Source organism: Ptychodera flava (genome assembly GCF_041260155.1).
Source record: "Ptychodera flava strain L36383 chromosome 23 unlocalized genomic scaffold, AS_Pfla_20210202 Scaffold_24__1_contigs__length_23054250_pilon, whole genome shotgun sequence".
Lineage (NCBI taxonomy): Eukaryota > Metazoa > Hemichordata > Enteropneusta > Ptychoderidae > Ptychodera > Ptychodera flava.
This window is the reverse complement of record NW_027248278.1, coordinates 17898722-17970810: the sequence shown is the minus strand read 5'-3', so window position 1 is coordinate 17970810 and position 72089 is coordinate 17898722. Positions and strand designations below refer to the sequence as shown.

Below are 72089 nucleotides of genomic sequence, written 5' to 3'. Positions count from 1 at the left end.
CACACGTACACTCCTTAAATTTCTAGGAAATTCATTTCCGAGAAAAAAATAAATTTTTAAAAGCAAACTTTAGTTTTCCCGAGACTAAACTTTCAATATTACTTTCAATTTTTTCTTCGTTAAATGAATTTTGATACTTTGAAGAAATCATTTGTTTTCGTTATATCTTTTACCCTTTTTCGAAGGACAAATATTCTTCCCTAAATGAAAATTTTCTTTTATACTAGTAAATTTTAATCTAATTTCTAAACGCACAACTTCAATGACGGCGGGTATAAAGAGTTCTTTGTACTGTAACTCTTTTTATGAGGACGCAATGTCAGGTTCAGCGTGCAAGCTTTCTTTTGAGATGACAAAATATATTTTGAGACAACAAATGTTTTTTTTCTTCATGACGTTGTAGAAGTACACAAACTACACAAACAAATGAGATGGCTTTGCTAATTCCCTAGCTGAAACTATCAATCAAAAAACAGGCGGGCAACACGTGGTGGAGAAGCGAGAGGTACCGGGATCGATGCCCGGATTCTCAACGACGTGTTGCCCGCCTGTTGTTAAAAGTAGCTCGGTGAGAGGTAACACAGGATGCTACTTCGCAGACACGATTAAATTAAAAGATGGGGCGACTCCATTTCGTAGATCACCGTATAGGGTAACCTCGAAAAGAGAAAAAGTAAGGAGACAGGTCGATGATGGCTAACTATTATCGCAAATTTGTTAAGGATTTGTCGAAAATAGCGAGGCCAGTACACAAATTGCTAGGAAAGAATTGTCGATTTCTTTGGACAGATAGATGGGAAGAAGCCTTTAATAGAATTAAGGAATTGTTATGCGAGGCTCCTATTTTGGGTTTTCCTGACTTGTCCGGGACTTTTTTGAGATACAATGACAGTTCTACTTACGCTTTAGGCTTTGTATTGGCACAAATTCAGGAGGACTCTCTGGTCGGTTTAGATGACAGCGTATCAATAAACATCACCCACTTCAACTTACGACGTCTCTGCGTAGTAACATTCTGTGTTACCTCTCACCGAACTAATTCCCTAGCTGAAACTACCATCCGTAAAAACAGGTGGGCAACACGAAAATGAAAAAAAGCGTGTTATACTTTTACCTAAAAATTACAATCGTAAGAGTTCCACACACAGAATTAAAAGTTATTATGGAGCAAAACGTCTCTTAAAATTATCAAAGATATTGTCAAGAAAAATTGGAGTTTATCTTTAAAGGTATAAAAGTTCCGTGGCGTGTAGGGGCCATCGTAATATCGCCTTTCTTGCTCTTATGATATTAAAAAAATAAGTGAAAATGGCAATATACACGCATTCATACCAATAATTAAACATACATTTGTAAAAAAACTCGAACAGAATTGAATGTAATTTTAAACATTGATTTTATCTAGTTTTAGATGTATTAATGTATGGATATGCACTGAGCTATTTAGATTAATGTCATTCAAAGCACTGATCTGTTGTTCGATTCGTTTGAAGAGCATGGTCCAGCGCCTAGGGCGCACAATAAGCAATGTCGTAGTGTGGTTGGGTTTTACAAACACTGATGGGCGGGATGGTTAAACACTGCCCAAGTCGTTGGCTTATCAGAGAAAAATAAACTATATAAAATAATTGCAATCATACAAATCCATAATCCAATAACATTAGGTCAGAATTTGTGAGACAATAGTTGTTAACATGGACACAAAACAGCACAGAACAGACAGTAACACTGGGCAAAATGCTTGATATACTGTATATATACAAATACTGATTCTGTACATGTGTCAAATACTCAAAGTATACACGTACGTATACTAATAAATGCAAAACTACAGTGTTCACTTAGTGTGCAAAGATCTGCATTACGTTACTCCATGATCTGCATAGAAATACGCTACGCATATCGACATATTTGAATGTTCCATTTACAGAGATATACGTTGCGTATGCAATAATTTTGTGTTCCATATACGTCAGTATACGTAAATATGCTAAGCACATATCAGGCATGCTGTCCAGTGTAAATAGACGGTACACAAACAAAGTCAAATTTATGAAAGAAAGATATATGGACCTCTGGCAAAAAGACCAAGAAGTGATGTCAGGTGTTTCGAAAATAGTAAGCGCACCCTGGCCCACTTGTGGCACCCGCCATATATCAATCTATAAGTCAGATAGGGTGTGGTCACTAACTAAGGCCTCATTTCACCGATGCCATCAGTGATCATTTGTCGAAGAGAGATATTGTATTTTTTACCAGCTTGTTATACCTGCCAAAAAGCATTTGAATGTAGAGACAAGTCTAGCTCAGGTGTAACCTTGATTTAACAGTTTGTAAGAGAGATGGCCATGTCTCTCTACAAAATCACCATATGAACTGCATGCTCTAGCATATCGAATAAGTTGGGAAATGTATACCCCATAAGCTGTTGAGAGTGGAATGTTACTGATGAGGTGTGAAAATTGAGTATACTAAAGTTGAAATCATCTATCTTGTCATATAGCCTAGTAGAAAGGTGACCATTGCAGTTAAATTCAAGTAAAATGTCCAGATATGAAGCAGAAGAGGCCGTTTCTGTAGTCTCTTTAATCTCCAATTCTGGAGGATCAATCATGGCGAGATAGTAATTGAATTTAGAGTTATTAATTGAAATAACATCGTCTATGTATCTAAATGTTAGGTTGAAAGTTCTGGCTACAGAGACCTTTTTCTCTTTGATTAGGTTCTGGATAAATTCTGCTTCGTATGTGAACAGAAATAAGTCGCTCAGCAAGGGAGCAGAGTTAATGCCAATAGGAATTCCTATACACTGTTGGAAATGTGTCCTTCAAATTCAACAAATATGTTGTCAATGAGGAAATCAAGCATACTGATAATGTCTTTCTCGGTATCAAACACTTTAGCGTTAGTAATATCTTTTAACAAAATAAGTAGAATTATACCCTAACACTACATATTTGTAACGGCGTGAACCGTTTTTGTTGAAAAATGCTTGGTTGATGATGCTTTTCAAGCGTTCTTTCAATTTATCATGTGGTATTGTGGTATATATGTGGAAAAATCGAAAGTTTTAATAGATGTTATTTTTGAAACAGATCTTGATTTCAAATTTTCCAAGAGTTCCTTCGAATATGTTACACCAGGAGCTGCCGATTGTCACCCTTGCCTGGATATACGGAAGTGTTCAGCCTGGGTTCACATAGCTGCATTAATTATAGCCCTTGGTTGGTGGAGTTGGGGCTACTGTCGTGCGGCGCGCGCCTTGCCCCAACCAGGGCGCAAGACGCACGACAGAAGACGCACGACAGAAGCCAAGCCCCACCAAACCAAGGGCTACAATTATTACAGCTAGCTAGGGTTTACACAATTCAAGCCTAGCTCATAACCAGGGTTTGTAGACTGGCCAAGGGGCTGTGGTCTGGCCGATATACCTTTATCGACTGTGATATCTTCGTTAGGTGACTGGGTGCCGTACGTTGCGTTGTGAGTTCGAATCACATCGAGAATTTACTGAATTCAAATCACAGTCTTTTGTGTTCGATACACGGCGATGGCCGATGTGGTATGCAAAAGAATATAGGAAGTTAGGGAACAGAATGGTCGGTATAGTATACGCATGTATCAGCAAGTTCGGAGACCGATTTCCCTCGTACAATCTATTCAGCAAACCAGCAACGATGCATGGCTTTCAATACATCTCTGAATTCATATCTGTTATCGTTTTTGCGTCTCGAATTCGATCAGTGCATATTCCGTTGCGATTTCCACCCGAATTTCAATCTGATCCGACTTTTAGCATTGACACGGATACTTTCTCACAACAGCAGCGGGTGATTTGAATGTGAAGGCGCTGTGATTGAAGCCAGTAGTTGAAATGGACATATATACGAGCTTCGAAGAAGGACTTCAACGTAGGATGAAATTTTTGACTAAACACTGTATTGAGTTTAAATCCCGCCCTGAACGTCTCACGTTCGGTACAAGCGCGCACACTAGACATAAACAATAAGAGGAAAATGTAGTCAATAAATTAAAGTCTCTATTATATGGACGGCTGTAGATTGTGGTGTTTTGAAAGCAATCGTTAGTTAGAATCCCTAACTGTTTGTAGCTTTTATCGCTCTTTTTTAGGCAGTGATGTAAATAATAGCTGGTCACGGGATAAAAATAACGCTTAGTTACACGCAGCTTGTGACCGACAATAAAATGAATGGAAAAATGACTACAAAAAAAACTTGTGAATTCGAAAAAAAGATCTCTACACATAATATTCCAGTGTAAGTTTAAGCTTAGGTATTTCGAAACAAAGTACAGAAAAGAATGAAGACATTTTGAGTAAAAATGATTCTATAATATTACGATCCCGAGCTCGAGTAAGAGCTTTGCATGCAGCGGAATGTCCCGCAGTATAGTAAGCGCAGGTTACAAATCCGGTTACCTCGGATTAGTAACCTCGAAAAACATTTACAACAGTTCGTAATATGCAAATGGCATGTGACTGAGACGTATTGGAAAGGTTGTGCGTAGATACGTAGATGAGCTTGCATATTGGAATACCATATAAGCTGCTCTTTACGATGTGTCAGCCGGAAAATTTCAAACAAAGGAAACTAAAATACAGCCAAGTATTTTGAAATACACATCAAAAGAAAGTTAATGAGACAATGAGTCCCCGAGGACAGCTGTGCAGGGCCGCGGCTGTCGTCAATTAATGTGGATGATGGGTCAAACAACACAATGCATGTTGATGTAGCTAGTGAGGGTGGTAACGATGTAATCAACGCTAAAATTTCAAGCCATGTCAGCTCAACTGAATTGAATCAACTTATATAAACACTGATCAAACTAGTCACACTGCCAAAGGTAATGCATCAAAATATATTCAAGATTAAGTTTCTATGTCTGAAGTAAGAAATGAAATTTTGAATGACTTCAAAAGGACGTGTGAAGACTTTCAATTTTTTATAACATCTATAAAACGGTTCCTTTCAAGACCGCCAATCTCACTAAAAAGAGAATATTGTTTCTTGCGTGTTCAGTTCATGTGTCTTATACAGTTGTATGTTGCGTGTACGCGTATGTTTAAGTACGTAACGGTGAGTTTAGTGATAAGTCATTACTATTTGTTAGTTGTGCACCGCAGGGATCCAGATCGCCCAGGCTGCAATTTGAATTTTAGTAATCATGATTGACAGTATACATTAACATTTAGAACAGATGTCAAATGGACATTCTGGAATCAAACTTTGTAAAAATATGCGTTCTCTGAATTAAATAGCCGCGTTTTCAACGTTTTTTCGACATAAAGGCAGTTGCTATACGTTAACAAATGTCACGTATAAGATTGGATGGGAATTAACGCCGTAACATATCGCATCGAATTTCTGTAAACCTCTTAGCAAATCGAGTGAGTCTTATGCGTGGCTTATTCACATTTGCATTGTCTTACAATAATCCCTCTTTAGAGGGGACGTAAGTGTTTACATAAGGAACTTGCTACTAACCTGGGCTTTTAACGTTAGATAACATTTTTTCTTTCGAAAGCAGAATGCTTTGAATATAAAAATTGTAAATAAACATCGTATCACAGTAATTCTTTCAATGAGTAATTTTCTAATTTTCAAGTTGGCTAAGTTTACAGCGAAAACGGCTGGAGTCAGCTTGGACTCTCTGTTGTGCCATGCAACAAAATAAACACAGCCACTTACGTTTTTCAGACAGAACACTCAAATAACATCGCCTATTCAATTAATCTCACAAATCAAACAAAAGACTCAAGTTGTAGTCTCATTGTAACAAGAAGTTCCCTATGATGAGTAGAGAATAAAACCAATTATATGGTAATCCTGTGCAGAAAGAGGTTGAACGGCGCGGTATCACTTTCCTGCGTCTGCATGTACACAAATTTCCGTGGTCAATCGAGGTAGTAGCTTCAGCGAAAGTATGAAAGCATAAGCTCTGCGTACGATGTTGATTGTTCCCGGCATTATACAACCCTCCCATCAGATTCGCCGGGAACACACAGCATCATACGCATGGCTAGGACAACATCAACTTAACAAACACCGTGTCAAGCAGGTCAATATAGATTGCTGCCATCGTATTGCCAGTATACACCTTATCATTGTTATTGGATGCCACCATCATCGCCATACGTCTATTATAAACATCTAGATGAAATTCCGACAACACCGAACACATCGTCATCGACTGCGTGACCGACTACTTTGCCCCTCCCCCGACACACACGCCAGCGACTATCAGTAGTGTTTTTTTTCAATAGACACTATCCATGTTTAGCGTCAGTCGTTTTTCCAAAAGAAGGAAAATCCCGCTTCAGTTTTCGAGTTGGAAAAAATAATTGATAATTACATTGAAATATGACTTTTTTTCAGTTTTTTGTTCAAGTCATTCGTGTATTTCTAACATATCAAAGATGAAACCAACACGATTAAAAAAGTAAGCCTTGTAACGCCAGTACGCCTTAAAAGAATTTATGAGATTTGCTACATTGTATGTGTGTTGTGTCTGAAAAATGTCAGTGGCTGCGTTATTTTGTTGCGCGGCACATAAGAGAGTCTAAGCTGACTCCGTTTCGCTGTAAGTTGGCTAAATCTAATACTCACGCTAAGTCTTGAATGTTTTGCATAGTATGAACAACGTGAATTAAAATAAGCAACTGTTTACGATTATCTGTCTGCATTTGTAATGTAAGTTAGCAAGTATTTAGTAAATAAGTAAGTAAACACGTCAGTCAGTATTTAGTCTGTCAGTGTGTCTGTTTGTCTGTCTGCCCGTATGTATGTATGTATGTATGTATGTATGTATGTATGTATGTATGTATGTATGTATGTATGTATGTATGTATGTATGTATGTATGTATGTATGTATGTACGTACGTACGTATGTATGTATGTATGTATGTATGTGTGTGTGTATGTGTATGTATGTATGTATGTATGTATGTATGTATGTATGTATGTATGTATGTATGTATGTATGTATGTATGTGCATAGATAATTGAATCGAACACAACTTTATTATTAATAGAAAAAGGTCATATGTGACATATTGGGACAGCTTGTTCTTTCTTTACGTGCCTGAAATGGCCAAGTGATTGGCTATAGCCTTTTTTTTCTGCAAATATAGTTTTAGAAATGATTACATTTGAACTTCTAAGCTTGATATTGACACCTTTCATCTAAATATTTAAAAACAAGTATTGTCTACTCTTATCAGAGACAAAATACCAAAATATGAAATATTCAAATATTCAATAGCTAAATTGTAATGTGTTCGTTAAGCGTTTTTAAAAGAGTTATTGATATTTGCAGGCTATTAGCTATTTTAGAATTGATAAATTGTTTGTTCATAGCCTTAAAAACTAACTAACATTGGCAAACTTTTCATCTTGGCATTTCATTATTGGGCAGAAGTGCAGAATTTTTGTATCAAGATTTTTTTGAGAATTGCATTTCTTCCAACAACAAAAAATAAAAACAAAAAGAAATAAAAAAATGTACTGTTCTAAGCTTTCAAGTTATTCAAAACAAAATTCAACAATTTTCCTAAGCTTAACTAGTAGGCCTATATAAATAAGTTATATAGTTTATATATATTTGTACTTGAGCTAAGTATCATTTCACTTCTTCTGACTGAAGATTGCTGGATGCATGAAACTTATATAGATATATATATACACCTCACTTCTGTCTGGGAATATATATATATATATATATATATATATATATATATATATATATATATATATATATATATATATATATATATATATATATATATATTATAGAGTGTGTGATGAAACCAAAACTTATTCGTCACCCTTAATAGCTTTGCCTTGCGGTACTATACCGTACGTGTACATATCTTGGTACGGATGAAAAAATACATGTCAATATAAAGGTTATTCTACTGAAGTGCAGCATATCAAAGCGCAGATACCTTGTAGTGTATCCTTGTAATTTCTAATAAGTAGTGAGGCCGAAAAAAGAAGAAGACGTGTTCATGAAATATATTGTTCTTACCTTTGTATAACTGAATAATCCTAATCATTTGCGATATTAATAAAAAGCTTCGTTACTTTCTTTCATAAATAGGAATCATGAATACTGCGAAGTTACAGATGTTTATGGTGAGCATTATTTTGTATCGGAGAGATCGATAGTTTGATTAAAATTTGAAACAATAGATATCACTTATTGCGTGCAAGCAAGTGAATATACTCTGTGTAGGAGTTTTTGTCCACCTGAAAGATTCTCTAAATGTTGCAATGTAAAGATAGTTAAAGTAAATAAGGATTAAAATATGTTTACAAACAGTGCGACCATTACCTGAATAACTTGATTTTTGATTGCACTCTACAGAAAAAGTAAAGAACATTTTGTTTAACATTTGACGCTTAATGCCTCACGTACTGAACAACAATAATGTAACATCAGATATTCATTTAAGTTGTCTTCATTAGTTTTTGTAAGGACGTAATTCACTGGCCCTTTTCAGAACTCAGAGAGGCTATGAATATACAACAGCACGAAAACATTTCTAGGACTCCCGTTAACCATAAAGAAGATTATCAAGATCTGAGTGAGTTTACACACTCAGAATATCAGATACTTCATACATCTAGTAAAGTTGAATCGCGTACTTCGCTCGAGATCGTTCAACACGACAGCGACGAGAATGGTAAGAGTTAAATAGTACTGGATTCTAAGCAAACTGTGTAGACGTCATCTCAGCTGCTTTTTAAAGAGTTTTCCCATCAATCATGTTCAAAATGAGAGATGGCGATCAGACTGTATCATGATTCAACCTTTAAGGTATTACCGTTTGTTTAATTGCTTGTTGACGTTGTGTTAAAGAGACTAATCTCTGAGAGGTCTACATGATATTTTTTTTCGTTGGGAAACTACTAACAACGTTAACATATCTGCATCAATGTATCTGAATGCAAAGCTTCCGATTTCGTAGTCAACAATCTGCCTTGCCAATATATTTTTAGAAACAGGTATTCACTTTCTTGTAATCTGCTTGCAGACTGAATACACGAAACTTGTTAACATCAACATATTACTCTGGTATGGATAATTTTACCAAAAGATAGTCAATTATCAAGTGTTTTCCTTCTCATTGTTAATCTATTTGTAAATGTGTTGAGCGTACTAGTGAATGGTATTTTAAGCTTAAAGTGCCATTACGTGCAAAGACCGAAAGTTGATGAATTGTTAAATCTAAAATACAACTGAAAAGTAAACAGTTTCCTGCAAATGATAAACGTCTGCTTTCGATCTGCCGTCCAGTAGAGTGACTATGATGCATTGTATACTGCACTAGTTTTTTATACCGTCATTGCTAATGCCAATTCATTGAGTTCGTTGTTTTCTATGGCTTTTTACTTTGAAATATTTGAATTATCAAGGTCAAATTAATAATAGAAAAGAGGTGAATAATTGTATTTAATGATATTTTGAACAAAAAAAATGTTCTATAGATACGTGCTTCAGTCTCTACAATGTAATTTCTTGCCTCAAAGATTTGACACTTTTCTATTTGAAAATTATCCATGAAATCCCTATTCACCGTTATCGCTTTATTTTTGTATGCGTGTTAGTGTGTGCAGTTAATTTAAATGTAACTTTCCTGTTTTCACAATTTAGAAATACCTTTGCCTTAGTATGCATACTATTATTAATTTGACCTTGATAATTCTTTCATTTCAGATCTCCAAAGAGACGGAGGTACCTATTGGTATAACAATGTTCCTAAGAATTCAACGAATGGCGAAGATTATCTACAAATGACATGATTTTACAAACTCTCAGTTTAAAAATAGATATCAAGCATGCACATTTAAAGACTTGATTAGACAGGTTTAATTCATTTTATCTGGTAAATTAATAACATTTTAAAAAGTTGCTAGCATTGCGATTTCCATATATGTTTTATCAAAACGGAAATCCCGTGCATTTACATTAATTTGCGATTTTGTTTTTACAAGAAGCTAGATTAACGAAACCCATGTGAACTTTATTAAAGTGTTGATGACATGCATAAAAAAGGCAAATTTCCTTATACTATAGGAAACGTTCCAAATCTGCTTGCATTTCAACAAGGTTTCTGGAAATATATTTTGAAACATGAATACATAAAAAGGAACATACAGTTAGCAAAGTGTTAAGGGAGCAAATGGCGGTGAAAGTCAGCGATTTTTTACAGTAAATTTCTTATTACTAATAACTACGTCTAGCGGACTAAAGATCACAATATTTAACCTGGCTGGGACGGCAACAGACTGGTAATTCACATTTTAAGGCAGTTGAGTCAAAAAAGCACCGGAGAGAGTGAACCCTTATCTGACTAAAGTCTTGATGTAGCTTTGAACTGTGTAAAGTTCATAGAACAAAATCCAGCGTGGTCTTGAAGTGACCTCTGACTTGGAAATCCCAAAGTCTAAAAAACTACTGTACCGACCGATAACAACATGGCGTCGTCGTCGGGGCTGCACGCGAGAAAAGAGCTCTCCAGGACTCTTTGAGTATGCACCCATTCTAAGTGACTAAACATTTCTCTGAGTATGGATGATGAAATGCAACGACTGCGACAAGACCAGGGGTGTACGTGTGTGCCAAGGGGATCTCCTCCTTTGCAGATCTTGTGAAGCTGAAAGTAGAAAGACGAACAAAGGCAAGATGGCGGACAATGGAGCTCCAACCCAAATGTCAAGTATTTAAAGCAGACTTGAGACATTATGCAAGAAAGTTGACAGACTTTCGTCGATGTCCAGTACACTGCAAGAACTACAACAAACGGTAAATTTTATGAACACTTTCTTTGACGACTACAAAACACAAATGCAAGAACTTATTACAGTGAACACGGCATTGCGTAAGAAGTTGGAAGTAACTGAAAGCAAACTTAAAGCATCGGAGAAAGAAATCGACGATTTACAACAGTATACCAGGCGAAACAATCTAGAAATTCACAGTATACCGGAAACGCAAGATGAGGACACCGACAAAATTGCAATGAAAGTGGCAAATGCAGTTGGTGTATCCGTGGCAGAGAGTGACATTGACATAAGTCACCACTTGCCTAAAAGGCAAGGACAACATACCTCTACCATCATTGTTCGATTTACTAGAAGAAGCGTGCGAATCTATACAAATCCAAGAAACATCTACGTAACAAGAATGCGTCAGACATTGAACTACGTTCTCCGGTACAACAGAACTCGCGTATCTACATTAATGAACAGCTCACCACCAAGAACAAGAAATTGTTTCACGAAGTCAACAATAAAAGGAAAACAGCGAGATGGAAGTACATTTGGACACAAAACGGACACATAAATATCAGGAAAGAAGACAGCTCCCCTGTTGTGAAGATGAAATCATATGAAGATCTTCATTACATCAAATAATGTGGACGTTAGTATGTTTGTTTATTATTCAGCTTATGTCTGAAGACTTTATTGTAAAACGCAATAGTACATCACTAAGCGTAGACAAATTTAACGCCAGAGGAGTTTTGTCCAAGACTTCATGTTCCTTTTTACACCTGAATATCCGATCACTGGCTAAGCATTTTGATGACCTTGTTGCATTCTTGAATATTTTAGACCAGAAGTTTTTATTTGTGGCTCTCACAGAAACTTGGTTGCATCCCAATTCAAATCACAGTCTTTATAATTTCCCCTCATATAATCTAGTTACTTGTAATCGTGAGGGATATCATGGTGGTGGAGTGGCACTCTACATACACGAGTCTTTGTCTTTCAACCGCATAAAGTCATGCAAAATTCAGCATTGTGAGTCACTCTTTATTGTAACGATCATTGACAACAATAAAGTTGTTGTAGGTGTAAATTACCGTAAGCCAAATACTCCGTGTATTGAATTCATTGACAGTTTTGAAGAATGCCTCGACGAGATGTCAACCTAAGCAAGAGATTGTATTATTCTTGGCGATGTAAACATTGACACATCTGTTGAGTCTCCATCTGCTGCTCAATACGTCACACTTTTGAATATGTACAATTTTATGCAAGTAATGACACCCCTACTAGAGTCACGAACACTTAAAGTACTGTCATTGATCACCTGATAACAAATATGACGGATTGTTTCATTGATTGTGGCATTGTACTCTCTGATATTTCTGATCACTACCCTATCTTTGGTATTTTTAAACACCTCAATCATGAATTTAGGCCGCATCATAGAACTAAGAAATATGATTTTAAGAACTACGATAAAAATCTTTTCTTGGCTGATTTGAGTGATGTATCCTGGCAATCTGTATGCGAATGCGAGGATCCAACTGATGCATATGCAAATTTCCATAGCATCTTTTATGACGTTATGCAGAGACACCTCAAGGTGATTTCAGTTCGTAACAGGCAACATTATATCAAAAAACCTTGGCTTTCTAGGGGTTTGCTTAAGTCCATCAACACGAAATATAAATTGTTTAGTAAAATGAAAAATAATCCTTACGATGAAAATGTTAAAAATAAGTACACATTGTACAGAAATCTACTGACGAAGCTACTTAAATCAGCAAAGAAAAAATATTATACCAATCTGGTAATTAGTGCAAATAGGAACACCAATAAGACATGGAAAGTTTTACATAAAATTTTGAACAACTCCTGTACAAAATGTACCCCAGACAAATTGCATACAAATAGACCCGACCAGCCTTGTCTGTCGGATAGTGTTGATATTGCTGAAGAGTTTACTGAGTATTTTACCAGTGTAGGGCCTAATCTTACTGAGAAAATTCGTAACAACGGGGATTTTCGTCAATATCTAAAAGGCGACCATCTTAATCATGACAGCCCTGCGCCCACACAGAACTTGACGGGGCTTAGAGTGTCGTTTGGGCCTGAAACGACGTTCTGGGCCCCGTCTATTAGTTATGCATAGTTTACTTTACTACTTTAATCGGAGGCGCACTTGACACCTTTTGATCGTCTCAGCAAACGATCGGTTGTTCCAGTTATACGGTAACCACCTGACAAAGACTTATCAAGTGCAGTAACCACTGCCGGTCGCGACGCGTCGACGGCCACTTTCACCTAATTACATATTCATGACATCATCAGCAGATTTGTATTAAGTGTGAAAGAGGCTCCCCACCTAACTATCCAAAATGTTTTTGTGTCGAGTTTTGTTTGGTTCGTTTCAATAAAAAAATGTTTGTTTCGCCTCGGATATTTGTAGGGAAGTTTGGATTAGTGTGTACGGTAAAGTTTTGTTTGTCTGGGGAAAGCTTATGGCCAGACGCAGCCGGACCTATGGTGTTACAAAGTTGATAGAGTGGCCCTTTGACGCTTGCGTTTGAAACCCCAGTGTGGTTTCTCATCAGTCGCAATGTAGATTCTTTCCTTAGTTTGTGTTTGTGAATATTATTTTTATGTGTTTGTGAATATTTATTTTAATGCGTTTTAGTGATCTTGCTCATCGAATAGCGAGGCAAGAATATCAATGTTTGGGTCTCGTTGTGAGTCCATTTGGTGGTCTGGTTTGTTTGTTTTTTTTGTTTCTTTACTTCAGTGAATTTTGTTTTGACTAGTTGGGGGACATTGTTTTTCAATTTCTTGTATGAAGTTTGTTGTATCTTTTAAATACGTTGGTTGTTGCTGGACCAATGGTTTTATGAAGTAATCCAAGAATTCTGAGATTCTGTTAGTGGGACTAGAGCAGCCGCTAATTATTGGTCTCCCTGCAAACGTTGAGTTTTCGGGCGGCGGTTTGTGAATTTTAGGTAGTAAGTACCACTGCGGGGTACGGATTTTTATGTTTTTTGGATCGAGATACTTATAAGTATCATGGTCGATGTGTTTTTTCTCGTACATTTTGTTTAATAGTTCGTGTACTTTGTTTACTGTTTGTTCTGTGTCGTCATTGTCTAGTTGTGTATAATACTGGGTCTTGCGTAATTGTCTTTCGCATTCGTGTACGTAATCTTTTGTTTTTACAATGACGATGCCTCGACCCTTGTCGAAGGGTTTATTGTAATTAGCCTATTGTTTGCAAGCTTGTTTATCGCGATTCTTTGAGCACGCGACATGTTCTGTTTCCTTGTTTGAAAGGGTATCTCTAGAAGTGCGAGTTTTGTCGCTTCTAGATAGCTTTCGAGTTTTGTGTTTTCTGTTGTTCGAGGAGTCCAGTTTGACTTTTTTTGCCGACCAGCCATCAAACCCAACTAGATACGTGCATGTCCCTTCGTTTTGAATCACTTCCTTCACAATGCCTTTGGACCACCAGTTACCATCGTCAAGAGCTTCTACCTTACAGCCAAGCGCAAAACCTTCCATGGTGTCTCAACCGATGCTATGCAGTTGTAATACTGATCACTTGTGTATAGCTGAGACTATACTACTGTAAAAAAGAAGTTTAACACCTCACCAGCACGAGGGGTCATAAAAATTATCGGAAGAGCCCTTTAGACCAACCAGGTACAAGTTTCCCGAAAGGTGTCAAGTACATAGGACTAATCAAACATTTAAGGAAAAACAGCAGGAACAATGAAATTGGTTGATAAGCCATAATCCCAAATTGGTCAATTTTTATTGTCTGGGCGCGGGGCTGGAATGATTCTTTTTCTTTCGCCTGGTCTCTGAAAATGATGTGTTCAATGAAATTAGGAAGATTGACCCAAATAAATCAATCGGGCAAGATATGATTCACCCTAGGCTTGTAAACCATGCAGCACACATTATTTCTTATCTATTGGCACATGTAATAAATTGTTCTTTAAGCCAAGGCATCTTTCCACACGACTTAAAAGTTGCCAACGTCATACCAGTCTATAAAAAGGGCTCTGTTACAAATGTTGGAAATTATCGGCCTATCTCTGTTTTACCAGTCTTCAGTAAAATAGTTGAATCTGTTGTTAAAAACCAACTCATCACTTACCTGGAGAAGTATGATATTCTTCTCAAGACTCAATTGGTTTTCGCAAAAAAACATAGTACAAAATTTGCCTTGGCCGATTTGATGTCTGATATAATGGAAAAACTTGACGATGGTTTCACAACTTTTGGGATTTTTATAGGCTTTCGATACTATTAATCATGACATTATGTTACAAAAATTAGACTATTATGGTATAATGGGGTTGCCTTTACACTGGTTCAAAAGCTATCTTTCAGAACGTAAACAAACCGTCAATATAAGCAATGTATTTTCGTCATGTAGGTCAATTGAATGTGGGGTTCCACAAGGGTTTATTCTTGGTCCTATTTTATTTTTGTTATATATAAATGATATTGTAAACTCTACTGATATTTTCGATTTTCGTCTATTTGCTGACGATACAAATATGTTCAAATTTATTAAAAACACAAGTGTCATCAACCTTGACCAGATAAATGTTGACTTTCAGAAGGCCTGTGACTGGTGCAGTGCAAACAAGCTCACTATTAATGTAGAAAAAACAATTTTATGTTAATTAAAACACCCTAGAGGCTGGTAAATACAGAGGGCAGCTTGAGTGTGGATGGAAATATGGTCGCGAATGTCTCGTCAACAAATTATCTGGAGGTAATTTTAGACCAGCACCTGACTTGGAAGGCTCACATTGATAAAGTTAGGAAATTAATCGCCCCGATGGTTGGAATTATTTCTAAAATTCGTCATATCGTCCCAAAAGAAATTTTGCTTTTGCTTTATAATTCCATGATTTTACCCCATATTTGTTACTGTATTGAGATCTGAGGGAATACATTCAGTTCTTTACTCCAACCTATCCTAATTTTACAGAAAAAAGGTTGTCCGCCGTATCTCATTCTCTGCTGCGCTAGCTCATACCGCCCTTCTATTTCAGCAACTGGGAATTATCAATGTCCATAAGCAATGTGAATTTAATACTTGTACTTTTATCGTTGACCTTAAAAATAGTCATTTCTCACATACGGTATCTCGTTACCTCGATCCAGTGCCTCATAGTTATTCAACACGTCATCAAACTTGTGGAAACTTCTATATTCCTAAGGTTAATCTTACTTTGAGCCAACATAATTTGAAATATGCTGCAACTATGCTATGGAACAAACTTCCAGATTCTATAAAAAAGTTAAGTGAAAGAAAGCATTTCAAACGTCATTTAAAAGACTGGCTACTTGCCTGTTGATACTATTTTCCCCAAAAGTTGTGGGGTTTTCTGGTCACGTTGTCTTGTTGTTTTATGATCTGTCTCATATCATTTGTTTCCCGTAATATATTTTTTGATCTGTACCTGATATGAAATATAGTTTGCAATTATTGCTATAGATTTTTCTGTCCATATCCGCAGATGTACACCTTATATTATCTATATAGTATAAACTTTAGGGGCCACAACTCGACAAGTTCAGAAGAAGTATATTGTGGTCCCTGCTAGGAATACCTGCTAAATTATAGAACGTTTATAGAACATTTATATTTTACAGAAAAAGAGCTATTCAGAGCCACTAAAAAGTCTAGACTTTTCATAGATACGCTGAAAAGGGCTCTAAAAATATATTCTCTTGTAGTAAACATGATCTTCAGAATGTCCTAGACCACACTGGATTAATTAATTGGTCAGCTGCTGTTCCTTGTACGACAAATTTCTAGCCGACCTTGTCCTGTTGGAAAGATGGGCATTTCGACGTAGCCAGTCCACACAAGTCGTCAGGGAAAGTGGTAGGCGACAGAAATGCAAAAGTCCTGTACAATTCGATTTACCCGCATCATCTCAATACTCCTCATTTACAGACTACATAATTGTTCATCATTCCTTCGGTCTACTGCTCCTATTTCCGGTTCAATAAAAGAGATTAGCATTTGATTTTACTCTTTATCTTATAAATTTTAATAGCTAGGTCGGTAAGTAGAAATGCAATATGAATAGGAACTTCAACAAATTAGCCAGATGAGATGACATTATTGCAATCTAGATTTATGCACAAACGGAAGCAGTACTTTATTTTTCCGATACCCAGGTGTGACACTTTGATCAAAATTCATACCTTCAGAGTACCGGAGAACAACAATGTTTCCCAACTTTATCATATCACCTTCCTTAAAGACATTTGGCATATGTAAAAAAATATATAAAACTATTGCGATTACTTTGTGCACCATAAAAATTAAGGAAACATAATAGTATTAAGCAAAAAAACAGACACATTTTTGCATCGAAACCATTTTGTTTACCATGAAGCAGAGACTGTCGAAATGACACTAGAAGCTGGTAACAATATAATTTGGTCTCTAGTTTATGTTGTGGCACAGCAACGAGACCAGGACTGATATACGCATGTTTCTGTTTTTGACATCATTTACGTACTACTATACACAAGCGTGTGCCCGAAGTAGATTGTTTAATGTACACACGATCATATTAAGGCTCTAGAGCAACTGCGGAACTATCATATATATATATATATATATATATATATATATATATATATATATATATATATATATATATATATATATATATATATATATATATATATATATATATATATATATATATATATATATATATATATATATATATCGAAGTATACAGATGTCCTCGAGGGAAATTACAGTGCTCAATGCAAAAAGCAGAGCGTTATAAATAAATAAATAAACAGATTACTTCAAGTACAAAGTAATGAAATCTATTACTTAAGTTTCATGCATCTTGCAATCCTCAGATAGAGTGAAAGGATTTCTAGCTCGACACTCTTACATATATGATTGGGACGAACCATTCTATTTGTAGGTAGTGTTAAAATTCGACAAATAATATTTGTTTTGGTGGCGACATTTTGAAACCAACTCAGAGCGTTTGTTTAACAGTGTAGATTTGTCAGCATTGATAATGTGCAGCTTTTCTGATATACAAAGATTACATCGCTTGTTCATGTAAAAGTAGCTCAATGCTTTATCAATGCAATCAAGGGGTCTAAACTTCACAAGATCTTCAACAGAAACACAATTAAAGTGAGTTATAGCAGTATGAGGAATATGGCAAGTATAATCAAATCGCACAATAAGAGGGTAATCTCCAGAGAACAGCGTAAGGACCAACCAGCTGATTGCAATTGCATGGTTAAGTCGGCATGCCCCGTGAAGGGTAGCTGCCAAGTCAAAGGCGTGGTGTACAAGGCCAAGGTATCAACGGAGGGCAACGGAGAGAGGGTTTATATCGGCCTCACTGATAACACCTTCAAGACGCGCTACACTAATCACATGAAGTCGTTCCGCAACGAGAGATACAAAAACGACACCGAGTTATCAAAATATGTATGGAACTTAAGAAATAAGGACAAGACTTTGACATTTCATGGTCAAATTTACGTCAAGTTTACGTCTGCAGCCAAAGCTGTCGAAAAATTAAGGGCCTACACAACGATTTCGGACTTTCGAAGTCATACCTGCAACCAGAAGGCCGTAAATAATGACAGCTTCCTTGCTACAATGTTGCCTCCGAACGAACACCCTGCACAGGCTAAGTATCGCCTTAGTTGATATTGCTGTACAAGCACTGTCAATTACGTATTGCGGTTCCAATGCATCCCTGCAACTTGATGGGTCCGGATATCTGTCGAAATTACTGTTTCCACTGTCATCAACAAGTCAAGAAACACTGTGTTTAATCTTCTGCCTCTAAAAACCAAAATACTGGAAACCAAATCGAGTCACGTTGGCAACAAAAATATCATGCAGAGTGAGCACTGTGTGGATATGGCTCAATGTTTTATTGACGCCCATTCCATCAATGCTAGATATTGCATTGCGGGGGCGTACAATCCTATGATTCTTTCATTAAAGCCAGTGGAAATCAATGACATGCATTTCGGCCTGGTTTCGCAAGATAAGGAGAGTGAAACAGTGTTGTTACTGGAGGACTAACGCTCTAGCGTGCGGTGTATGTCTGCTTATCCCGCACTCAGTTGACGCTTCTGCCGAGATGGCCGAAGAATATACTGCAAACCAACGTGCAGATAATCCGTTATGACCTGCTTACACGTCTCGCAATTGGGTTCTGCAATATTATGTTTGAATAATGAATAATCTAAACGAGACAGAGCAAGTGCGGAGACCACTGTTTGAGTTGATTGTAAAGAGAGAAAGTGAAGAATAGAGCTAATTTGTCTAATTTGAATGTATGCAGCTTTACAGATATTCTGCACATGTTCATACATATTCATGTTAGAGTCGAGTGTGACTCCTAAGTTTTTGGCACTGGGTGGGGTGAAAATTTTATGAAAATCGCCAAAAATTATGGATGAAGGGAGAAATGATTTGGCAGCTTGTCTAGGTGAAGATATAAGTATCACCTCTGTTTTACTGTCATTCAACTTAAGTTTATTAGATGTCATCCACAGCTTGATTGCAGTGATACAAAGTTGCACAAATTCAACAGTTCATTTTATTTGAAGATTTGTAGTTTCCTTGTATAATTGATTTTCATCGACAAAGGCGTGATGATTTAATGATTATTTTCTAACGATGCTGAAAAGAGGGTCAGTTTACAAAACAAATAAAACATGCCAAAGAACAGAACCTTGCGGGGCACTAAAGAGATAGATGATGTTGTTGATCATATGCCATTGATAGTTACAGTTTGAGTTCGGCCTGAGAGGTAAGATTGAAACCAGGATAGAGCAGTTGCGGAGGTGCCAAAAGTATGTTCAAGACGGTGGAGAAAGATGCCATGATCGACCATATCGAATGCAGCAGATAGATCTAATAGAGTGAGAACGGTAATTTTGCCAGAGTCCAAGGAGGTCAGAATGTCGATGACTACTTTCAATAGAGCAATTTCAGTACTGTGGTGTGGTTTGTATGCAGACTAAAGAGGATTCAAAAGGTTGTGGAAAATAAGATGAACACTTAATTGTAATTGAATAATTCTTTCAAGTGTTTTAGACAAAAAAGACAGGTTTAAGACAGGTCGGTAGTTTTTAGTAGATTTGAGTCGAGATATTGTTTCTTTAGTAGTGGTTTAACAAGAGCAGTTTTGAAACTAGTAGAGAATGTGCCAGATGGAAGGGAATGATTGATAACCCGTGTGATGTATGGTAACACGGTGTCTAAGCATTATATCAACAAATCGATCGGGATTGTACGTAGGTTGCATGTCTTTGCAGTGGAACTTAAAAAGTTATGCTTTACAATATCATCATTTTCAGGTTTAAAGGTACTGAGAGGTATACCTCGAAAGCAATGTTCTGACCTCAAAGGCAGGAAGATATTTTGAAAATCAAGACTGGTTCTATTTCTCTTAACTCTTACTTGAAAAAGTCCAGAAAACGATGTGGAAGTTCTACTGCAGGGCAAATTGTTGGAGTAGGGGAGCCTTTTTAGATCCAAGTAATTTATGGGTGATGCCGAACATTGTCTTCGATGTACGACTCTCACTAACCTTATTACAGAAAAAGGTCGTTTTTGCTGAGTGAACAAGTTTTGTAAAAGCTCTCTTCGCATTGTTGTATATTTACTTGTGGATTGTAAGGCCAGTTTCAGCCATTGTATCTCTGCTCGGCGACATTAGCAATCTACTAGCCACGTATTCAATACCGTTTCCATAACATATCCCCGATCTCAGCATAAGAAGTCCTTGAGAATATGAATAACGAAAAAAATATAGGAAAGAAAGAAGAAAAGAGGATAGCCTATACAAAGTCCTATAATATGGGAAAGACTTGCGATATCTGCAAGGTCCTTACCGTCTGTCAACAACATAAAGAGTCGTATATGAACACAATTAAAAACTTGCCATGTGCAAAATTCACGCTTTCCCCTGTCTGGAGTCTCGGTCCAAACAGCTCAACCAACAAATCAGCAGCTCTGCTATAGTTCATACTACGTAATAAACTCTGAAAACAGTATAACAGCACAATGACAATCATAGCAAAACTCTGTCGGAAGATTTGTTAATTGCATATACTTTTTCTCATACTAACAGTGTCAATGTGTAAGGATACCTTATAAAATACTTACACAAATCAGTCAAAACTTGAACTGCGAAAAAACGCACTTCATCAGAATAATTCACAAAAATATCTTCCTAAACATATCAAGCAGTCGCTAAATATAACTGTGCTGCACAAATCACAAGCAAAAACTTCTCTGAAAAGGCAGTGAAATACTTCTCACACAAGAAACTTCTGATTAATATTGACGTCCAAATCATTCCCTTTCCCTTTTTTAAAGTACTAAAGCTCCTCGGGAACCCTGAATTCATAAAATTCTATACAATAAATTTCTACGAAATTTCTAAACTCTCATATCAAGGCATGTAACAACGTTGTACCGTATCAATAAAACTTCGGCCACCTTCTCTGTCGTCTAGGATACCTAACGCATTCTGTGATTATCTATCTGACTCTCATCCACAGAATACTCACGACTATCGCTGTCACTGACTAGTTTAGCTATATCCGGAACATTACTTTGTTTAGGCGCTTTTACTGACTCTGGAGTATAATCAACAACCAGTTCGGAATCAGAAGACTGACCAATGTCATCTTCAGTTTTGCTCACACCATCACTCCTTACAGTATCAAAAATCTTAGAAGTGACTACATCTGATTTACTGTACTCAACATTAACATTTGGTGATACCCCATCAGATTGTTTACCGATTTGCAGCCACTGATTAACCGGTGACAATTTCAACTGGTCTAATATTGAAGTGAGATCCCTTTTTGACGCAGATGTGAGCTTTGTGCCCACGCATACCATCATAGCTATCAGAAAACACATTACTGTACTTACGTAAGACTAAATCAAGTTTGTCTTTCGTCTTACCTGTCATACAATTACCGGAGCTTTCTTTGTTCACTTTTTCAGCTAAACATTCAAAAATCTTACCCCAATTTAATTTCAACTTTTCAACCAGTTTCGCCCAAGTAATGTTGGTTTACCTGGGTGATCGACTATTATCAGTTGCAAGTTGACATGCTGACTGTTATAGCTCACTTCGACCGAAATTTCTGCACTAACGGAAATTGTATCGCCAGTGAAGCTTTTCAATTAAATTTCTAACTGTCTCAGAGGAATTTTCCGGAAATTCTTGTCATACTCTGACTTTGACATGATACTGTTGTCAGCTGCGTGTCTACTTGCATGGACACTGATTTACCGTTATCATCCTTTTTTACATGATAACCAGATGTTTCTCCACTTACATCCATATTAACGGAGAACTCACATTGTACACATTATAACTCGAATCATCACTATCGCTATCTGCTTTAGTGACAGCCTTTACTGATTTTGATTTACAAGGCTTCGGCCTTTTACCACATTTGGTATCTTTCCCCTTTTATTTCGACTTACAAAATTTTGCAAAATGACACATTAAGAACACTTATGACACTCAACATTTTTGTGTGTGGACAATCTTTAGCACAATTATTATTTCCACACATATAACACTGTATAGTCTTAGAAGAGTCACGTTTGCTTACTACTTTACTGATCGTCCCTTTACTTGAAGTGTCCTTCGCCATTTGATTCGACTGGTGCAGTCCCGTTTCCATCGATAAAGCGATCTCGCACGCTTCGATGAAATCCAACTTTGAAATGTCCTTCATGGTCATGAAGTGCTGACGAGTTCGCGAGTCGTACAGTCCCGTTACTAGTTTGTCCCGCAAAAATCTGCCTTGACAGCACTCATTGTAGTTACAGTTCCGCAGCTTCTGCTTCAACGCGGTTATGTAGTCTTGCACCGATTCGCCTGGCTTCTGGTCCCGCTTGAGGAAGTGGTAGGTTCCAGACATTTCCATCCGTGCTGGATCGTAGTACATTTCCATGCATGCCACGATGTCTGCTAGCGACTCGTCTGCTGGTTTTGCTGGCATGAGTACATCCTCCAACTCGGAGAAAGCCGTTTGGACAAATGCAATATAAAAGCGTATCTTTCTTATCTTCTTCCTCCATGATGCCGTTGAAACGGTAATATGTCTCCATCCTACTGTAGTAGGACTTAAGGTACTTTTCGATTTTTCGAGAGATTCAGTCGTTTCACATGTTTTTCGGGCATTGGCCATTATTGCTTGTTCACTTTAGATCAACGTAACGGTTAAGACTGTCTGAAAACTTGAATTTCGGATGACACAGTCTTAAATCTTTAGATTCGCTGAGATCTATTGCGACTGCACTGCACAGACCAACTGTTCAAATCTCTTTGAGTTACTTTGAAGCTGCTTCTCGCTACTGGATCGCTTCCAGTGTTCCGATCATCTACCCAAAGTTCCGCTCGGTGGGGTGGCACTCTTCCTCGCTAACTGCTTGATAGCTCGAATTAAATCTGCCGCTTTTTTCTCTGTTGTTCGGCTTCGAACAATGCACTTTGCCCACAAAGGTTACTGACGTTGTCACCTCATCGCCACATGTAATATATGTACTACGTATTGTATAGAGAGACACGGAGGCCGTTGTTCACTGGTCTCAAGCATGAGGAGTGTATACTTTTTTCTGCACATGCGTACTACAATAATACATCACTTCACGATATATTTAATATATATTACACACACAACCAGCACCCGTAAAAGAAGACTCCTGGAAAACAAATATATCACCATCCTTAACACACTAACACCTAACGGTATTAACAAAAAGGATGGCTAACACCCCATTATCCTCCTTGTCCGTCGTCACTATAGCTCTCCAGTCTCTTCTATTTTACTCTAACTAGGGTACTCGCCTACCTCGTCCTGTTCTTTCACCTAAAAGGGTCCTTTAGGAAACTCTCAGGCACCCTAGTAGTTCATTTAATAATTCATCACGGCACCGCAAAAGGCAGGTACATTTACATGTACATACTTTTCTGTCTGTTCCCGTCACCTCAACGAAGGTAATACCAGGACGTGGGATCATGGAGACAAGCCCCGATCGGAACGTTGTACTTCTCGCGGCTTATAACATCAGCAGCTTTACAAAGGAATACAATGCAACAATGTGAAATTGCGAAGAGAAGGAATACTCGGCAAGCTGTGAACAAAACATTGGGTGAAACAAATGAAGGTATACGTCATCTATTTTTAAGTTAACAGGGGTCAAACATTATAATACATTACAACTTCGCCGATGCTAACTAGCCATGTATGCAACCCCGAAATTTCGGGGTTAGTTAATATGCTAAGCCGGTCGGAAGGTGTGAATCACGTACACATCGATAATACCAAAATCAAACGACTCGAACAGCATTTGCATGCAAGACAGTGTGTGGAAACCGCGACTATTTCTCCTGTAAAGTTTGATTGAATATTATTTTCGTCACAGTCCCTCTACAAGGGACTATGGTTTCGTGGTATTTTCGAATTCTGACACCACATGGCAATTGCGATGCGACATCGGTACAAAAGAACTGAAAGACGCTTCATTGTACCACAGAGAAACATAAACAGAGTGGCAACACTTGCATGCCTTTTGTTCCATGGTCGTCTCGGTAGACTATTGGCTTTTCATATTAAAATGAGCTTCAAAGGTGTTAAACTTTTTGGAGGCCTTGTTTGTGGTTGATAATTACACGAGATTATGCGAAACATACGACGAGATGGCATCGTACTGCCAGTCGCGTAGCAACCATAGTTACTTTGTGAGCTCTCAGGCCAGAAACACTGCTTCACGCCTATCAAAACATAACACGCCAGCAGTTCATAAACATGTCCTTTCTTGACGCACGTGTAAAAGACGGTATGACTGACCGTAAACCATTGAGTACAACCAGACAGTATCGATAAAAGACTTTCAAATTTGGTTCAAACACACTCATTATATATTCATAAAAATATGAGAGGAATTTTTAAAACGGTAAAACCCACTTCCTGAAGCTCAAAACACTCCCGTTTTTGCCAGCACATCAATTCCGATCAGCACCACACGACAACAACAACACAAACTTTGTCGAACATACTTTCGCTTAACAATTGGTGAAAATCCGAAAATTACCGAAGGGTGCATGGTCGGTACTCTTCGGAAAAGAGAGCCAAGAGCTTCGTGAGGCGAGGCAAACATGGATTGCTTACGTAACCGCTTCACGCCTTAGACAATAGGTGTTGCCACTCTGTGTATGTTACTCTGTGATTGTACCAACACCTAGCACAAAAGCTGAAAATGCATGGTCGAACGACGTATGCACGGTCACTCCACAAAAGCGAGTGGAATGACCGTGGCGTGCAGACTTCGCTCGACCTCTATAGCTTGTAGACTTGACTGCTATTAAAGTTCATATTTTACAAGTATAACTCCTACTTTCTTTCGGTCCGTACTTATGACGACATAGCGGCATCCCACCTCACAAGAAAAAACAGAGACATTGTCTATGTATTCGACTCGAGTGCATTGTATCCTGATGTATTCCATGAAGGTTGCGACATAGGCTTTTTCTTTATTATCGGATAATATCGTCTAAAATTTCTAAGTTAGAGAGTTCCAGAAACATGAGACCAAAGTGATATAATAGGGATAATATTATCGATTTTATCCGATAAAACAGCGTTTTTAGAATTTTCCACCCATCTGCTTCTAATATTAGACTCTAACTTGCATTTTAGACGATATTATCGATTTTATCTGATATTATCCGATAAAACAGCATGTCGGGCATCTGCCTCTTCCCCACTCGTCTAATATTAGACTCTAACTTAGATTTTAGACGATATTATCCGATAAAACAGCATGTTTGGCATCTGCCCCTTTCCCCACAAGTCTAATATTAGACTCTAACTTAGATTTTAGACGATATTATCGATTTTATCGGATATTATCCAATAAAACAGCATGTCGGGCATCTGCCCTTCCCCACTAGTCTAATATTAGACTCTAACTTAGATTTTAGACGATATTATCGATTTTATAGGATATTATCCGATAAAACAGCATGTCGGGCATCTGCCTCTTCCCCACTCGTCTAATATTAGACTCTAACTTAGATGTTAGTGTCTAATATTAGACGAGTGAGGTATGGCTGATGCCCGACATGCTGTTTTATCGGATATTATCGGATAAAATCGATAATATCGTCTAAAATCTAAGTTAGAGTCTAATATTAGACAGAGAGTGAAGTGGCCAATATATTATCCAATAAAAGAGCATGCCAGGCATCTGCCTCTTCCCCACTCGTCTAATATTAGACTCTAACTTAGATTTTAGACCATATTATCGATTTTATCGGATATTATCAGATAAAACAGCATGTCGGGCATCTGCTTCTTCCCCACTCGTCTAATATTAGACTCTAACTTTGATACTAGACAATATTATCGATTTTATCGGATATTATCCGATAAAACAGCATGTCGGGCATCTGCCCTTTCCCCACAAGTCTAATTTTAGACTCTAACTTAGATTTTAGACGATATTATCGATTTTCTCGGATATTATCCGATAAAACAGCATGTCGGGCATCTGCTTCTTCCCCACTCGTCTAATATTAGACTCTAACTTAGATTTTAGACGATATTATCGATTTTATCGGATATTATCCGATAAAACAGCATGTCGGGCATCTCACTTTCCCCACAAGTCTAATATTAGATTCTAACTTAGATTTTAGACGATATTATCGATTTTATCGGATATTATCCGATAAAACAGCATGTCGGGCATCTGCCCCTTCCCCACTCGTCTAATATTAGACTCTAACTTTGATTTTAGACGATATTATCGATTTTATCGGATATTATCCGATAAAACAGCATGTCGGGCATCTGCCCTTTCCCCACAAGTCTAATATTAGATTCTAACTTAGATTTTAGACGATATTATCGATTTTATCGGATATTATCCGATAAAACAGCATGTCGGGCATCTGCCCCTTCCCCACTCGTCTAATATTAGACTCTAACTTTGATTTTAGACGATATTATCGTTTTATTGGATATTATCCGATAAAAACAGCATGTCGGGCATCTGCCCTTTCCCCACAAGTCTAATATTAGACTCTAACTTAGATTTTAGACGATATTATAGATTTTATCGGATATTATCCGATAAAAAACAACATGTCGGGCATCTGCCCTTCCCCACTCGTCTAATATTAGACTCTAACTTTGATTTTAGACAATATTATCGATTTTATCGGATATTATCCGATAAAACAGCATGTCGGGCTTCTGCCTCTTCCCCATTCGTCTAATATTAGACTCTAACTTAGATAACTTAGATAATATTATCCGATAATGCCTATAGTGCAATGTCGCGGTATCCTCCTGATGTAGCCTCGCCAGTCACAATCGTTTTATCAAACGTTTTGAATCAGACAAGGACTTCCGTCAGAAGAAAATCGTAATGAAAATTTGTACCATTCTTGAGGTTGCTAATTCAGCAAACAACACAGGCGATAATTGTGATTGTCTCACAGTCTTCAAACACTCCCAGCAGAACATTTACATCAAGCAGTGGAGAACGAATTCAATTTTTAAATAGCCAAGTGTAGATAAAGCTACATACGAATCAAAAAATATAAAAATACAAAATTGAGAGTCCCTTGATGACGCCGATTTTTTTTTTATGCCGGTGATAATGAGGGGGCCGCGGGCCTCGAACGGAATGATGTTAAGTTTCAGTTGTAGATAAAGGTTTTCGGTTCGGACTTTGATTTACTTGAATTTGTGGTGATTCGGACTCAGTATTTGCTGCATCAAAGGGTGTAAAGTGTAAGATGAACGCTCATGACTACGGTATTTACTACCTGGTGACTTCACCATAATTTTGAATCCTATCTGCGGACGGCAGTGGATCACGCGGTCCATGCTGCTTATCTCTCGCCAAATGCCATTGGCGAAAGGTTAGATCATGTTTTGTCTAAATAATGCATCAAAACATTGCAAAATTTGTTGAAACAACATTTAATGGACATTCATGATGGATTCATGGAGCATGAAATGGTAGTGATTCGCATGCTTTTTACAGAACTCGCTGTTATACGTTGCTAGCCTTTTCTATTCAAGTTAGATAAACATAATTTGCCTAATTAGGCACACAGTCCATGTAGCCGACAATGAGATGCAAATGATATGCAGTTAAGGTCTCCTCAACTAACTTTCAGCTGGTTGTTCACTTTATACTATTTTTATAGTATTTTATACAAAGGCACAGACTTATTCTACCTGCAACTTACAACTGATAGTGATTTTGTAGCTCATTCTTTACTTTTTTCATAGTTTTCGGTAGCCGGTAACAGACACTTCGTGTTCGTGTCGGCTACATTGACGATCTGCCCATAATTATGCCAGCATAAGCCGCATAAACGCTAGAAGCGAGGACTGCGTTCCTTTTTGAACAGAGCTTACAAACTGCAATTTACCGGTGGTACAAATTATGTTTGAAAAGTTCCCCTAAGATAAAAACACAGTGAGAGTGACAGTCACTGAAGGAAGACAATTTTCACGAAAACAAGGATATCTCTCACTGCGAGTTGTCATTGAAAGGCAACCAACGCCAATATCGTAATCCCCATCCTATGTTACTGCATGACATGCCTTCAAAATGACTCAGCTGAAACAGTTTTGTGGCCATCGCTGAATTTTTTTCGAATATATATGTCACTTTAAAATCTTATTATTTAATGGCCAAAACAGTGACCATGAAATTTAAATTTCCATTTCCACATAAATGTTGGTATTTTAGTCCTGTTTGTGTAGCGTAGCCTCCGTCGATTTTAAATTTGACTGAACGAACGCGGCGAACAATGATATGATTGCTTCCTTTCTCCCTGTTTCTCTTCGTCTCTTTGTCCATCTTCATGTATCTCCTCTGTCTGTATCTTCATACACAGTCGCTGTCACAAAGAGAATCTATCTATCCACCTACATGATCTATCTATCTAGCTATTTGTCTGTCTGTTTTTTATATGGAAATACTGGTCGAGAAGTTTTATAGCTTGTTCCTTTGTGAAAAAACACTTCGAATGACAATCACTGGAAGAAACTGGATTGCGAAATGAATTGCCTGGTCAACTCCCGTTGTCGGATAAAGACGATTCGTTTGTGTGAAACAGAGGACAAGGCGACATTTCACTTTTATATGATATCCGATATTTACGGGTGCCAATGTACTCTTGCATTGCACGGCCAAAACCGGTATCGATTTATCACTGTGATAGTCCCTCCTCCAAGCAAGAGACGTCCTTTTCTAGCTCCATGGGTCAACCCATGGAGGTAAGGGTCAGCCATAGTCCGTATCGTGTTGAGGGATTGAGGGTGAGCATATCAAGGTCCGCATTGCCATAATGCTGGCCAGAAAATTCATCGTCAATAATCCCCTCATTACCTAATACTGTGAGCAAACTAACTTCATTTACACTTCGCCGCGAAATGCATACTGGTGGCGCTTTTCGCATCTGATTAACAGGCGTTAATAGATGTCAAGTTAGCATCGGGGAAGTTGTAATGATGCACACCTATGATGCAAGGAAAAACTCATCTTTTACACGGGGGCCGGTTTGAGGTGTACTCATCTAAGTTGAGCTTGAGGTTTCAAAATAATGAGTAAGAGGTACCTTCAAGATACTTCACTAATAATATTATAAGCAACATATACTCCCGCTAGCAATTTTGCATTTTATTTTTATGAATCAAGTGTCAGTGACATCCACAAAAATTAAGGGACACTGTTGCACGAATATTCTTATGCCATAACATTGTATGTCAAATAATTTACTCCTTAAGTGTCAAGGCTTTAAAGATACTAGAAAGCATTTGCAAGCAAAAGCGAAGTTCCAGAGACCAGAGCAGCGGAAGAAAAGAGAATGTGTGACCATGGAGATGGAGGTAGTCTCTGCTACCTCCATGGTGTGACAAAGATTGGTGCAGAATGAAAGAGCTTGGGATTTTAATATGCAAGCACGTACCTATAGTGAGGGCTGATAGCGGTAACAACAGAATACAACTAAAAGCAAGGCAGTCCAGGGAATTACAGTACACAGATTACAAATGCCTACATGTACGGTAAAAACGCAACAGTACATACTGGGGCAACAACGCACGGAAATGTATATCAGACAAGAGGAGACATCGGACCTAGGCCGTTGAACTTGAAACCGAAGCCACATGCATTTCATTTGATTAAAAGCAATTAACGCTTCATCTGTTTAGAGTTTTTACCACTGACTAAAATAATTTTCATTGCTATGTCGCTGTTTTCACAAGATACTGACCGTTTGATCTTGGAAAGTTGAGTTGCTTTTACGTGCAGCCAACGCATGCCGGTGCGGTGACAGACAGTTCACTATGCTATGCCTAGCTCTGCATGGCAGGCCTGTTTGATACCGGTCTCCCACCACAGCCCTGCAGACTGATATAGAAAAAGCCGCTGGTGGCTCCTCAGAAATAGGGCTGGCAGTTTGTCTGCCGAAAACAGCCGATTTTGGATCCAAAACTCGCATTGATCATCGTTTTCGAGCACACCCACCTCGCCTAGGTACACGATGTGCCAGCCGAGCTTGTAAACATACACAAAGCCTACTTAATATATATATATATTATATATATATATATTATATATATATATATATATATATATATATATATATATATATATACTACTACACACACACACATACATATATATATATATATATATATATATATATATAATATATATATATATATATATAAACAAATTACTTCAAATACAAAGTATACAAATTATTACTTGAATTTCACGCACAAGTAATAAAAGTTAATTATAATGAACACTCTGCTTAGCATTGAGCATTGTAAGTTCCCACGAGAAACATCTGTATATATATATATATATTATATATATATATATATAATATATATATATATATATATATATAATATATATATATATATATATATATATATATATTATATATATACACTGACACACAACACTACATACACATATACTTGTGTACAATGTACACATATACAGACATATACACATACGTTGGTATCTACGCACTTAAACATGTACATAGATATGACGTACTGACATACATAATGGAGGGAATGTGTACAGGACATGTAGGTCTGATAAATGTTGCAGGTTTTCTGTGTAATCATCACAGGACACACAATCTAGTATGGAAACACATGCTAAATATATAGACTTTACTTATCAACACCGGCAAAAACTTTTTAACTCAAAAGATATACAAGAACTCTGTAAACAAACAAGTTTTTGCAAGTGTTAGTATTTTGTTTCACCTATGTGTATGTGTTTGCCTACTTGCTTGTTCAACCTGTGTTTATAGATATGGATCTAATGTAGAAAACAAGAAAACTGAGATTTTTCAGATGTGTGCCTCTACCAAAAATCTATTGTTATCTATAAGGTGGACAAGGATGTCCTCCTTATTGATCATGTTTTATTGCTCAATCATTGCCATCTGCCATGTCTGCCTGTACTGTTTTTTTGTACTTGTGTATGCACACATTGATGTCTATGTATATGAATTTATGTAATAAGGTACGTGTATGTCCGTGTGTGTATTGACCTGATTGATGTATATGTGAATGCGCGTATGTATGCATTATAATATGTATACATGTACATCCATATGTGCTATTTTAATAATGTACATATCCTACCCATGTAAATTGACTGTACACCCGCACAAATGTATTTAAATACGTCATCTAATAATTTAAATTTTATGCCCAATAGAAACTCCGAATGCTGTGATTGTTGGGTTTTTTCTACATCTTTTCTTATGTCAATTCTTGTTCTTACACCCGGTCCCTGAAGCATGTTGAGACACTAAAATTTTAGCTTGTCTACACAGCATCTGTACATCTAGAATGCGCTGTTGTAGTGTGTACCTTGGTGTGAGGAGCGGGACAAACTGTATCTATTTTATCCATGAAATTCTAATCACGACAGCTATGAGTGTACGCAAATAGATCCAGTCGACGTTAGGGACACAAAAAACACAAGGAGCAAACAGAGTGTGGTTTTGGACACAATCAATTTACTTCACCAACGTCTGTAACTCCGTGCTTTGGACATAGACGTAAGAAAGGACTGTGCAAAGCCCTTGGGAGGTAAAAACATATACAAGTCTCTCATGTAATTTGTGCACAGTGAAGATTTTTTTCAAATCAACAATTTTGACGGAAAATGGACCGACCTTTCCTATGGTAATGTTAATCTCCTTCGATTCAGCACAAAATTTTCATATGGGCTATTGATCCGGGGTTGCAGTCATTACGTGGTGGCAAATCCTAGTCTTAAATGGAAGAAACGTTGCACACGTTTACTAGCGCTGACTATTTTTACCGTTTCTAATCGAAAGCCGTCCCTATACGCGTATGACAGTGACAAAAACAACACAAGGAATCTGGCGTACATTTTTTTGAATTACTTTGACCATAAATAATTCAGATAAACACCCAAATGCCGAACGCTGATCATACAGAATTTTGCAGGTTTGATTAAACGACCCCAAACCGACCGGATCTCATTCAACTGTGCCTGGGCATACGTCTACTCTAACAGCGTCAACTAAACTTTTCACTCTCGACAATTTTACCCGACAAACTGGGAATATACTAAATTTACCTTGAAAAAATCAAAACCGCGTATCGTCTTGAAAGATCTTACCCAGGCCATGGGGCAAATCAAAAAATCAAAAAACCAACAAACCCCAACAGAAACAGTTGAATGTTCATTGGTATACAAATAAGCTGTATCATATGTCAGGGTACAAAATTCTAGCTTTAGTATTCCTGGACGGTACAAAAGACGGGGCAGAATAAGACAAGATTACGACCAATATGGTACCGCCGATACCACAGCTAGCCTCCTCTATAACTGTTGAACGTTGGTATATAACGTAATGTTGATAGCAAGGTAGTTCGGTATCCAGTGATAAACACGAGTCCTAATATACCACGGATGTTGATTTCAGATGCTTTCTCCGATCCAAAATTTTCAACACAAAGACAAAATATCAATAATTTTGTGAGATTATAAGTGCCTGCAGTCTCCTAGTCAAAGAGCTGCGATCAAGATTTTTATAATAGAAGCAATTGACCGCCGAACAAGTGTTTGCTCTTCTTATACACAATGTGTAAAAATGGGTTATTCTACTGAGAAATACGACAGCAAATATTGCTACGTGAATTTCTCACTATCTTCCTCGCAATGATTTTGCATATGTGTCTATTTTATCATGGTCACGGGACCACAGCTGACGATTGATACTAACAAAGAATCAGTTCACACTCATCTTGGGAGCACATTGAAAAATTTCCATCACAAGAAAGATTACCCTAATCCCCGTTTCAAAGATGTAGGAAATGTATAATGGGTTGTTCATCCTGAAAAATCCCGGGCTGCAGGCTCTAATTATAAAAGCTTTGTCTTCTGAACAACCTCCCGACAATTTTGCAGTCATCACATGACGGTTGTAACCGTATATGTGCTGCCACAAATAAAGAGTCCAATGAATTCAAATCAAAAATAAAAAATTAAGGAAAAATACCAATATCCAAGCAAAGTAAAACAGAGAAATTCAGTTTATTGTATACTATAAAAAAACTCCTGGTCGCTCGGAACAGTGTAAGATTATGATCTCACATACTTGAATACTACACTCAGCACACGGTAGGGTAAAAATAGATACTCAGATATTTATATACTGCTTCCGCAAAGCGAACCCGCTTAGCTAAGACGTTAAAATGACCATAATTATATTTTGCTAGTCTGTGTGAGTTTTGCCGACTATTCGTCAGTAGTTGTCAAATTCCTTCAGTGTGTCTGAAAACTATCAGTGAACGACCTACATTTCAAGACACGTGAACGAACGCAATATCGATATCGTAATAGTAAAGTCACTTACAGACAATCGATCGAGGAAGAACAGAAGAGTCTATTAATCTGCGAATTAAATGAATACTAGGTTACTATGAAAGTAAAAAAGGGTAATGTTGTGCCCTGATCGGGAAAGAAAAGTTAAAGATTCCAAAAAAAAAACGTCAGATATTATAATATATTGTGGAGGCATCATGGGCCAGTGGCTAGAGCAGTGGACTCACGATCAAAGGATTGTGAGTTCGAGCCCCGGCATGGCTGTGGTGTTGTGTCCTTGGGCAAGGCACTTTATTCCTCATTGCTTCTCCCCACCCAGGAGTGATGGGTACCTGGTAGGACAGAGGTTGTTATGTGTGCGTTTAGCTCTGCTGCGCTTATTGGCTGCACATGTGAGCTGTTGTCTGCTCCCCAGGGAGTTGAGTGGTATAATATTAGTGCCAGTGACCAGGGGTAATAATAATTGTAATGCGCCTTGATCACATCTACTTGTGGATATGTGGGCTATATAAGAACCAAATATTATTATTATTATTATTATAAGAGCAGTTAAGTAAAAAAAAAGATCAGAAAAAAATGGAGAAGAACGACCTTTCATCATGTTTCAGACTGAACTGTCAACACATGATGCGATAATCTTTGGCAAGTCTCTCTTTTTGGACAACTCCGACAGATATAAATCAATCGCGATTTAGTTTCATCACCCCGATCCGACCGAATATAATGCAGCTTATGGGCACCTTTAATTTATAATCGTCATATGAACGTATCCAATTGCCGGCCACTGCATGGCCCTGTGACGTGAATCGAGAGCAAACAACGGTTTCGGACGTCACGAGAGCAATTTTCGCAGTCTGTGAGCAGTTGAGTTGAGCTGAGTAGGCATAGATCAGAATCGAGTTGATTTTGGCTGAAAGTAGTCAGAAAGGTAGTTTTTCGTGCTCGGTCCAAACTGTGGTCCGCAGGTCACCAGCTTTGTCCATTGCAATCAGCAGAGCTGTGGTGGGTGGCCGTATAACGCCAGGAATACATAACATCATACGCAGGTCTAGGCTACAACATACTTATTTATTATATATTTATTTCACTTTAAAGGATTACCCATTTACATGCTCAAATCGAGTTAAAGTTACCCAATAAGGCTGTAATCTCCCATGGGGTCCAATTAAACACACAGAATTAAAATCCAATGAGTGTTAAAAAAACAATGAAGTCAAATAGCAGACAAAATAAAAATATATAAAATATTTAAAAAAAACAAAAAAGAAAAGAGAATAAAAAATAAAAGTTCTATTTATCAATATTATCCCTAATAAAACATTTCAACCGAGCTTTAAAAATTTCAACATTGTGGCTGCACCGAATATCATCGGGAAGTGAGTTTCAGAAACTTGAGGCACGCATAGAGAACGTCTCTGGCCTGTTTGTGAACGGATTTGAGGGAGTAGCAACTTATGAGTTGCAGCAGAACGTGTCTGGTAACCATGAACATCATTTAAAGGCACAAGTTTCTCAGAGAGATACGTTGGTGCAGTATTCAGAAGACAATTATAGGTTAAAACACATGTAAAATAAAAGATGCGTTTTTAACGGAAAAAAAACATTGGCTGCTTCAAAGAGTGAATCGGTTGAGGTATTAAAATCAACATTGAGAATAACTCTCCGTGCTCTTTTCTGTAACTTATACACTTTCTCGATATTTTTTAAAGTTGTATTTCCCCAGACTACACAACAGTAATCAATAGCTGACTGAATTAAACCATATACAGAACTTTTCTAAGATGACATGGAATGAATTTGAATAATCTTCGAAGTAAACCGATTCTCTTGCTCAGAGTGAGACATAAATCGTCAATATGATTGTCCCAAGTAAGAAATTGTCCAATGTAACACCTAAAATCTTCTCAAATGAAACACAAGAGATATTATACTCATTAATGGCAATATCAAGTCTATTACCCATAGTGTCTGCACATTTTAATTTTTGACGAGACCCAACCAACATGGCTTTCGATTTGCCTTCATTGATGACCATGCCATTGTTATTTACCTAATCGTTAACTGAAGTGGCATCGTTTTGGAGCGACTGATTAACATCGGCAACTGAAATGCCAGATGTAAGGAGAGTCTGGTCGTCAGCATACATGTCTAGGTTATAATTACACAAAGTCAATGGCAAATCATTAATGAAAGTGGTAAAAAGCAGTGGACCTAATATTGATCCCTGAGGCACACCAACAGTAACTTTTTCAACGTCAGAGATCTTACTCATGTGACAAACAACTTGAAAACGATCTGAGAGGAAAGAATGAAACCATTTCAACTCATTTCCATGCAATCCATAAAAAAGATAATTTCTTAAGTAGTACATCGTGATTAACAAGATCGGATGCTTTAGAGAGGTCCAAAAACAAAACACCTCAAAGCCGACCACCGTCGATGTTTTCAAGTAACTCATCACAAAAACGTTTCAATGCAGTTTGACAAGAGTGGTTCTTTCGAAAACCTGACTGCTGTCAATGATACCAATTTACTTACTATGATCTGATCATGTCATTACCGCTACACAATTCACGATGCATAACAGTCCAACAAAACAACATATCTGGAATCATTCATATCACAATTACACAATATTCAAAAGTTACACTTCACTCGTTTAGATTTCTCTAACTTTATTTTTAGTTTTATGTAACTTCCTAAGTTTGTTTTTTTCTATAGCATTGTATGGTGTTACTTGAAAAATGCATATTATTTGCCCATTCTAAGAATAATTTGTCGTTTTGTTTAGTCTAATAAAAGACTGATTAATATTTATGTGTCATGTAATGTTAATAGAAATATTTTGGTCTTTCATTGAGCTCATGAAACTTCAGAGATCCCATGCCTGTTTTTGTATCATAGGTACACAAATCCTTTCCGTTAGGTAAATTTGCATTGTGACCAATTCTATGTCCTTCAATCAATCTTGCGTTTTTCAACAATTACCCCGTGGGCAACTTAAGTTTTACTTTGATTTCATTAACAGACTTCACGCTAATCATCGTGATCCCTTTTATTATTTAATCATTATCACCATTTGTAGTAGCATTAATTTTATTGCGGAGAGTTTATATCAATGTTTTGGATATCACAGTGTGCGACAATACTCTCAAATTTTGATCAGACGGACGGATATATTGTACTAGTTTACAGACGTGTACCAGCTTAACCAGAAGAGAACCAGAAGTTGTTCCTGTACACGTATACTGAACCGCCAGGCTATTTCGCTTCATTGGCCGACGGCTTGCAGCGCAACGTTTGCACCGGCCCATATGACATCCGTGTATTTGGCCACAATGGTATAGCCGAAAAAAAACACATGCAGTTTTAGCGGCATAAGGCTTAGGCGACTCATGGGTGTACGAACTCCACACTAATTCCTCAAGTGTTGCTATGCAAATTTTCTACGATCTTAATATCGACAGATATGCTGCAGCGTGTACTTTTAGGTTTATTGCTGACTGTATAGAGTTTTTTCCATATCTATGCTGCAGATTAAAACTAAATATCACTGTGCAGTGTCAGTTTTCTTTCGTACGGATTTTCTGAATGGAAAGACCATAGTCCCTATGGCAACAGGACAGGCGTAAACTGTTAGACTTTGGTTGAGAGGGGAGACAAAGACATTCAGTCATACTGAGAGCTTTTCTAGAATTTGTTTATGTTCTTGGAATGGCATGACTTTTTTAGATAGTGTGAGAGGGTGTGTGACTAATTAAGTAAAAAGGGTTACAATGACCACCCGGCAATTCTAATGATAGAAAACGAAAACTCCAGACACGTCTCTCACTCTCTGTCCAAGTTCATATCATTGAACCGGTTGTCCACTTAATACGACAGGAATCGTCCAATGTCGTTCACAGTTCAAAGTCTGCCCAGTTGCTATGGTTCAAATTCTTGGGTAATTGTCGCTGATTAGGTGGGAAATCCGACACATAATTTCCCTTGACAGTCAGTCCTCTACACGGATTAATAGCGTAATGGCCTCACAGAGGGCACCGCAAAATATATATACTAGGCCTACAGTACTATAGAATGCTGGTATGATGATGAATGAACATCACAATAAAACAAATGCACATTACCAATCACAGTATAAAAATGTTCATCATAATATGAAAAATGTCCAATACTATATTATAAATGCCCATCACAACATAACAAATGTCCATCACAATATCACCTATGCCCATCATCTAAAATGCTCATCACTAAAAAACGAATTCCTATAACCATAAAACAAATGCCCATCACGACATGACAAATTCCCATTATCATATAACAAATGCACATCACCATATAAAATATACACATCACTATATAACAAATACCCATCACTACTTAACAAATGCCCATCACCATATAAAAACCATCACCATAAACCAAAAGCCCATCAACATATAACAAATGCACATCACCATGTCAAAAATGCCCATCACTATATAAAAACCCATCATCATAAACCAAATGCCCATCACTATATAAAAATGCACATCACCATAATGCTCATCACTATATAACAATTGCCTATCGCCAACAAATATGCATCACCATTTAGCAAATGCCCATCGCCATATAACAAATGTGCATCACAATATAACAAATGCTCATCACCATACAACAAATGCCCATCACTGTATAACAAATGCCCATCACCATATAACGAATGCTCATCACCATATAACAAATGCGCATCACCATATAACAAATGTTCATCAAATTATCATTTTACGTCACTTAAGACAGCTACGGCTTTCCATAGTGACATCATTAAAACGTTCCGTAGGATTACCGATCACCGCCCAATCGCGCTAATGTTCAACACATTGAAAATGCCGGATATTTAAGCTTATCGACCACTTTTGTAATACAATGAAGATAACAACCGCAGTCACGTTTTCTGAACGAAGCTTACTATCAGATCTTCCGACTCCCATTAAAGCTGTGAGTCGCAATTCTTGTGGTTGAATCAGAATCGATGTCAATAATACTCCGGGTTCGTACATATAGCTGATGATACGGTCGCCATTCGATGAATTTTCAATGATATACGAAGGGAAGGAAGACGTATACAGGGTTCAAGTGCTGTCTCGACCAGCAAGCTATTCATGGTTTTTTGACCTAGCTAGTTCAGACATCCCCAGGCGGTTAGTCTCTTTTGTCACTTCCCTGCTCTCTCGCTCCCGCATCTCATTCAACCAACAAGTGGAAGCTAAATCAAGGCGACGGTCCTCAATCCTCATCTTTAACACGGCCATTTTCAAGAGATAAAGTCAATCACAAATCTTTGTGCAATCCAAGTAAAAATTCTTGCATTGCTTTGGTGTTTTAGTGTTTAGCTTACAGCTACCCCTGCCAACATATTTGCCGACTCCTACAGGACGATTTTGTTTTTACAAGAAAGGAACTATGATGATAATCGATCGAAAATCTAATTTTCATTTTCATTTTCAAACCACGATAGTCCGTCATTCATTGTCCTTAAGCTTGCTCTATGAAACAAAATTAAGTCACTCGAAAGTAAAAGTTATTTACGAAATTGAGGAGTAGTACAAGCGTTGGTGCTATGACGTCATTTTTATGTTCCACAGTTTTTAGGGGAGGGGTGTTAAACACAGTTTCAGTAATTGCAGACAAGCACAAAATAACCGCTTTTTAAAAAAATCTGCCTATTTCAAAAAAAAACCTTCATTTCAACAATTGTACAAATGAGAATACAAAGAAATTCGCTTGTCTCATTTTATTTGTTATTATGGTGTATTTGATGAACTACCCTGTGTTTGTTTTTACGAATTAAATTATTCCTAAAAGCAGTTGAAGACGCCTGTTCATAGGCCTAGATACTTTGGGCATTAATCAAAACAATAACAGCCTTGCAAATAGTAAGAATGTCAGAGTACGGATTGTAAATCGAATTTTGGAAAGTCTAGATTTCAGATAAGTCTAGATAAAATAAGATTCCATTCTCTGTCTAATTGAGGTATTGAGGTAGTCAATTATGGAGTTTAGAATCTTGCATTATAGCACACTGGGGATGGTGAAATAGGGCTTACGCTGGACCTTAGTAATAGTTAGTAAGGTCATAGTCAGGGAGGTGTATTGTAATAATTAGTAGCACTGCATTAACAAGAATCATTACTGAAATTAAAGAGAAAACCTTTTTTTAATGGTTATGAATTTTGTGTGATATGAACAAATTGTCATGTTTGATTCGAGAAACATGCTACAATATTGGTCAAGTGTGCTAAACCTCAACTTTTCTTGCAGCTAGACAATTTAGTGAAGAATTCTAACGGTCTATACTAAAAGGCAATGGTCAATGCACAACTTTCACCATGCTTGGCTGAACATACACGGTTACGAAAGTTTGGATCTCATTGTAAGCTTTTTAATGAAAATTGAAATCGGTTGTGCCTTTTTTCCTGAGAAAACTCCTAAGCATAATCTTTGTTGCTAAACATTCATTACAATGACAATAGAGAAGTGTAGACAATGTTTGCTATCCAATAACACCCTGTGTTTTTTTAAATAAACAAGCGTGTTGAAAACATAGATTGATTACATTTGACATTGTCAACTTCTACCCATTAATCCGGATAATCTCTTACACAGATCGCTTGATTTGACGAGGGAATACACTTCGATTTCTGATGAAGTGGTTGACATCATAATGCACACAAGAAAGACTCTTCTTTTTGACGACTTGACACTCTGAATTAGAAGAGAGAATAAGGATTTATTTGATGTCGCAATGGCGAGCGTCGACGGTGCTGAAACGTTGAGAATTGGTGGGTCCGTATGCCCTCTACTCACTTGCCAAGAAATATGATTAGAACATTATCGCTTATACCGGGACGACGGGCTCGGTGTACTCAGGAATACCATAGTAAGTAAGGCGGAGAAGATGAAAGGGGAAATCACAAGAGTATATCATGAAATTTGGCTGAAGATCACAATTGAGACAAATTGGAAAATAACAAACTTCTTGGGCATGACATTTAATCTTAATGACGGCAAGTTCTATCCGTACCGTAAACCAAATTACCAAACAATGTATGTTCATAAACAGTCTAATCACCCACCAACTACACTGCAAAGTGAAGTGTTCACGGATAAAACCCCAATTAAATGCCTTTGTGTAACACTTTGAACGCGTCTAGACGTTCAGAAATGTAACGCTACGTTTTCAACCAACATTCAATTTGTGAACACACGTGTGCAGATTTTGAACATTATGTGTTCATCAGACATTATATTGAACACCATGGTGTTCCATATCTGAATACACATTGCACATGAAATGTGTTCACAAAATTGAACGCATTTATGCGTTCAAAGGGCTGTAACACTTTTTGAACGCCGTTAAACGATAATTGTGTTAAAGGCTAGAACACATGATGTGCAGTTGTTGAACACCTTTAATTTGGCGTTCAGGGGTGTTCAAGCCTGGAAATAACAAACGGAACACTGATATTCAGTAAAAATAATTTACTCTAAAATTACACAAAAATCCCTTGAGTAAAATGCAATTATGTAGACTATGAGAAAATAAACATGGCCACTTTGTAAAATTTGTCAGAGGCTAACGCCAACGGTGTCAACACCTTCCTATCTAAACATAAACAAAAGAAAGTCCTTATAAACACTGCCGATCGTTTTCAAAAAATATGAACAAATTAATTACAAAACAGATTTTACTTAAATATTGTGGATTACGATATATGTTCATATATGTAAAAACGTAAAACAAGTGTGTTTTAAAAGCTCAAATTTCGGCTTAATTATTGTGTGGAAAACACGTATTCGTATGAAATATTTACGCCGTTTTTGTAAGATGGTTTAAGACATTTCTTCTTGTATAGACAATTGTAAACTTGGAAAAAAAGTTATTTAAGGCTTCTCTGATGCACATAGTACATAGTTGTCCACACTAATTAAAAACAACAGGTCAAGTTCTCACAAAGTGTCACAGTAAAGCAAAACATCCAGAAAGTGGGTAAAGTAAGTCCTTGGCAGTGTAAAGCCCATTTTCTTGTCCAACAAAGTTCTTCATGATCGAAAAGGTTTCTTTGTTTGTAATATCTTTAATAAACCCTGAAATAAATCAGTGACATTTAAAAACTCTACCTTTCAGAAATTAAAAACACATACATACATTTTAACTTCGTTTCATAAGATTTGTTCTGTGTGTCAATAAGCATTTGCTGTTCCTTTGTCCAACAAAGTCCTTCATGAACGAAAAGGTTTGTTTGTTTGCATATCTTTAAATAAATATAAATATTAAAGGAATCGTACAGGCCATTTTGAAGAAAAAGCTTGGAATGTAAAAATTTGAGAATGATGCACACATTCACCTATTAGATAATAAAAAACAGTAACAAATCGAGAACAAAAGACTTGTTGATCTACAATACAAAGTAATCTAAGATTTGGTAGCAGGCTAAGATCAACTAAATGTTATGGAGCATAAGCCTTCAAAGACGTGAAGCCTCCTTCATCAGATGCGAGGGTGGAATGAAAAATTGAATCAGAAAGCGACAGAAAATTCAGAATGAAAATTTCAGAAAATTCAGAAATTCAGAATGTGCATTTTTCACTCTGAATTTTCTGTCGCTTTTTTCATTCTGAATTTTCTGTCGCTTTCTGCTTTAATTCTTCATTCCATTATTGCATCTGATAAGGGAGACTACACTTTTCGAAAGCTTATTCTCCAGTGATATTTAGTTGATCATAGCGTTCTACCAAAGCTTAGATAAATTCAGAACAAAATACAGAATTTTATCAAAGTTTAGTTACTGACTCTCGAAAGTTACTCTACATTAGAGATGAACTGAGGTTCTCAAGCTTGTTTCAACACTGTAAAAATAGCGGACGCTAGACGCGTCTTTACGCGTTCAAAATGTAGATGTCGGTGTTCAAATTTGAACGCCTTGTGTTCATATTGTTAACACTAGTGTTCATATTATTAACAGTGGTGTTCTAAACCTGAACACGGAGTGTTAACAGCCATCTCCTTCAAGTGTTCAAATACTAAGCATTACAGAAATTTTACAATACTGTAAAACAATTAACAATCTTTAGTGTTTTTTTACTTTACTATGGCTATATTAAATTTACTACTGCCTCGCTGTCCGGCAAACGTACACGGATTTTGATGTAACGAATTTGCCACTAAGTGAAAAATATCTCCTATCTAAAATTACTGAAAGCATGTTTTTCGAAAAAAGGAAGTATACAAAATAATTTTACACGTTTATTACGGGTTGAAATTTTGAAATTTTGAAAAGAAAATCAGATAACCACCATGAACGTTTTAATTTTAACATCGGCGTGCAAGAGGCGTTCTACTCCTAAACACTTGGTGTTCAAGTTTGGTGCCTTTTCTTATCCCGTCATGCATCAAAACGGAAGTTGCGACATTTTTCTTGTAAACGCACGCTGAAGTTGTGATCGTACGGAAGCAAGACCAGAAAGGGTAAGTTTTCTCTCAAAAATAGTAAAAGGTGTTAAATTTTGAAGCACCTGTATTATTATCGTTTGAAATTATTTGTATAGTACTTTGGAATAGCTAAAATACGAGAAGAAACCTTTTATTTCATACGCACTGGTGTTTTGGGCCGTGGCGTATCGATCGCACTCGGGTCAAGGGTCATGCCGCTGCGTAATCACAGCTAACACATGTCTTTTGGTAATCACAATCGCATGTAAAACTGTAAAACATTAGTAAACATCGCAGAGTATACACTCTATTGTTTCAGCATTTGAGAGTTGGCTTTTTTACTTTTCATCAGTTGATGACAAGAAGAAGCCAATATTTTGTAACAGTATCGAAAAGAGGCACTGTACACCAAAGTCACCCCTTTTCCTTAACCTAATAAGGCCACCTTGTCTTTCATTTAAAGTCTCATGTCGCCATATTACCTATTGTTGCATTATTTTCAGGATGTGAAAAGTTGGATTTACCTGGTAATCGAAGAGTTATTACAGAAACTGATGGTGCAGAAATTCAAAAATTGAAGATGATGAGTGTACAGGTAGCTGTCTGGAAACAAGCTTGAGAACCTCAGTTCATCTCTAATGTTGATTTAAACTTTCGAGGGTCAGTAACTGAATTTTGATAAGTTTCTGTATTTTTGCTCTTAATTTATCTGAGCTTTGGTAGAACGCTATGATGAACTAAATGTTACAGGAGAATGAGCTTTCAAATACGTGTAGTCTCCCTTATTAGATGCAAGGGTGGAATGAAGAATTAAAGCAGAAACCGACAGAAGTTCAGAGTGAAAAATGTACACTCTGAATTTCTGAATTTTATGAAATTTTCACTTAGAATTTTCTGTCGCTTTCTGCTTCAATTCTTCATTCCACCCTTGCATCTGATGAAGGAGACGTCACGTCTTTAAAGGTTTATGCTCCAGTAACATTTCGTTGATCATAGCCCACTAAATCTTGAATTATTTTGTATTTTAGATCAACACCTTTTTTGTTCTCGATTTTTTACTGTTTTTTAGCTTTGCTGTTAGTGACGCAGAGCTTATCTCATAGGTGATGTGGCATCGTCCTCAAATTTTTACATCCAAGCTTTTTCTTCAAAACGGCCAGTACGATTTCTATACTATTTATCTTTATTTAAAGATATTACAAACAAACAAACAAACCTTTTCTTTAATGAATTACTTTGTTGGACAAGGAAATAGGTTTTACACTGCCAAGGACCCACTTTACCCACTTTCTAATGTTGTGCCATACTGTGACACTTTGTGACAACTTGACATGTTGTGTTTACTTTAGTGAGGACAACTATGTAGCATGTGCATCAGAGAAACCTTGACTAACGTTTTTCCAAATTTACAATTGTCTATACAAAAGGAAATTTCTGTAAGAAACCGTCTTACAAAAATGGAGTATGCAATTCATACATTGCGTGTTTTCAAAACAATAAGCCAAATTTTGAGCTTTTTCAAAACAGATATTTTTGTACGGTTGTACAAGTATGAACATATGACGTAATCCACAATATTTAAGTAAAACCTGTTTTGTCATTACTTTGTTCATATTGTTTGAAAACAATCTACAGTGTGTTATTTGGATTTTCTTTTGTTAATGTTGTGATAAGAAGGTGTTTACACCGTTGATGTTTTCCTCTGACAAACTTTACAAAGTGGCCATGTTCATTTGCCCATTTTATACTAAATTATTGTATTTTACGCAAGAAATTTTTCTGTATTTTTAGAATAAAATAATTTTACTGAATATCAATGGTCTGCTTTGTTATTTCAAGGCTTGAACACCCCATGAACGCCCAAAATTAAAGGTGTTCAACAAGTGCATATCATGTGTTCTAGCCTTTAACACACTCATCGTTGAACGGCGTCCATGCGTTCAAAAAGTGTTACAGCCCTTTGAACGCGTAAATGCGTTCAATTTTTTGAACACATTTCATGTGCAATGTGTGTTCAGTCATGGAACACTATGGTGTTCAATATATGTCTGATGAACACGTAATGTTCAAAATGTGAACACGTGTGTTCAAAAATTGAACGTTGGTTGAACACGTAGTGTTAAATTTCTGAACGTCTAGACGCGTTCAAAAAGTGTTACAAAAAGGCGTTTAATTGGTGTTCTATCCTTGAACACTTAACTTTACAGTGCATGTTCTATGACAGCTACTTGTACACTCATCTTCAATTTCTATACCAAACAGCTCCTGTAATAACTCTTCGATTACCTGGTCAATCCAACTTTTCACATGCTGAAAATATAGGTAATATGGCGACATGAGACTTTAAGTGAAAGACAAGGTGGCCTAATTAGGTTAAGGAAAGGGATGACTTTGGTATACAGTGCCTCGTTTCGATACTGTCACATAATATTGCCTTCTTCTTGTCATCAACTGATAAAAAAATTAAAAAAAAAAACAACTCTCATATGCTGAAACAATAGAGTGTACACTCTGCGATGTTTAACTAATGTTTTACATGCAATTGTGATTACTAAAAGACATGTGTTAGCTGTGATTACGCAACAGCAATGTGGTACATCGAGCGCGCTCGGGTCAAGGGTCATCGCCACATTTCTGTGTTAATGACCCTTGTCCCGAATGCGATCGATACGCCATCGCCCAAAACAACGCTGCGTATTCACAGCTAGTGTATGATATACCAGCCACTGAAAGAAAAAAAGGTTTCTTCACGTATTTTAGCTATTCCAAAGTACTACACAAATAAATTCAAAGGATAATAATACAGATAATAATACATATGCTTCAAAATGTAACACGTTTTACTATTTATAGAGGAATCTTACCCTTTCCGCAGGATCACGACTTCGGCGTGCGTTTACCAGAAAAATGTTGCAACTTCCGTTTTGATGTATGACGGGATACGAAAGGCATCAAACTTGAACAACAAGTGTTAGGAGTAGAACGCCTCTTGCACGCCGATATTAAAACTGAAACGTTCATGGTGGTTACCGGGAATGAGTTTCTTTTCAAAATTTCAAAATTTGAACCCGTAGTAAACGTGTAAAATTATTTTGTATACTTCCTTGTTTAGAAAAAATACGCTTTCAGCAATTTTAGACCGGAGATATTTTTCACTTAGTGGCAAATTCGTTACATCAAACTCCGTGTACGTTTGCCGGGCATCGAGGCAGTAATAAATTTAATATAGCCATAGAAAAGTAAAAAAAAACAATTGTTTTACAACAGTGAAAAATTTATGTAATGCTGAGTTTTTGAACACTTGAAGGAGATGGTTGTTAACACTCTGTGTTCAGGTTTAGAACATCATTGTAATAATATGAACACTAGTGTTAACAATAGGAACACTAGCCGTTCAAATTTGAACGCCGACATTTACTTTTGAACGCGTAAAGACGCGTCCAGCGTCCGCTATTTTTACAGTATATAACTAAACACATACATGACGCAATAAGCTAACACACCTCAACGATCCAAAGTGATAAAGGCATCTTTGACAAAAACAAAGGTCACTACGACGCAGCGTTAAAATCAAGCGGGTACACAGACTAAATCGAATACAACAAGACCAACCAATCAGTGAGGAGAAACTATAAACGGAAACGCAACATCACGTGGTTAAGCCCCCATTCAGCAAGAGCGTGGAAACCTGGGACGAATATACACACAGGGATTGGAAGCGACGCGCATAGAACGATTATCCTCTTCTCGGATATTGTCATGCAAATAAGGACCAAATATGGGATGAAAATCCTTGAGCATGCGTATTAACATAAAATCAACATCTCATTGATATTCAGAACTCTGCGCAGCCAATGGTTAATGCAAAAGTAGGTCTTGTCCCGCCTTTTGTCATGTAGAATTATGACCTCAAATTCACCTAAAATTATCGTAAGTGGGCGGTCCTTTTCACAAACTTTTAATTCATGTTTCCGAAAGAGTTCACTTGAAAACATAACCGGTAGTATTTCAGCAAGGTAACAAAACAAATGGTGGGTTGCGAATAAAATATGTCATTTCATTGGCCCGGCGCGCACGAACCTGTCGTCTGCAATATTTTCACACACTTTTGCAGTTTTGATACAGCAGACGACTGGCCGTGTCTGTGGTTGATAACTTGATATTTTTTACGACTCTGGATGGTCTATCACGATACGCATATAGCGCATACGAGGTTGTAATTTTACGTGAACAGCTGTCTGTGATTTTGGTTGTGACTTTACGTCATGGAGGTGGGAGATAATGTTGATTTTCTAGACTGGGATAATCCAGAAATTGACCTGGGTTGCATTCTCGGGGATTACTCGGACTACAGAGAGGTTGACATGGGGGAAGACCAAGGTGACGACGACTTCGCTGTGACTGCAGGTCCAGCCACTGATGAAAATATGCATATTGATCCGTCGCCAATTGAATCTGATGTACGGGCAGAATCAACACAGACTTGTGGTAGGGCTGTATTTGTTTGCCCAGTGTGCGACCGAGAGTATCTGTCAGTCTCTGGTTTCAGGAGCCATGTGAAATCAAAACACGGACGTCCAGAATTGAAAGGTGTGTAGCTATAGCTGTGTTGATGACCAACAAAATGTTAATGTAGTTTGGCGCACATATTTAATAGTATTGCTGGTGGGATGGAAAGCTCTTTTGATACCTAATTGTCAAATCAACAGCAATCAATATCGACCAACAAGAATGGTGACGACGACGACAACAACAAAAAAACACAACCCAGCGACAACTGTTGCACTTAGAGATGTATCTATTTATTTCCGTATAACCATGGACGTAAACGCCGGGGAGGGAGGAACCGGGTGAATTCTTGGGGGCCGGTTTACCCTTTCTTTTTGCCTTTGTTGATGGTGGAGGGAGGGGGTCACCGTCATGTTTCTGAAATGCCCTATAGTATTGGGTGTCAGTGTGGTTTTGTATTTCAACACAGGCTCATACTTGTCTAAAATACATCTTACCAGCCACGAATCACATACCAATCAACCCCCATACATGTAGTAACATACATACTCCTATTAAAGTTCTTGTCTAAAGCCCCTTATTTATCATTTTAGGTTAGTATTGGTGATTTTGATCCCTGTAGCAAGTGCAGTTTCTTGATTTACCCCATGATGGAATGCCAAGAGTTTAGCTTCTCAACAAAGCTTTTATGTGTACAATCAGCAGTATTGTCATGACAATTGAATCTAGTCTACACTTGAAGTCATTGGTCAACCACAATGATCATTATCTCTATTTAAATTTTAAAGAATTGGCATTTCACCATGTCAGAGGGAGTAGAAAAGGAATCTGGATTTTATACACAGAACAAAACTTCAAGGCACAAATCACAGCCACTGGGCCTTTAAGAGACTCACTTCACCCATGTCATCTTTAATTGATTTTGGTATTTTTCAGCCTACAAACACAGGAAGGGACTGAAGGGAGATGCAGGATATGTAGTGACAGTGCAGAGACAAGGACTGTGGTCATCCAAATCAGATTTTGATGAGGTTGTGAGATCTGGTGTGACAGAAGCACTTTCTGCAATGAAGACTAGTGGGTTCATAGCACTCAATAGTCAACACAGTAGTACTCTTTCTGATCTTGTATCAAAGGCTACATCAGTAACTCTGAATAAAGTTTCTGACATCCTAACAGAGGAACTATATCCAATGTTCAGTAAAATTGGAACAAGTACAAGTCTTTCATCAGACTGTGAGGAATTTTTTATTAAATTCCATGCAAAGAGACGTGATACCACATTTGTTTCAAATATCTGTCAGATTCTCTTTTGTAGTAGCTGGTCAAATGCTAGTGTGTATTGCCAGGTATTCTTGCGAGAGTTATTGGATTACATCATTAAAAAACATAATGAATCCATAACAGAGAAAATTAAGAACCAAAACACAGAAGTCAGTCAACACGACCAACAAATTTTGTTTTACATAGCTGGGTTTATAATACATGCTCTCAATAAGAAATTTTATAAATCAGAAACTGTAACAAAAGAACTGACAAAATTAACAAATAGAGGTGCTGGTACTAAGGACCATGGTGCATGGATACATAAAAATGACAGGGGAGGTCTGAAATATCCAACTGATGATTTTTTTATGGTAGTCAGATCTATTGAAAGTAAACTGCGACAAATGGTTGACCTGAGAGGCCTCTGTGCAACATCACTGTTGTATGATGATCTCCTTGAGGAGATCATGTGTGACACTCTTGTCAAGCATCACATGGAGAAAGTTCTCCAGCAGCCATGTGATGGTGTTGGACTCATGATCTTAGAAAATGTTGTCAAGTTGTTCATAAAAATCCGTGGTCATGCAGTAGCCAATCTCATTAGGAAACAAATGTCAAAGAAAAAGGCTCTATCAAAACACACAGTCACAAAGTCATTACGCGCTAATCTCAAAGACATAAATTGATGGTCCCATTAAAGACACATTAGCTGTATCTTTTGAATTATTTTTAATATTATAATTTCAAAACGAAAGTAACCCAAGACAAAGTTCTTCCTGTAGTATAGCCACAGAAAATTTTCAAACGCTTGTTAAGAACATAAAACTTATATTTTTAATGATATCATAATTTTTGGCTTGCAAGCTAAATATGGCTGCCACCAGCCAGAACACACATGTGCTTGAATTTGTTAGACCCAGTTTGTTGCCAAAGACTGATAATGACATTTTAGATGTTGAACATGACTTCATGACAGGCAATGTAAAATATATCTTCGAAAATTGAATGGTTTATTTTGGCAAGCAAAGTGCAGAAAAGATACAGCTAATGGGGCTTTAACTGTTGTTGAATGTCATCTGAGTCTACTGTATACTAGTCATAGACAATGGTAGACAGAATTGTAATCTAGTCTGAGGCTAAGCAAATAGAAGACAGAAATTTATGATTCGTTTTCAAATATGTTTATTGCATTTCGTGAACATGCCATATTAAATATTATAAGTTATATATAAATATTCAAGATACAATACAATGAAGTTCAAATTTCATGTACATAATTCAACATAAATCATTCTATAAAATAAATGTATTCTGAATCAAAATGCAACTTGTACTTTAAGTCAATGTTTGATTAATTCATTTCAATTTCAGTCTAACATTTATTTACAAAAATGTACCTTTTATACTTAATTAGTACTGCAGTACAATAAAAAACTTACAATATGAATAAATATTTTGATACAATTCAGTAAAGTTCATATTCAAATGTACTGTTTAAAAATGGAGTTTTTTGTATAATAAATTATAGAAAATTATAGAATATAAAACAATGTGATTTAGTCTTATAATACCCATTAAAAAAATAGGACCATGCTATGGAATCTACTGTCAGTTTTACAGGTTCTGTGACACAGGATATTTCTAAGTGTGTGTGAGATGTGTTTGAAATCTGCCTTTTTGTACATTTTATCCTTAAGTATGTTGAATCAATAGGCCTTTGGTATTTTAAATCCCACAAACTGCAATTTTCTTGCATTACTTTTATTGTAAGATGAAATACAGTTCAACTCATTTGAATAGAACTGTAGCTAACAGAACGTATGTTTTAGAGACTGGGGATATTCAAGTTGATGGTTATTCAAAGCTATTGAAAGAAAGTTTACACCCAGTTAAGAACAATATTACTGTTGGAAACATACATTTTAACATGTAACATTCCTTTCATTCATTATCATTGGAATATGTTAAAAAAAACAAGATTAGCATTAAAAACATTATCTTCTTTATCAAGGGTCAATTGAAGGTCATTACACAATATCTTTGTTTTAGTTCTGTACAATTATCATTTCAAAATGTTAAAAAATCACAAAGATTAAATTATGACAAGTGACTCTGGACCATAAAGTATGTACTCATTTTCCAAGTGTAAATTGCTCTCAGATGAAAATGCTAGATTTAAAGTTATCTACATATATTACACTTATTATATACATGTATATTACATCTATAATGTAAATATATGTTTCACTATATTGCGTTTTCATTCAATTTTAGAGGAACAATACAACCTGGTGTAAATAGAATTACACATATGGGTAAATACATAGTCTTTACATTTCCATCAGACAACACTTTAACATGGCATTGTGACCATTCACAGAAAGACTTCAAACATTAGTGAACAACATACAATTTACGTTTTGACTAATAAATAATTTTTGTCTTGCAAAGCAAGTATGGCTGCCACCACTGACTATATAGGTGTTCAAATTTGATTGACCAATCCATTGCCAAGGATTGAAAATAGTTATATTTTCAGAGGTTATGTCTTTTTGACTGAGAATCAAAAACACGTCTTTGAAGACTTGATGTCAAATTTTGTTTAGCAAAATAATGAAAAGATACAGCTAACATGATGGGACGCTTGCATCTAAAAAACAGTGCATATTTTGGGCTCTTTCTGCACTGATAATATGCAATCTAAAGTAGTGATATATCAGATATAATCAGACATTACATAACGCTTAGTCAACAACTTCAGATACCAATAGCTTGGCCGGCACTACTTTATGCCAAGGTATTGTACAGTGAAGCGGCACAAACTCAGTCTGGTGTAAACCTTTACAACAGTATTATCATTTCAGGACATCGGAATTTGTTCCTACTTTTATTAATTTGAACTAACATATGACTTGTAGTATATTTATAGGTCCTATTCTGTGAAAATTAGGGTACAATGTTCAAAGAAGTTCAAGGCGAACAATTATCTGTATGAGTGACGTGTGTAAGGCAGAGATGCCTTCCCTGTACACCCACTTAATCGCCATCTCTAGTGACATATTGCAAACAGCTTACGAGATGGCAAATAACTTTAATTAGGAGCTCCATACTCCTTGAAACCCTTATTTCAAGGGGTGAATGTGCATTGAATATGCATTGTTTTTTTAGATGGAAATGTCCCCTAATGAATGTGGTTTTAATTAATAATAGAATAAAATTGCAGTGGCAAGACTGCTTTGTTATAAAACACAAACTGCCTGATCTTTATCTACGCTTTGAAGATAGAAGTATCCCTTATGATGGCAAATTGCAAGTAATGCTCACTATTACCCTTGACCTATGACCTCTGATGATGTCTCTACAGTATCCATGGCAAGGAAATATGTACTCAACCACAATGTGTTTTGCCCATAATTCTGTATGACCTTTACATATTTCACCATAGATGGCATGCAAACATCAAATAAAGATGTGTTGAAAAACAATGCAAACAGTTAATTTTTAAACTGCATTAAAAATCTAAGCTTTTGCATGCTGTAAAGTCTTTGTTTGTTTTTCTAAATTAAGTTTTCAGCAATGATGCCGAATACAAAATGTCACTGGCTCAAACATAAATTTCATTAGTCATATTCATAAAAAGCCGAACCCTGTTCTTGGCTAATACAAATGCAGTTCTGGACTACCTATTTAACAACAAAATGTTTTAGATGACTTTCTAAATTGTGGTCTATATACAGAATTAATTATTGTTTTTCACAATATCAATCAGAATATAGAATTTGGGGAGACATGTTGGCTGAATTTGAAAACTATGACAATGGGAAAATTTGTTACAATGTGTATAATAATGTCATGTACTGTGAGGTCGAACATGTAAATAAATACAAACAACACATTACACTATTAGTTACAAGTTTGCATTACGTTTCCTAAGAGGTGTGTCATCAAGTAAATTGTGTGGATCTTCACCACGTGTGCTTCCCCTCTTTGGCACAAGAGCAGTGGCACCAACTACTCTTAGCTTATTCATTATGTGCCTTACATCATATACAGTGGGATTAGTACATGACCCCCCTTTATGCCTGTAGTGCCCAAAATGCTGCTCAATTGGGTCTTGGTTGAAGACACTGGTTAGTACAAATGGCATACCAAGACCAAGGAGGTGTTTCACACAAGCTACAATTGACATAACAGTTATCTTGAGCCCATTAAGAGTCTGGTGTGACAACAACATTTTGTTACGATCAGTTTTTGAGAAGTTACCTGGACGTGCATTAACAGACTGATGCCACTCTTCAAAATAGCCAAGAAACTCCTCTAACAAATAATTAAATCTAACATCATTTATATCACAATATGGATGTAGATTTTCATTCCTTTTATTAACACCTTCATAACAATTTCTGGTGTTCAGGCAATCAAAGAACTTGTTCATATGTCTAATAAACTGTACGGTTTCTTGTGTTTGATCTCCATAAAATAAATCTAGTGCATTTGCAACAGTTGAACTCAGTACTTGAGCAGCTAGACTGACGTTCATTTGACTATATGCTGTCAGATCTATGTGTGACCTTCTAAGTTTTGGACAAGCAGTATACAAATTATTTTCACAGTGATCTTTATATAAGTCAACAATATGCATCCAACTGATGTCTCTTCCATCCTTCCACAAACGCCTTGACATTTTATGTGCATACGAATTAGCAAAACAATTACGGGATGTTTTGAGCAGGTGAGGAACATCTGAGATGAAGTACAACTTTCTCATATCTGTAGAATAGATGTTATCAGTGGAGAATACAATTTCATTCCCCAGTTCTCTATGCATATTAAAGAATTTTCTGTTAGGTGATGCACCGTCACAGGTTATAAACAGCACTTTCAGAGAAGCTGAAAGCTCAATTATCTCAACAGCCCTCCACAGAATCGAATATAACAACTCACATTTGATACCATCAGTTGCAAATGCTGCCAGTGGGTATTTCAAGTCACTACCAATCCCACGAACCATAAGAAGAAGTACAAATTTGGCCAGAGGGGGGCCCTGTTTGTCTCTGCCCTCTCCATTTAATATGTGTTCCAGATTTACTAATTGATTGCCAGTTTTATCCAAATCTACATAACCAATTAGTTCACCTGTATGATGGTCATATACAAGGTCTTCTTTCACTTTAACTTCATCTTGTAAAATGCCTACATAATTATTCCAAGGTTTATCATTAGAGTACATGTTACGTTTATGAGCCTCTTCTTTGAGCATCTCAACTGCATCAACCTGAAAACCTGTCGCACTTTTCATGTAGTGAGAATAGTCATACAGGGTTCTCTGTGATGGTAATTTAATAAAACCTGAATCTCTCAAATATTCATATGTTGTTGATGACCTTGACTGAATATAAAGGCACCAACGGATAATCATGGGATGCCATCTCATAGATGATTTGTTCTGCTGTTGGTTGAATTTGATTTGCTCATTCCAAAATAATCTCTGAAAACTATTGGGATCAGGCCAACTCTTTTCTACATCCCCTTGACATGCATCAACCAAAGTTAACATATCCTCATTACATTTACCATATAGTGTGTGAGCATGCTTCTGGATAGATTTCTTAATATCTCGAGACATAGACTGAATTTGATGCTCCAGAGATTTGACATGACATTTATATTGACCCAATTTTTCACACAGTTCTGTCCTGGACATATTTGAATGTGCTTTCTTGGATGCCAGTAAATTATCAGAACCAACCTCAGTTTGCTTACTTTTTTCAGATCTACGCTTTCGAAGAGCCCCACGATATTTCATACATTCTTTACATCTCTGCCCAATACATAACAGGGAGCATGAAAATGTCCTAATTGTAGAGTTATAAACAGTGCTTAAACCACTTTCTCTATATGCTAATTGTGTGGTATTTGTTCCTGAATGACCTAAACTCATGCCCACTGGCAACATGTTTGCAAAATCTTCATCAGGATTACCTTCACATATGTTGTATTTGTCAATTTTGTTTAAAACTGACAGCAGATCACTTAATGTTCGTACTTTACCAGGCAACCCTTTCCAAAAGTCATGTTGAAGATCAAGATGTACTCTATGAACATACAATGTAGGGACAAAATTACAATCTATTTTCAAAGACATCTTTACAGATGGACACGCTGAATCTGAATAGAGAGAAACAAGCTTGAGATTACATTTACTGTCTGAAGCATCTTCAAGAATCGTGAATCCACACAAATTGTTACACTGTTTAACATCATTACAAAGCTTACTGAAAATAAAATTATCAACATCAATAGCAGGGTCATACACATAAGGTTTATCTAAAATTACAATAAATTCATTAGCAGAATGACCTTCAATATCGATTTCTTCCGACTCAATAACTTTGTTTTCATAATTCTTTAAATCATTAAAAAAACCAGGGACCTGAAACTGATCATCAATTTCACTGTAACACTCATCATAAATTGTAGATTCTGTGATTTCATCACTGCGTGGTTCCTGAACGGTTGCCGATGCTGAGCCTTGGATGTAATGGTATTTTCTGTGTGTCGCTATTTTCTTGCGTCTTCTTTTCCTGGAGAGTATATGTTAAAGTTAAAAATTAGTTTTTAGTCTACGAACATACAATTTAGGGACAAAATTGATTTCTTTGGGTGATGTTCTGATGCATGATGGGTGAGATTTAGTGCAACAGTAGCCTGTAGAGAATTTATAGCTATAAAATAGACATTATCTGTGAAAACATTAGTCACAAAACAATTTCAAATTATGAATCTGACCACAAAAAAGAAATGGTTTCAGAGTTGTTGTTAAAAGTTGTTAAAGCTAACAATGAGTGTTAAAGTTAAAACATCTCCAGAGAATTTTTTCAATCACATTTTTTTTCGCATCTGTTATCAATCCCCCAGATTCACATCCATAATACACCATGACCAAATAAAATCTACACCATTTTTAAACTTAGAAAAAATAATGCCCAAGTACAAACCTATTTGTTTCTTATAAAGAAAACTTAGGCATGATGGCTTTGAATATCGTTAGGCCACAGTAAGTAAATTCTTTTTTTTTGCATTATAAATGCACCACAGATTTTTTTAGATTTCCTTGAAAATTACAATGAGATAACTATTAAATTTCTTTTATTTATTTATTTATTTATTTACTGGCTGGGAACAACAGGCTTTTGCCCAATTACAGTTCCAACAAAAGACATAAAGAAACTAACAAAGAGCACAACAAAGAAACCAAGGCAGTAATAACATAGTTAAAACAAGTCATTGACAATGACATAGTCCCAACATGTAATAGGACTGTTAGTCTTGATGGGGCAGGGAAATGTGGTCATTAAGAAGTATCACTGGAGTCTATGTTGAGATCTATGGGCACATAGGTCTATGTCGTTGTTCCCAATTTGAAACACATGAGGCATGTCTACGTTATGGTTCTAAATTGGGAAAAATTGTAATACCAGATATACATGAGGCATGTCTAACTTATGGTTCTGAACCAGAAAAATCGTAATACCAGATATGAAGTGGATGTGCTCATGTGTAGCATTGTGGACATTTGTAAGAGGGTTTTAAAATGGGCAATGTTGTCAACCCATGTTTATTCTGCATTAACGCAAAGGAATGACACGGAGACAAGTGTTTGGCCGAAATCCGGGGTTATGCATGCACTGCCATGGCAGGGGCGACGAGGCGTCATAGCGGCCTGGATGGCGGTACCGGGCTCTGGGTACCGTGCATCGGGCAACGTGTTACCGGTCGCCCACAGCAGACCCATGACAGTACCCCCCTGGAACTTTATTGTATAGAGCAAGCGGTACATAGACATACAATATCTTTTATTGTGAGCTGCTAGCCTGCAGCGAGGCTTTATTTATTTATTTATTTATTTATTTATTTTTTCTTTTGCGGAGGGTGGGCGGGAATTTTGTGGTGTGAACTTGAGCGTGGCAGAAGTTGAAATGGACGAGCTATAGCTTTGCTCATACTGATATGCGCATGGATAATGACGTGGAGAGGGTGACGCAAATTGTTTAGATAACGGTAAATGGGGGCAGTTGGTAGATAAGGTTACGTCACAAGTGCATCCAGCCAGTGGTAGTAGGTGGCGCATGGTGACCCACACATGTCAAGGTCTAAACCCTTTTCCCCGTGTCCTCCCAGACGTTAACAATGATTATAGCAAAGCCATAATCACCCAATATACACCGTGAATCAAGTTGAGTGCCCTCAAACAGTTGACACGAATTGTATTATGGAAAACAAAATGGCCAACTGGTAGCCATATATTGGATCTATCACAACTAAAATTGACATTCTCATGTATGACTAAGGTCTATATGTCCTTGTACCAATTTTAAAAGAAATCAGTTGAGACATGTCTGAGTTATGGCACAAAACACACAAAAAAATGTACCGAAATGGCTGCTATGACAAAGATCTGTGCCCTTGTACCCAATTTGAAAGAAATTGGTTTAGATATGCCTTAGTTATGGCTTAAAACACGAAAATATCATAACAAAATGGCTGCCTGGCAGCCATCTTGGATCATAATACAACAAAAATCAATATGAATATGTATGACATAGATCAATGTCCTTGTACCAAATTTGAAAGAAATCGGTGGAGACATGCCTCAGTTATGGCTGAAAACAAAAAAATCGTACAAAATGGCCGTCTGGCGGCCATCTTGGATCGTATCACAAAACCAATTGACGTGCATCTGTGCGGGGTAGGGTACTATCCTTGTGCAAAGTTTGAAAGACATTGACCATGGCATGTCTGAGATATTTGCATGGACGGATTGACTAATGGATGGACGGACGGACAGACATGATCCAATCTATAAGCCCCCTGGACTTCAGTAGTGGGGACTGAAAACTGTGTCACTGCATCCTTTTTGCAATATGAATACAATGAGAAACTAAATTTTTACTTTTCTTGGCCTAATACATGGGAGTCTATGGATAACTGACTTATACATGGGAGTCTATGGAGAACTGCCTTATACATGGAAGTCTACGGAGAACTGCCTAATACATGTGTACACTAAAAAGTCCCCTAACATGGCCAAATTTGATTGCATTGTGAAACAAATCGACGTGCATCTGTATGTGGTACGGTACTATCCTTGTGTAAAGTTTGAAAGAAATTGACCACGGCATGTCTGAGATATCTGCGTGAACGGATGGATGGACACACGGACGGACACGACCCAATCTATAAGTGCCCCCTGACTTCGTCCGTGGGGACTAAAAAACAATCATTTTATCACAAAACTTTTTATGTACAAATTACACATTGCATAAAACTTTATACCGGACCCCATACATGCGTTAAATTTCCTGAGTATTTTGCAACTACATAGCAGGTAACTTTTCAAAGTTTTGAATGCATGCAAACAGACAATCTCCATATTTGGCCAGACCAAAGAAATAAATAAATACCTTTTAGGTCCCTGGGTAGCAACATCATCTTCATTCTGGACAGACACTGATTCTGAGAGGAGATGGTCTGAGGCACATGGCGATGGCACATTAGTATCCTGCACTGAACTGGAAAATATATATGAGAACCAAACATTGTAAACAAGTTGCGGTTAACAACAAAGACTCTCAGAGTCAACAACACTTTATGAGAATGGGAAAATATCTGATAAATCATATATTTCAGTACTGCCATCTCCTCTGGACACACTAGGTAATGCCTGCACAGGGTGTGCCAATAACCTTTATTACTAACTTATATATCTAACATCGCTCACTCCATAGGATTCAATGGAAACTCATCTATAACATCACGGGCCGCACCCCCGTAGCAGCCCTGTGATTGTTACTGGGGTGTGTAAGTTCTTCTATTTATCAAACATCTATCTCTAGTCTATGAGATGAAACAAACAGCTTGAATTAGAAGCAGTCTACAACATTTGGAACTATTTTAATCGGCTTGCCAAAATGGTTGGAGAAGTAATTTACCTTGCCTTATTCTTGTTAGCAACTTCATCTTGACTAAGTTCAGACACAGATTTCTTGTAGTGATCGGTGTGACTTGAAGGACAATTAACAGCCTGAAGTGGATTGACAGACCTGAAGGACATTTTCAACAAAAACAAGTTAACCTGATATGCTCACTCATAAAGCTCAGTGTTTCAACCACTAAAGAAACACCAAATCTTGGTGTAAAATAGTCAAATACACTTGACTTTCTAGCATCATATTTCTATTGCTTGCAAATATGGTGAAATGACTTCAAGTGCACTTTCCAATGACATCCACAAAAAGATTCAATTCAGGCCCATCAAGTTGATAGGTTCTGTGAAAAAGGTAATTTTTAGGGGCTGATCAGACCCTGTTACAACCGCGTACCATGCATGTCCTGAAAGAGCTCTTTTTACAAGCTGTATAGTCATGTGCACCATAAACAAAATGATGTGCCCACTATCAAAGCATACATTTCAGATATCCACTGACACACAGTAGTATGTGGCACCACCATGTGAAACTCCAACAACACTCTGAAAGTTGGTAACAAGTAATTAACTACAGTACCTTGTTTGGTGATTGTATTCAACTTCTTTCTCATCAGTCAATGATTCACTGAGATGTAAGTAGGTTTCAGTGACATACGGTGATGGCCCTCCAACAGTCTGCAGTAAATTGGTAGCACTGGAAGTGAAGAAGATTCATATACAACTACTGTTAGACACAGGGTTCTCAAAAATTTTGAAGTAGGCGGAAAATTCAGAAAAGTAGGCGGTTAGCTTCTGTGTGCAACCAGAATCCCTGGGCGGGCGGGCGGGCGGGGGGGGGGGGGAGACATAGTTCTGAGCAATTTCATGCATTCTTATACAGTGTATAAAAGGCTATTCCAACATACACACGGGGGGAGGGTTTCCTGTGTGCAAGAAATTTTTAAAATTTGAAGGCATTTTGGAGTAATTTCATGCATTATTGTACTGTATGGAAAGACCATTTCAGCATGAGAGTGTTAAAGATTATTTTTAAATTTGAAGACTAATTTCTGAGCAATTTCATGCATTCTTATACAAGTGTATAAAAGGCTATTTCAACATACACAAAGGGGGAGAGGGTTTCAGGGACGGGGACGTGTGTGGGCAAGAAATTTTTAAATTTTGAAGACATTTTGGAGTAATTTTATGCATTCTTGTACAGTATTAAAGACCATTTCAGCATACAGAATAATCATTATCATTGCCAATAACAACATGTTTTCAAGGGATAAAGTTTAAAAAAGTCAGAAAAATTAATTTGATATCACTCGGGCCTGTCAACTGCATTCAGTTGACATGGATAATAGCAAAATTTCACCAGACTGTTGTGTAGAATTATGTTTAGCTCATGACTTGAACAAACATTTTGAAATACATCATAGAATGGGGCCTAGGGTTTTCACAATCCAGATAACGATCCGCTAGAATCCTGACCAGCCTGCCTGTACAAAGTGTTTTACTGATTTAAATAAACTTGATTGAAGATACAGTAAAATCAAAGAGTTTATTCAATTCAATGAATCATAGGAACACAATTTTCAGTGATTTTAATTCACTGTACTAATTTCACAATAAAACGAATCCGCGAGCTGATTATTGATTTTTTGCTGATGTTGAATATAATTGAAAAAGAGAGCTAAATTTCAGTGTTCATGTTTGATAAAACCTCAAACTAACGACACCGTACGCAAGCCTGTACTACACAGTGTGTGTACAAAGCACCGGTAGTCAATTGTAACACAGTACACACAACGCGATATCGGTCGACCTGAAATTTGACAGTGATCGACGTAGCGTTTCAAAAGTACGAAAAGTGAGACCAAGTAATTTTTTGTTTATTTAGATTTGATCTAAACCTCCCAAAACCAACAGACAAAGTCAGAAAATCAAAGTTTTCGAGCGTCGATCTACCTTCTCTTCCGCGATGCACACAACCACGGCCCCTCCACAAAACGCGATTGAGTTGACATCGTGATCGACCATGGATAGATTGACGTGGCGTTTCGAAGTATGAAAAATGAGACTCAGTAACTTGTGGTCGCTTTAGATTTGATCAAAACCTACCAAACCCATCAGACTAGGCCCTACTCTTACGCAGAAAACCAAAGCTCTCGAGCGTCGACTTTCTCTTCCGTGTTTGAGCGAAACAAAAGTCGGCTTCATTCGGAAATGGTCGGCTATTCGCGGGCATAACGTAATTGTATGTTTGTCCAATTTTCGGCTATATACCCGATGTGAACGTCGGAATAATTCGGGCTGTGATCGGGCGAGCGAGGTTGACCTCGAGAGCGATTCCCAGTCACAGTGTACAGTACAACACGTTCGCTGATCGCGGTACTACAGTGATAGCAACAAGTTCACCGCGTAAATTGCTAGACTACATATAGCCACATCGGCACTTCTGAAATATTATCTGCGGCTTGCAAGACCACCAAAAAATCTAATTATTGTTATCAAAACCAGAATTTCCGGGCCAGAGAGCGAAACAGTGCTGAAAAGTAGCCGGCCAAAATACGAAAGTAGCCGGTCAATTTGGCCGGCATCCGGCTAAAAATGAACACGCTGTAGACAATTACCTCTCTCAAATTTACTGTACACTGAAATATTTGAGTTAAAGGATGAATTTTGTTCACCTATCTTTTTTAACTTACTACAAGTTCACAGTCACTCCCTTATATCTGTTTTTAGTCCATGCGGGTGCAGTCCAACAGCAAGTTATACGGTAGATGGGGCTCCACCCATCCATCTTCAGCAGTTACTCAGACACCCATGGACCTATCTGGTTCAAACTTGGCACAAGGATGTTTCATTATGATCACAGGGCTTGAAATTAACCGTAGCCCAGCCCTAGAAGCTACCAAACCTGCCCTAGGGCCAAAGTTTTCCAATTTTGGTAGCTCACTCTTGCTACCCGGAATTTTGAGTACGTACAGATACTAGTATTTGTGCGAGTTAATAGTTTTCTTAGAGATTGAACACAGGAAAGTTTTGACATTTGAAATTCAAAATATTTATTTTATTTTTACTCTCTGTTGGGAATTTCATTTTATTTTATTCTGTGTCAGGAATTTCATTGGTAGAATAGATACTTACCTATTTGTGAAAATTCATAGTCCCTACACTGATTTTGTTCAAACTTGACACAAGGACAATTTACTATGACATACACAAGGTCATCAATCTTTGTTGGAATGTGATGAACAAAGAATTAAAGATTTATAAACTGACAGGGACTGTGTCATCAATGATGACTTGTTTCTAATCAAAAGTAAAGATGCAGTCTTTGTTTGAATGTGATGAACAAAGAATTAAAGATTTATAAACTGACAGGGACTGTGTCATCAATGATGACTTGTTTCTAATCAAAAGTAAAGATGCAGTCTTTGTAAAGTCTTATCTATGTGAACATCTTCTCTGATATATGATACATTTTAAGTTATTAATTCTACTGCAAAATTCATGTCAACTCAGATATAAATTCAATGAGATTATTGAATGTGAAAACATTCACAAAAGTGGGAACATAGGGCCAAAGTCCCTGAAGCTACTACAGACATGGATACAAAATTAAGTATTTCCTGACTGTATGAAATTATTTCACAAAGATCATCCTAGGCACCTGTTAACCAAATACTAAAGCTGTTTGACCAGCGATTTTGACAAAACAAGTGACCCAACAGTTGACAGAGCTCTGCTGTGTTTGTGACACATGTATTGATGAAGAAGGTGGATATCTTGATAACTCATCAAAGGATGGCCTGACCAAAATGACAAAATAAGCTGCAAAAATATGAAATTGAAGATTTCATCATAATTCATATTACATTAAGATAAAGCCTACGAATCTGTATACGAAGTATCACAGCTATCAAATGAGTAACTTTTGAGAAACAAATATTTTGACCAAAAATGGAAAATATTGACCAAAAAATACAAAAATTGAAGATCTCATCAAATTTAAATATATCACACTAAGACAACCCCTAGGAACCTGTATACCAATTATTAAAGGCATCAGACAAGTAGTTCTTGAGAAAAACATTTTTTGACCAAAAATGGCAAAAATTGCACCAAAAATATAAAATTGCAGATTTCATCACATATTCAATATTTAGTTCATCTGTAGGAATCTGTATACTAAATATTAAAGCTGTCAGATGAGCAGTTTTGATGAAATAAAGTTTTGACAAAAAATGACAAAAAAATTCCTTAAAAATACAGATTTGCATATTTCATCACAATTTGAACAAATCTAAGTTGGGTTATCCCTAGGGACCTGAATACTAAATAACAAAGCTGTCTGACCGGTGGTTATGAAGAAGAAGATTTTTTACCAAAAACGCCTTTTTTTGGTGCTAATTTGCATATTTTCAATAATGTCAAAAAATTAATAAAAGTTGCTTCTAATAATCGTTTTTTTCATCTAAAAAAACAAATATTAAATCAGTAAGTACTGCAGTTCTCAAGATATTTGAGTGGACGGACACCTCATCAACGGACATACCGGTACATACATGCATACCGGTACATATATACATACATACCTGTACATACAGACTGACGACGGACGGATACCCATCCCAATAGCTTCTATAGACTATAGTCTAAAGTAGCTAAAAAATAAACCAATACCTTGATTGTTCCTTGGTAACACTCAAATTTTCCTTTGTGTCCAATTCTGTGGTACAAGTGTAAGCTGAGGCATGAAGTGGTGACAATGAAGTTACAGAACTGAAAGAGGGTATATGTAAATACATGATAATGTTACTTAGATGCAGGCATACTGATACAGTGATATCAAAGATATGTATTAATTTCAGCTACAAGTCAACTAGATCTCTTAAATTGTTTTATTTATTCAATCACGCCATTTTTTACTAATATATGTCGTAAACTAATTGCCTGGTACCATTACATTTTTTCAGATCAGACAACACTATATAATACTATGATATGTAGTGATGATCTGGGAACACTATTTGCTATTTGTCAAGACAACAATGCGTTTAATTAATAAACCAATGTGTAACAGGAATGAGAATGATTGAGAATGGAAATAATAGGACTACCAGCCAAAAGGAGTGGGAACACTTGATCTACTTTGAAAATGGGACCTTGAATCAAAAACAAACTTACTCCACCAGTACATTTGCTCCAGGCACTTCATGTCTACAATAATAAGGGTACAAAACAGTAATTTCTAACAATTTCTTCCTTGGTAATAGATAATTAGAATGGTGATATGAATACATGTACAACAAATTTGACAATGACTGATAGTACTCACTTGAAACTCTCTTCATCTTGACTTCCACTCTCAACCTTTGGCTGTTTATAATAATGGTACTTTCGCCTCTGGGAAATGGCCTGTCTTTTCTTTTTAGGCATCCTGCAAGTAAATCTTTACCACAATGTCCAAGTTAGTTTGGCTATTCTGCACATCACTCATCCATTTCATCAAAATAACCAGACAAGCAATATGACGAGACTGTGTTGTACACTTCACTATTAAAATATGTCTTGATGTGCAGATTGTATTACCAGTACTTCTGTACAGACTTTGATCAATTTTTCAAATAAACTAATACTTCCATTTTTCATAAGACATTGTAATCATATTAGTGAACCTGTTTGTGAAAGCTTTCAATAAATTGATTATAAAACTTCTTTTTGAACAAAATATGTTAATATGGAGTTATTTCTTACAAAATTTGGACCAAGAAATATTCTTGTTACAGGGCTCGAAATTAGCGGTAGTCCCGCGTCCACAGACTACTAACTTTTCCCCGGGGCTACCAAAACCCATGAAATGGTAGCCCACACGGACTATCAAAGCCCGGGACATAAAATTACTTAAGTGGACGACATGTTGATCGCTGTGAGATGACCGACGCTCATACAGTCAACCCAGCTAGACATAAAAAGGCCATACTATGACTTTATTATGCAAATTAAGAGGCGACAGTGCAGTCAAGTATTTTTGCGACAAACTTTCGATAAAATATCATTATCTGAACTGATGTACCAGGATGACAGACTCGGGAAATGATGGCCAATGAAAATTCATTTTCATAGTTTTTTAATCACAATGCAACAATCACAATTAAACACAAAATTATTCAAACTGCAAAGAAAAAGATGTCAGGCCATCCACAAAGTACGCTTTCCGATGTGTATGAGATCATCCCTTGATAGTGTACCATCGTGGAGAAATATATACAAAATTGCCAAAATAGCCACAAAAGTATTTTGAACATGACTGTACCGAGTTGTCATCCTGAAATTCAAAGCCAATCTATTTTTAGCCATGTTATGTTTACAAGTGCTGAGCGAAAAGTCGTTGTCATGGCGAACATAAAACTATGCATATAAGCTGAGTCTGCGTACCTGTGAATAGGTCGTCAAACTTTGAGGCGTCACCATTATCCACTACACATGCTATACCGTTCTCCTTGGGCTATGATCTACAGGTAATGATATCAAATGACTTGGAAATTCACTTCCGGGATAGAATCATAATCAAAATAAATGTTTCATTGTCTAGATATAAATAAAAATACCCTTTACAAAAAACGTCTTCATTCATGCAGGGGCTACCAGACCTTGTCGCTGGGCTACCAACTTCAGAAAATGGTAGCCAAATGGGACTACCGAGCAAAAAAGTTAATTTCGAGCCCCATGTTATGCTTACAGAAAAATGCTGTTCTCGCATCCTACATAAATGAGTGTACATCACTTTTGCATGAAAACCAACTCTGTCATGCAATCAAGCTTCACAAAGTCTTCATTTTAATACATGATTTGTCCATATTAAGTGATTTTTGACAAAATAATAGAAAAAATTCGGTGCTATCATGAAAGCTGGTTAAAATTTTGGATTTTTACACAAGTGTTCAGATTCTGCACACAACAAGGTAAACATTGCTTTTGGTAGGAAAAACAACTGTTTCTTGCAATCTACCATTACAAAACATACCATCTGGTGAAAAAATTATCAATCTAAAATCATTTATCACCATTTTATGGACAAAATGCTACAACTGACCAACTTTAAGTGAATTTCCTGAGCAAAATTTATGGTTTGGATTGTACAGTTTATCATGGGACATGACAAATTTTGTATCAATTCCACAAGAAAATAAATACTTTCTTGCAATCAAATATCACAAACACTACATTTTACCATGTTTATTTTTTAAAAACAGTTATTTTTTAAAATTTTTATGAAAAAATCCTGGTTGGGTGTATTTTACTTTGAAATTTTAAAGATTAAATATAGATTTTCTTACATTTGACACAGTAAATAGTGCAATACATTTAGGAAAATGAAAAAGGTCTCTTGCAATCGTACAAGTAAACCCAGAACTTTTGTTTCGAACCGAAATTAAATGTGGTGGTTATCAACAAAATAATAGCAAAAATGCTGGCGGATGTTGTCATCTTCCGAGTCTCGCGAGGCATTCTGCAGCGTATATGAAACGGCATAGTGTGTACAGTGGCTGGGATTTTATCAATAAATAAAACTAATCTGAATTTATTTGGGTATTAAACAAATACAAAAGTAATTTACTTGGTTTTCACAAACAGACGAAAGTCGTCCACCTACAATCGCAATATTTATAGTCAAATTACATTTTTTTTTTATTTTTACCCAAATTTTAGTTTGATAAAATTCGAACATACCGTGCACCAGAGCAGTGTATCGGAGGTCAAGTTGTGGCCAAACGGCATCCATGTTACATGTTATAACTCACGTAATTTTCCAAACATATCATCCATCACAACACAAAATATCATCTCAGATTATTCTCTGTTGTTTAAATCTCATTTTGTAAAGACTACCGACAAAAATATACAAATTGTGTTACAAGATGGTAAACAATGGGGGTGACGTACTACGTCACTCTATTCCACAGCATGTTTTCGAATCGCCTAAAATTCGTCCGGAAATTTTCTATCTGTCTACGTCGTTTTCAGTATTATCAACTCATTTTTCTGAAGACTAAGTGTAATACCTTGCATTCAGACTGAAATTTTCCAACAAAAGTACGAGATATTTACCATTTCATTCCAAAATGTGCCGACCGAAATCGTCTGCTGCAGAATGTGTGCCAGGTTGACTCTACGCACCGTTCTCGAGCAAATTCTCGCGCGCTCGCGCCGAGAACGAGATGTTGCTACGTGACCAGCGTAAACAATAGAGCTTCCAATCCCTGTGTGTATATTCGTCCCAGGTTTAAACTAATATCGGTAAGAAATTCCTTCAACTTGTTGACAAACACTTTCTAAAGGGGTCTAAGCTTCATTAGATCTTCAATAGAAACGCAATAATGTGAGTTACAGTTGTGTGAAGAATATGGCTAATATAATCTAATCACATAATCAGAGAATAATCACCGGAGACCAACGTCAAGATCGACCAGCTGATTGTAATTGCCGGGACAAGTCTACATGCCCCTTGAAGGGGAACTGTCAAGTCAAAGGTGTGGTTTACAAGGCCAAGGTATCAACATCGGACTGACTGATAACATCTTCAAGACGCGCTTCGCTAATCACATGCAATCGTTCCGTAACGAAAGATATCGTCACTGCACGGAGTTGTCCAAGTACATTTGGTCCTTGAGACAAAAGAACCAGGTCTTTGACATTTCGCGATCAACCATTGACAAAGCACCCAGTGACTCTAACATGAGCAAGCGATGTAAGTCTTTGTATATCAGAAAAAAAAACTACATATTATTGACGCTGACAAATCTACGCTATTAAACAAACGCTTGGATTGGTTTCAAAATGTCGCCACCAAAACAAATATTATTTAATCAAATTTTAACACCACCTACAAATAGAACGGTAAGCCCCGATCATACATATATAAGACTGTCGAGCTAAGAATCCTTTCACTTCTTCTGTCTGATGATTACAGGATGCATGAAACTTAAGTAACATATATTATTACTTTTTACTTGAAGTAATCTTGTGTTATTATTTATAACGCTCTTCTTTAGCATCGAGCATTGTAATTTCCAACGAGGATATCTGTATACTTCGATATATATATATATATATATATATATATATATATATATATATATATATATATATATATATATATATATATATATATATATATATATGAATTTTATTTTATTTATTTTATATATATGAATATATTTTATATATATGAATATATATGAATTTTATTCAGCACGGAATTTAGTTACTTCATGTATTATCGAAAACTTCATGCATTATCTGCTCACAATCCTTTTTCTGACAGGATATTTATGTTTTGGAGGCCCACATTAGTGTTCTGTTGTGTAAACTGATAGTTTTGGTAAATATGTTTACTTTGGCTCCAACAGGTAGGCAGAAATTAAAATAAATATTAGAACGCAACCATGACGAAAGTATATTATATTATAATAATTTTGCACTGGTAATGATGGATATCTAATTTTCAATTTTTAAACCTTTTTATGTCCATGTTTTTATTTGAAAATTTACCTCGCTGTGAAGTTATGAAACTATTCGTTCACTAACAATTGTGCGGCTACTGTTAAAATTGTGTCGTTGCAAACAACAAATACGATGCCCTATACAGTTTTCATTAACCAAATGGAAGTAACTAAATAAGGTATAAATACCCTAAGAAATATGCAACACAGTTTCAGCTCCGTTAACAAATTTCATTAAACAAATATGGAGTACCTACTGAAGTGTAAATACTGAAATATAGATGCTAATTTTTGACGGGTCACAAACATTCTACATTGAATCATGGCCTCGTTTGCGACATGTCATGATGTTGCAAAAATCCATGGCTAGGTCAGATGAAATGATCAACATGTTTGTTTATCTTTCAATAGGTCTACTGGATCAACGTAAAATAGTATTTGATAAACATCGCCTATTGGAAAATTCAGCTCTCGAGTTATTCATTTTTGATCGTGGAGATTTCTTAAAATATTATGTCATGATCAAAGCCGTCAGCAGGACCCAGCAGAGAATGCGAACGACCTATATAAAAAAGTCTAACGGCTCACCGTGATTAAACCTAATGCAATAAAAAACAATGGTAGCGATGAAGATAAACGCCCCTCTCCCGCCCCACTGTACAACGTGTACCATGACGCTAACCCGGTTGCTGGAGGCTTTTCTATGCCGAACCTGGAACTTGTAAAAGAAGCAGACCAGGCGATCCGTTTTGTTCCTACAGAAGCAGGACAGTAACACTTAGTATAGAAGTTTAACCGCATTATTCAGAGATACTAAGTCTCTTTATTCAGGTTTTCAAACCGTGTAATTTCCAAATAAAAACTCAACAAACTGATCGGTACTGCCTGCTTCTACGATCAGTGAAACTTGAAGTTCGTGTATGTACAAGTATCTACATATCGAAACTTTAAAATTGGATGCATCTCTGTTAGTAATACGGTTGGCTATTTGCCTTGGGCACTTGAAAGATTTAATATGCTTTTTAGATTCGTGTTTATATCTTCATCAGTCGCCCAACTTTTTCGAATTCCTTCCTTTGGTTTTGACGATAGCGATTCTCTCTCGAAGAGGAGTTGCCAGAATCGTTTTTGAGAGAGACAACTGTTTTTACTAGTATTTACTCACTTTGTTTTTCCTGCTTGGAGCACGTTTTAAGCCTATGGAATCTCTTTATAGTGTTAGAAAAGTTTGTCGTGCAACGCTGTTTAAAAAAATAAAACATTTAATGAGTTTGAAATAAAATGTTTTATGTGTTTGTTTTTAACGTGTCGCTTGTTTAATGTGTTTCTAGCACTAAGATCAGTCACCATAACTTTTGGTTTCATGATGACATCATCTTTATTTGCCTTTACTTACTTTACGTTTAAATAATAACAGCTTGATATTTCATGTTGAGGTTGTGACTGTGAACACGCATGGGTTTATGTTATAGCGATGTCTGTCTGTCTGTTCGTGTGTGTGAGTGTGTGTGTGTGTGTGTGCGTGAGTGTCTGTCTGTCTGTTTACATTATAACTCAAAAACGCCTGAACAGATTCAAGTCAGATTTAGTAGACAGGTACCGTATGCTACTTGCAAGAACTGATTAGATTTTGGTTAGTGTGGCTTGCATATTAATGAAGCTATGCAATATCATTTTTTTCATATAATGGTTTCGCTATGGAGACAGTATTGACAGTGTCAACATATATTAAGGAATACTGCACAAAATTTCATGAAACTTTTCACAGATAACAATTTCAGAATATTATGATAGTCATGTGAGTGTCATGTTAATTATCTGACCATTTGCATATTTAATGAACTTTTGTATTTAGAAACATAACTCTGAAATGCCCGCACCAAATTTGATGGTACATGCAACAAATATTTATCTGATATCTATCTAATTGTACTGAGAAGAATTTGGGCAGTACCATGTTAATAAATAGCTCATTTGCATATTTTATGAAGTTTTGTAATTAGTCAAATAACTCCGAAATAACTGCACAAAATGTGATGAAATCAACTGTAGATACTGGCCCAACAGATATCTGACTGTGTTGTAAAGCATTTAGTTGTGTAGAGTTGGTTAAGGGTTTATTTGCGTATTTAATGAACTTTGTAATTAGTGATATTACTCCTAAATTACAGCATTAAATTGATGAAACTTGCTATAGATGTTGATTTGATAGATATGTAATTGTCCTGAGAAGCATTGAGCAGTATAAAGTTAATAATAGCTCATTTGCATATTTTATGAGGTTTTATATTAGTCATATAATTCCGAAATAACTGCATCAAATGTGATGTAAACTGCTGCATATACTGATCCTACATATATCTGTGTTGTAAGTAGTGTGAAGTTAATTAAGTGTGCATTTGCATATTAAATGAAATTTGTAATTAGGTTATAATTCTGAAATTACAGCACCGAATTTGGTGAAACCTGCTACAGATATTGATCTGATAAATATTTAATTGTGCTATGAAACATTGAACAGTGTCAAGTTAATTAACGGCTCATTTGCATATTTCATGAACTTCGTAATTAGTGATATAATTCTAAAATTGCAGCATTAAATTTTAATGAAACGTGCTACAAATGTTGATCTGACAGATATCTAATTGTCCAATGAAGCATTGAGCAGTGTCAAATCAATTAACAGCTCATATTAAATAAAGTTTTGTAATTAGTAATTTAACTCTGAGAGTATTGTGCGAAGTTGATAAAACCTGCTACATATGGTGATATAACTATATCTTATTGTTCTGTGTAGCGTACTATTATTAATTAACATGTTGTAAAATACGTGAGCACATTCAGTTCACATTTGGTATTCCCATGCAACGCAAACACTAAATTGCGACCTGCTGCAGACACCTTCTGCAGGCAATTTTCGAAAATACTGGTTTAGGGGCCCGTTTTAACACTGCTAAAACAGTATTTTAGCGTCGATGGAATGAGCTCTCGTCCGATCAAAAAGGCGCATGGTAGCATGATATAATATAATACACATTCCATCTGTCTCTTCATTTTGTTGGCATTATAGTATGAAACAATTCTAAATTATTGGATACAAAGTTACCAGACCTTCCAAGTTTCTTCTTTGTTCAGAGCAGGAAGTGATGACTGGCGAAGCCGCAAGTGCATGTCGCTCACAGCTCTCTGCAACGCCACCCATGGCGCACCCCTTACGCGAAGTAAATCAGACAAAATGTAGTGTCGAGGTCTTGTGTGCGAGACCGACATCAAGTAGGCCCTCGATGACAAAATATACCGATTCTTTCACCCATATAACATGCCAAAAGATACCAAAATTAGTAGCATAGTGTATTGAGATATGACTCTACACACACTGAAACAGGTATTTGGATATTTATGAAAATTGACATGCAAATTAAGGGTTAAAAATGTCAGCTAATGAAAGATATGAATTGCTTGACCCAATATACCTGGCAAGGGAGAGCAAAATAATGCCAACAACTTCTCATCGAGCTGAGATATAATATTTTACCTGTTTTTGGAGGTCGTTTTTTCAGCCATTTTGGT

General features: G+C 36.7%; 2 protein-coding genes across 3 annotated transcripts; one reads left to right on the top strand and one right to left on the bottom strand.

Moving 5' to 3' along the window:
* Positions 1–47317: 47317 nt before the first annotated feature.
* On the top strand, positions 47318–51043 carry LOC139125027 (uncharacterized). The gene is made up of 2 exons (XM_070691140.1): positions 47318–47852; positions 48708–51043. The coding sequence occupies exons 1-2, from the start codon at positions 47528–47530 to the stop codon at positions 49721–49723; spliced, it is 1341 nt and encodes a 446-aa protein (XP_070547241.1). The 5' UTR covers positions 47318–47527; the 3' UTR covers positions 49724–51043.
* On the bottom strand, positions 50201–67210 carry LOC139125026 (uncharacterized). 2 transcript variants are annotated; one of them, XM_070691138.1, is made up of 9 exons: positions 67126–67196; positions 65452–65528; positions 64352–64465; positions 64201–64233; positions 63697–63795; positions 59603–59719; positions 59030–59140; positions 58502–58609; positions 50211–55621 (listed from the first exon to the last, which is right to left on the bottom strand). In XM_070691138.1, the coding sequence occupies exons 3-9, from the start codon at positions 64450–64452 to the stop codon at positions 52945–52947; spliced, it is 3246 nt and encodes a 1081-aa protein (XP_070547239.1). In that variant the 5' UTR covers positions 64453–64465; positions 65452–65528; positions 67126–67196; the 3' UTR covers positions 50211–52944. The 2 variants fall into 2 exon arrangements, with proteins under 2 accessions (XP_070547240.1, XP_070547239.1); XM_070691139.1 differs by lacking the exon at positions 64201–64233 and having other exon boundaries at positions 50201–55621; positions 67126–67210.
* Positions 67211–72089: the final 4879 nt, after the last annotated feature.

Excerpts from the sequence above, each read along its gene's own strand:
- LOC139125027 (XM_070691140.1), top strand. The coding sequence starts at position 47,528 with ATGGAGGTGGGAGATAATGTTGATTTTCTAGACTGGGATAATCCAGAA. Across the intron at positions 47,853-48,707 it reads CGGACGTCCAGAATTGAAAG|CCTACAAACACAGGAAGGGA; the intron begins GTGTGTAGCTAT and ends GGTATTTTTCAG.
- LOC139125026 (XM_070691138.1), bottom strand. The coding sequence starts at position 64,452 with ATGCCTAAAAAGAAAAGACAGGCCATTTCCCAGAGGCGAAAGTACCAT. Across the intron at positions 63,796-64,200 it reads GGAGCAAATGTACTGGTGGA|TTCTGTAACTTCATTGTCAC; the intron begins GTAAGTTTGTTT and ends ACCCTCTTTCAG. Across the intron at positions 59,141-59,602 it reads GAATACAATCACCAAACAAG|GTCTGTCAATCCACTTCAGG; the intron begins GTACTGTAGTTA and ends AATGTCCTTCAG.